Genomic DNA, 72,089 nt, shown 5'->3' with positions numbered 1-72,089 from the left:
AGCAGGATCCAGAAGGCAAATCACTCATCCCAGGAAGCCAGCTGTGCTAAGCCAAAGCTCCTTTAGCGAGGCCCCTGGCCCTCATTTCACCAGACTTTCCATTTCTAACGCTCCAACCAGCTACAACATTGAAGACAGTATGGCATCCAGCGCATTGCACTACCCGATGCTGGGTGACTAAAGGCATCAGCTTTGCCTCAACATATAACATACCCCCTCCCAAAGTTTGATCTCACTGAGCACACATGACCAAGATGAGAAGGTTCTTGGAGATTGAACCTTCATACAAGTTATTGGTTCCCATAATTTATCTTCAGAACTGTAGCCTTTCCATTTATTTAAATACTGCAAATCTCTGCAAATAAATATGGGAATCCAAAATCTTCTCAATCTCAAATTCATCCAAACCATACACAGAAAGGATTAGTACAGCATCCCTTAAGCTGAGAATCATGGAACGCAGGATGAATTATGCAACTAGCAGGAAGATCAAGCTTCACAGCCAAAGGGTTGATGATCTTAGAAATCCAGAGGGCCTACAAAGGGAGGACCCAACTTCTTGGAGGGAAAGACAACTTCAAATTTGAACAACCTTACCAAACCACAAAGGCATAGGCAGGAACACGGGAACGTAATCTAACCACAAAAAAGCCTGGAGTAAAGAATCATGAACTAATATAGAATTCTTGGCCAAGAAGGACAAATGTTAATTCAAATCTGGAACAGGTGAAGAAGAAGAGAGATCCAGAAGCACTGCAGGATGCAAAACATAATTAGCACACAAAAAAAAAAGAGTGACATCTTAATGGAATAATGGAGATGATTATTACATGCAAACTCTGCTGTAGAAAGCAAGCAGGCTCAGCTGTCTTGAATAGAAACATTTTAGCTCCAAAAGTTTACAAAGTTTTATTAGTCTGCTCCGTTTGCACATTTCTTGATCTTTTTCCTCTGAGTATCATCCTCAGACTAATGGTCAAACTAGAACAAAAGTGTTTCCAATCCTTTTTTAGAAAAAAGGAAGCTGTCACACTAGCAGATGGTAGACCGATAGCAGGAATGAAATGAGCCATCTTAGTAAAACAATCTACCAATACTAGAAAAGTGTAAAATCTATCAGACAAAGGAAGATCAGCAATTAAATCCATAGAAACACAAGCCCACAGGCTAACAGAAACTGGAAAGGGATGAACAGGACCAAAAGGAGCCAAGGGGGAATGTTTCATCCTGTCACAAGTATTACAAAACAGAACAAGTTTTGCAAACATCCTCAGATAATCCAGACCACCAAAAAGTTCAAGGAATTAAATCCAAGGTTTTCTTAATTCCCCCATGACCAGCAGCCTGTAAACCATGATAAGCTTGAATAACTTTAAACGAACCAAATCAGGAACAAAATTCTTCTCCTCAGCATACAGTATATCAGCCACAACAGACAAAGGAACAGTTGAAACAGGGAGAGGAAAACTGCAAGCCTTACTCTTTTCCAGCAAGGAGCAATGCGTCGGAAATAGATAAACCTTGTGAAGGATAGTATCAACTTGAGAGACAGGATCTAGAGAAACATCAGGATACCTAGACAGAGAATCAGTTTTCTTATTCGTTGAAGAGAAATACTCATCAATAGTGATGTCGCGAATAGTTCGCCGGCGAATAGTTCCCGGCAAACATAGCATGTTCGCATTCGCTGCGGCGGCCTGAACATATGCGATGTTCGATCCGCCCCCTATTCTTCATCATTGAGTAAACTTTGACCCTTTATCTCACAGTCAGCAGACACATTACAGCCAATCAGAGGCAGACACTCCCTCCCAGACCCTCCCACCTCCTGGACAGCATCCATTTTAGATTCATTTGGAAGCTGCATTCTTAGTGAGAGGAGGGACAGTGTAGCTGCTGCTGATTTAATAGGGAAATTGATAGCTAGGCTAGTGTATTCAGTGTCCACTACAGTCCTGAAGGACTCATCTGATCTCTGCTGTAAGGACAGCACCTCAAAAAGCCCTTTTAAGGGCTAGAACATCAGTCTGCTTTTTTTTTCTTTCGTGTGTAATCTAATTGCAGCTGCCTGCCTGCCAGCGTGTGTGTCAGGCTCACAGCGTATACTGTGCCCACTTGCCCAGTGCCACCACTCATATCTGGTGTAACAGTAGTGTAGATTTAAAAAAAAAAAAACACTTTTTTGACTGTGTTAAATAATAGTAGTCAGTTTCCTTCACACGTGTGCGTTTCAGTGCCTGCCTGCCAGGGCACAGTGTCACCTCAGTGCAACTCATAACTGGTGTAACAGTAGTGTAGATTTAAAAAAAACAAAACACTTTTTTGACTGTGTTAAATAATAGCAGTCAGTTTCCTTCACACGTGTGCGTTTCAGGGCCTGCCTGCCAGGGCAGAGTGTCACCCCAGTGCAACTCATATCTGGTGTAACATTAGTGTAGATTTAAAAAAAACAACACTTTTTTGAATGTGTTAAATAATAGCAGTCAGTTTCTGTTACAAACTGCTGTTTGTAACTGGCCCTTTAAATGGAAAATTGCCCTGCTTCCCTGGATTTTGGAGAAGCCTATTTGCCAGCCTCCTTCCACATGACTATGGCCCCTGGAAGATTGTGCCCCTGAAAACCTATTAACTTTTATTGGGTGTGTGTGGCCCTTTAAGAACCGTCTGGGGACATATTGTGACTTTGGTGAACAATGCCCCTTTAAGACTATGTCCCCAGACCTGTGAAATGACTTGTCCCTGGCTTTCTCCCACTTGGTTCAGTTTCATTGTGTGCCATTAAGTGCTATGTGACAGACCCTTCAGTCAGAACTACAGAGATAACTTTGTTCAGCTCTAATTAAGTTTAGTGATAAAACATTCCCATTGTCTAATCAGACTTCTAGTAGTGATAAGGTGGACTGCAAGGAGCAGCACCACAACAGCACTGGTATCGTAAGAGAGTAATTGAGGGCAACGCTAGCCACTGTGCAGCGTCCCTACCTACAGCAGCATGGAGCTGACAAGACACTGGTCAGAGCCCTGTGAAGAGCACCTCAACCTAATCCGTCGCTATGAGGGCGCTGATTTCGTTCCAGAGGTAAAGAGGCGGCTAGTCCGATATGGTCCAGACCCTGCACAGGAGGTAGTCAGTCGCCTCATCCGGGAATTGGCTACTGAGAACGAAGCGGCACAAGCCTTTGAGCGCCAACTGTGGAGTTTGAGGGTATGGACACCTGGTCTCTCTCCCCAGCCGCAGCATGTTCCACAGAGAGAGGAGAGCAGCGACTTCCCTCCCCAGCGGCAGTATACTGTGCAGAGGGAAGAGACATCCGGTCTCCTTCCCCAACCCCAACCAGAGATACCAGAGGCAGCAGGCATCATAGACTGGTCCTGGGAGGACCCCCAGCAGGCAGGTGGAGATGGGACCGCAGTCTCTCTACCGGCCCTACAGGGATGCTGGGCAGGCGGCCCAGATCCCCAGCGACAGACCCAGCTACAGGGAGGGGAGAGCATCGACCTCCCTCCCCAGCCGGAGTGTGCCTTCCAGGGAGAGGAGACAACCGGTCTCTCTCCCCAGCCGCAGCATGTTCCACAGGAAGCGGAGAGCATCGACCTCCCTTCCCAACGGCCGCCGGAGTATCAGGAGGAGGAGGTAAGCCAATCTCCCCCTCCCCAGCTAACTCCTAACTTGGGCCCAGGGTTAACAGTGGAGATGTTGGCCCCCACCGACCCCCACGTTCCCTTTGGCACCGGGCAGGACTATGCCCCAATTCCCCCAGCAGAAGAGCTGGCATCAGGACAGAGCGCTGCTGGCCTCTGCCCTACAGACCTTGTCCTTGTTACAGAACTGGCCTGCAAACCCCTCACTCCAGCAGAAGCGCTGGCACCAGGGCAGAGTGCCGCTGGCCTCTGCCCCCCAAGTACCATCAGCTATTTGCCCAGCTGCGCCAGGAAGGCCGAGGATGCTGCACTTTCATCCTGCAACCTGGAACTTACAGGCCAGTACTACGTATTGTGGGGGGGCTACTTTGCTGCTAGCGATTATTTGTGGGTGGGTTGCGAGACTAACTTGGGCACTGACCGGCAGAAGGTCAGGTGCCTGGTTAGTCTCCCTCCAAAAGGGGAGATATGTTACAAACTGCTGTTTGTAACTGGCCCTTTAAATGGAAAATTGCCCTGCTTCCCTGGATTTTGGAGAAGCCTATTTGCCAGCCTCCTTCCACATGACTATGGCCCCTGGAAGATTGTGCCCCTGAAAACCTATTAACTTTTATTGGGTGTGTGTGGCCCTTTAAGAACCGTCTGGGGACATATTGTGACTTTGGTGAACAATGCCCCTTTAAGACTATGTCCCCAGACCTGTGAAATGACTTGTCCCTGGCTTTCTCCCACTTGGTTCAGTTTCATTGTGTGCCATTAAGTGCTATGTGACAGACCCTTCAGTCAGAACTACAGAGATAACTTTGTTCAGCTTCAAGAAGCATTCTAAATACAAGTTTGCTGGGATCAGCTCTAATTAAGTTTAGTGATAAAACATTCCCATTGTCTAATCAGACTTCTAGTAGTGATAAGGTGGACTGCATTGTTTTATTGTGTGTAAAATGTTATCTGCTGAAGTAATGTTGTGGCCTGTCAAAGGGAGTGTCTCTCTATCTAATATCAAATGTGTGATGGGGGATTTTTTGCCTCCCCCTGAGAGTGTCCTGTTTGCATGTAACCTCAATAAAAAGCAGGCTGTGTGCTCCAGTACATCAGACCTATTTCTGACCCTCTAACTTGCAGCTTTGACTCATGTTTGTAGGGGACAGCTTCAGTTATAATCACTACAGGGATTGCTATGTTTTTCATACTCCCTTAGCTACAGGGATTGCTACAGAAGGAAGAGGTTCACCTACTGGAGCCTGGTCGTAGGTCCAGGGCGCAGAGCAGATGGCGAGATACCAGCCCAGCAGCGGTGGTTCATAGAGTCTGCGTTACTTATGGTGGCTACGCAGCAGTTATAGAGTCTACGGTGCTGCTGCTCCTTTGGGGAGCGCTAGGAGCATCCTTTTCTACGGTCCAACTTCCAGCCAGCCTGGAGGCAACCGTAACATTTGGCGGCAGCGGTGGGATCACGTCCTAGCGCAAGGAGCAGCACCACAACAGCACTGGTATCGTAAGAGAGTAATTGAGGGCAACGCTAGCCACTGCGAAGCGTCCCTACCTACAGCAGCATGGAGCTGACAAGACACTGGTCAGAACCCTGTGAAGAGCACCTCAACCTAATCCGTCGCTATGAGGGCGCTGATTTCGTTCCAGAGGTAAAGAGGCGGCTAGTCCGATATGGTCCAGACCCTGCACAGGAGGTAGTCAGTCACCTCATCCGGGAATTCGCTACTGAGAACGAAGCGGCACGAGCCTTTGAGCGCCAACTGTGGAGTTTGAGGGTATGGACACCTGGTCTCTCTCCCCAGCCGCAGCATGTTCCACAGAGAGAGGAGAGCAGCGACTTCCCTCCCCAGCGGCAGTATACTGTGCAGAGGGAAGAGACAACCGGTCTCCTTCCCCAACCCCAACCAGAGATACCAGAGGCAGCAGGCATCATAGACTGGTCCTGGGAGGACCCCCAGCAGGCAGGTGGAGATGGGACCGCAGTCTCTCTACCGGCCCTACAGGGATGCTGGGCAGGCGGCCCAGATCCCCAGCGACAGACCCAGCTACAGGGAGGGGAGAGCATCGACCTCCCTCCCCAGCCGGAGTGTGCCTTCCAGGGAGAGGAGACAACCGGTCTCTCTCCCCAGCCGCAGCATGTTCCACAGGAAGCGGAGAGCATCGACCTCCCTTCCCAATGGCCGCCGGAGTATCAGGAGGAGGAGGTAAGCCAATCTCCCCCTCCCCAGCTAACTCCTAACTTGGGCCCAGGGTTAACAGTGGAGATGTTGGCCCCCACCGACCCCCACGTTCCCTTTGGCACCGGGCAGGACTATGCCCCAATTCCCCCAGCAGAAGAGCTGGCATCAGGACAGAGCGCTGCTGGCCTCTGCCCTACAGACCTTGTCCTTGTTACAGAACTGGCCTGCAAACCCCTCACTCCAGCAGAAGCGCTGGCACCAGGGCAGAGTGCCGCTGGCCTCTGCCCCCCAAGTACCATCAGCTATTTGCCCAGCTGCGCCAGGAAGGCCGAGGATGCTGCACTTTCATCCTGCAACCTGGAACTTACAGGCCAGTACTACGTATTGTGGGGGGGCTACTTTGCTGCTAGCGATTATTTGTGGGTGGGTTGCGAGACTAACTTGGGCACTGACCGGCAGAAGGTCAGGTGCCTGGTTAGTCTCCCTCCAAAAGGGGAGATATGTTACAAACTGCTGTTTGTAACTGGCCCTTTAAATGGAAAATTGCCCTGCTTCCATGGATTTTGGAGAAGCCTATTTGCCAGCCTCCTTCCACATGACTATGGCCCCTGGAAGATTGTGCCCCTGAAAACCTATTAACTTTTATTGGGTGTGTGTGGCCCTTTAAGAACCGTCTGGGGACATATTGTGACTTTGGTGAACAATGCCCCTTTAAGACTATCCCCAGACCTGTGAAATGACTTGTCCCTGGCTTTCTCCCACTTGGTTCAGTTTCATTGTGTGCCATTAAGTGCTATGTGACAGACCCTTCAGTCAGAACTACAGAGATAACTTTGTTCAGCTTCAAGAAGCATTCTAAATACAAGTTTGCTGGGATCAGCTCTAATTAAGTTTAGTGATAAAACATTCCCATTGTCTAATCAGACTTCTAGTAGTGATAAGGTGGACTGCATTGTTTTATTGTGTGTAAAATGTTATCTGCTGAAGTAATGTTGTGGCCTGTCAAAGGGAGTGTCTCTCTATCTAATATCAAATGTGTGATGGGGGATTTTATGCCTCCCCCTGAGAGTGTCCTGTTTGCATGTAACCTCAATAAAAAGCAGGCTGTGTGCTCCAGTACATCAGACCTATTTCTGACCCTCTAACTTGCAGCTTTGACTCATGTTTGTAGGGGACAGCTTCAGTTATAATCACTACAGGGATTGCTATGTTTTTCATACTCCCTTAGCTACAGGGATTGCTACAGAAGGAAGAGGTTCACCTACTGGAGCCTGGTCGTAGGTCCAGGGCGCAGAACAGACGGCGAGATACCAGCCCAGCAGCGGTGGTTCATAGAGTCTGCGTTACTTATGGTGGCTACGCAGCAGTTATAGAGTCTACGGTGCTGCTGCTCCTTTGGGGAGCGCTAGGAGCATCCTTTTCTACGGTCCAACTTCCAGCCAGCCTGGAGGCAACCGTAACAGTTTCCTTCACACGTGTGCGTTTCAGGGCCTGCCTGCCAGGGCACAGCGTCACCCCAGTGCAACTCATATCTGGTGTAACAGTAGTGTAGATTTAAAAAAACAACACTTTTTTGACTGTGTTAAATAATAGCAGTCAGTTTCCTTCACACGTGTGCGTTTCAGAGCCTGCCTGCCTGCCAGGGCACAGTGTCACCCCAGTGCAACTCATATCTGGTGTAACAGTAGTGTAGATAAAAAAAACAACAACACTTTTTTGACTGTGTTAAATAATAGCAGTCAGTTTCCTTCACACATGTGCGTTTCAGGGCCTGCCTGCCAGGGCACAGTGTCACCCCAGTGCAACTCATATCTGGTGTAACAGTAGTGTAGATTTAAAAAAAAAAAAAACTTTTTTGACTGTGTTAAATAATAGCAGTCAGTTTCCTTCAAACGTGTGCATTTCAGGGCCTGCCTGCCAGGGCACAGTGTCACCCCAGTGCAACTCATATCTGGTGTAACAGTAGTGTAGATTTTTTTTTAAAAAAAAACACTTTTTTGACTGTGTTAAATAATAGCAGTCAGTTTCCTTCACACGTGTGCGTTTCAGTGCCTGCCTGCCAGGGCACAGTGTCACCCCAGTGCAACTCATATCTGGTGTAACAGTAGTGTAGATTTAAAAAAAAAAACACTTTTTTGACTGTGTTAAATAATAGCAGTCAGTTTCCTTCACACGTGTGCGTTTCAGGGCTTGCCTGCCAGGGCACAGTGTCACCCCAGTGCAACTCATATCTGGTGTAACAGTAGTGTAGATTTAAAAATACAACACTTTTTTTACTGTGTTAAATAATAGCAGTCAGTTTCCTTCACACGTGTGCGTTTCAGTGCCTGCCTGCCAGGGCACAGCGTCACTCCAGTGCAACTCATATCTGGTGTAACAGTAGTGTAGATTTTTTAAAAAAAAACTTTTTTGACTGTGTTATATAATAGCAGTCAGTTTCCTTCACACGTGTGCGTTTCAGTGCCTGCCTGCCAGGGCACAGCGTCACTCCAGTGCAACTCATATCTGGTGTAACAGTAGTTTAAATATAAAAAAAAACAACACTTTTTTGACTGTGTTAAATAATAGCAGTCAGTTTCCTTCACACGTGTGCGTTTCAGGGCCTGCCTCCCAGGGCACAGTGTCACCCCAGTGCAACTCATATCTGGTGTAACAGTAGTGTAGATTTAAAAAAAAAAAAAAATTTGACTGTGTTAAATAATAGCAGTCAGTTTCCTTCACACGTGTGCGTTTCAGGGCCTGCCTGCCTGCCAGGGCACAGTGTCACCCCAGTGCAACTCATATCTGGTTTAACAGTAGTGTAGATTTAAAAATACAACACTTTTTTTACTGTGTTAAATAATAGCAGTCAGTTTCCTTCACACGTGTGCGTTTCAGTGCCTGCCTGCCAGGGCACAGTGTCACCCCAGTGCAACTCATATCTGGTGTAACAGTAGTGTAGATTTTTTTAAAAAAACCACTTTTTTCACTGTGTTATATAATAGCAGTCAGTGTCCTTCACACGTGTGCGTTTCAGTGCCTGCCTGCCAGGGCACAGCGTCACTCCAGTGCAACTCATATCTGGTGTAACAGTAGTTTAAATATAAAAAAACAACACTTTTTTGACTGTGTTAAATAATAGCAGTCAGTTTCCTTCACACGTGTGCGTTGCAGTGCCTGCCTGCCAGGGCACAGCGTCACTCCAGTGCAACTCATATCTGGTGTAACAGTAGTTTAAATATAAAAAAACAACACTTTTTTGACTGTGTTAAATAATAGCAGTCAGTTTCCTTCACACGTGTGCGTTTCAGTGCCTGCCTGCCAGGGCACAGTGTCACCCCAGTGCAACTCATATCTGGTATAACAGTAGTGTAGATTTAAAAAAAAAAAACACTTTTTTGACTGTGTTTAATAATAGCAGTCACTTTCCTTCACACGTGTGCGTTTCAGGGCCTGCCTGCCAGGGCACAGTGCCACCCCAGTGCAACTCATATCTGGTGTAACAGTAGTGTAGATTTAAAAAAACAACACTTTTTTGACCGTGTTAAATAATAGCAGTCAGTTTCCTTCACACGTGTGCGTTTCAGTGCCTGCCTCCCAGGGCACAGTGTCACCCCAGTGCATCTCATATCTGGTGTAACAGAAGTGTAGATTTAAAAAAAAAAAAAAAAATTTTGACTGTGTTAAATAATAGCAGTCAGTTTCCTTCACACGTGTGCGTTTCGGTGCCTGCCTGCCAGGGCACAGTGTCACCCCAGTGCAACTCATATCTGGTTTAACAGTAGTGTAGATTTAAAAATACAACACTTTTTTTACTGTGTTAAATAATAGCAGTCAGTTTCCTTCACACATGTGCGTTTCAGTGCCTGCCTGCCAGGGCACAGCGTCACTCCAGTGCAACTCATATCTGGTGTAACAGTAGTTTAAATATAAAAAAAAACAACACTTTTTTGACTGTGTTAAATAATAGCAGTCAGTTTCCTTCACACGTGTCCGTTTCAGGGCCTGCCTGCCAGGGCACAGTGTCACCCCAGTGCAACTCATATCTGGTGTAACAGTAGTGTAGATTTAAAAATACAACACTTTTTTTTACTGTGTTAAATAATAGCAGTCAGTTTCCTTCACACGTGTGCGTTTCAGTGCCTGCCTGCCAGGGCACAATGTCACCCCAGTGCAACTCATATCTGGTGTAACAGTAGTGTAGATTTTTTTTAAAAAATCACTTTTTTCACTGTGTTATATAATAGCAGTCAGTTTCCTTCACACATGTGCGTTTCAGTGCCTGCCTGCCAGGGCACAGCGTCACTCCAGTGCAACTCATATCTGGTGTAACAGTAGTGTACATTTAAAAAAAAAAAAAAAAACTTTTTTGACTGTGTTAAATAATAGCAGTCAGTTTCCTTCACACGTGTGCGTTTCAGGGCCTCCCAGGGCACAGTGCCACCCCAGTGCAACTCATATCTGGTGTAACAGTAGTGTAGATTTAAAAATACAACACTTTTTTTACTGTGTTAAATAATAGCAGTCAGTTTCCTTCACACGTGTGCGTTTCAGTGCCTGCCTGCCAGGGCACAGCGTCACTCCAGTGCAACTCATATCTGGTGTAACAGTAGTGTACATTTAAAAAAAAAAAAAAAAACACTTTTTTGACTGTGTTAAATAATAGCAGTCAGTTTCCTTCACATGTGTGCGTTTCAGTGCCTGCCAGGGCACAGTGTCACACCAGTGCAACTCATATCTGGTGTAACAGTAGTGTACATTTAAAAAAAAAAAAAAACACTTTTTTGACTGTGTTAAATAATAGCAGTCAGTTTCCTTCACACGTGTGCATTTCAGTGCCTGCCTCCCAGGGCACAGTGTCACCTCAGTGCAACTCATATCTGGTGTAACAGTAGTGTAGATTTAAAAAAAACAAAACACTTTTTTGACTGTGTTAAATAATAGCAGTCAGTTTCCTTCACACGTGTGCGTTTCAGTGCCTCCCAGGGCACAGTGTCACCCCAGTGCAACTCATATCTGGTGTAACAGTAGTGTAGATTTAAAAAAAAACAACACTTTTTTTGACTGTGTTAAATAATAGCAGTCAGTTTCCTTCACACGTGTGCGTTTCGGTGCCTGCCTGCCAGGGCACAGTGTCACCCCAGTGCAACTCATATCTGGTGTAACAGTAGTGTAGATTTAAAAAAAACAACACTTTTTTGACTGTGTTTAATAATAGCAGTCAGTTTCCTTCACGCGTGTGCGTTTCAGTGCCTGCCTGCCAGGGCACAGTGTCACCCCAGTGCAACTCATATCTGGTGTAACAGTAGTGTAGATTTAAAAAAAACAACACTTTTTTGACTGTGTTTAATAATAGCAGTCAGTTTCCTTCACGCGTGTGCGTTTCAGTGCCTGCCTGCCAGGGCACAGTGCCACCCCAGTGCAACTCATATCTGGTGTAACAGTAGTTTAAATATAAAAAAACAACACTTTTTTGACTGTATTAAATAATAGCAGTCAGTTTCCTTCACACATGTGCGTTTCAGTGCCTGCCTGCCAGGGGACAGTGTCACCCCAGTGCAACTCATATCTGGTATAACAGTAGTGTAGATTTAAAAAAAAAAAACACTTTTTTGACTGTGTTTAATAATAGCAGTCACTTTCCTTCACACGTGTGCGTTTCAGGGCCTGCCTGCCAGGGCACAGTGCCACCCCAGTGCAACTCATATCTGGTGTAACAGTAGTGTAGATTTAAAAAAAAAACACTTTTTTGACCGTGTTAAATAATAGCAGTCAGTTTCCTTCACACGTGTGCGTTTCAGTGCCTGCCTCCCAGGGCACAGTGTCACCCCAGTGCAACTCATATCTGGTGTAACAGAAGTGTAGATTTAAAAAAAAAAAAAAAAACACTTTTTTGACTGTGTTAAATAATAGCAGTCAGTTTCCTTCACATGTGTGCGTTTCAGTGCCTGCCAGGGCACAGTGTCACACCAGTGCAACTCATATCTGGTGTAACAGTAGTGTACATTTAAAAAAAAAAAAAAAAACACTTTTTTGACTGTGTTAAATAATAGCAGTCAGTTTCCTTCACACGTGTGCATTTCAGTGCCTGCCTCCCAGGGCACAGTGTCACCTCAGTGCAACTCATATCTGGTGTAACAGTAGTGTAGATTTAAAAAAAACAAAACACTTTTTTGACTGTGTTAAATAATAGCAGTCAGTTTCCTTCACACGTGTGCGTTTCAGTGCCTCCCAGGGCACAGTGTCACCCCAGTGCAACTCATATCTGGTGTAACAGTAGTGTAGATTTAAAAAAAACAACACTTTTTTTGACTGTGTTAAATAATAGCAGTCAGTTTCCTTCACACGTGTGCGTTTCGGTGCCTGCCTGCCAGGGCACAGTGTCACCCCAGTGCAACTCATATCTGGTGTAACAGTAGTGTAGATTTAAAAAAAACAACACTTTTTTGACTGTGTTTAATAATAGCAGTCAGTTTCCTTCACGCGTGTGCGTTTCAGTGCCTGCCTGCCAGGGCACAGTGTCACCCCAGTGCAACTCATATCTGGTGTAACAGTAGTGTAGATTTAAAAAAAACAACACTTTTTTGACTGTGTTTAATAATAGCAGTCAGTTTCCTTCACGCGTGTGCGTTTCAGTGCCTGCCTGCCAGGGCACAGTGCCACCCCAGTGCAACTCATATCTGGTGTAACAGTAGTTTAAATATAAAAAAACAACACTTTTTTGACTGTTTTAAATAATAGCAGTCAGTTTCCTTCACACGTGTGCGTTTCAGTGCCTGCCTGCCAGGGCACAGTGTCACCCCAGTGCAACTCATATCTGGTATAACAGTAGTGTAGATTTAAAAAAAAAAAACACTTTTTTGACTGTGTTTAATAATAGCAGTCACTTTCCTTCACACGTGTGCGTTTCAGGGCCTGCCTGCCAGGGCACAGTGCCACCCCAGTGCAACTCATATCTGGTGTAACAGTAGTGTAGATTTAAAAAAACAACACTTTTTTGACCGTGTTAAATAATAGCAGTCAGTTTCCTTCACACGTGTGCGTTTCAGTGCCTGCCTCCCAGGGCACAGTGTCATCCCAGTGCAACTCATATCTGGTGTAACAGAAGTGTAGATTTAAAAAAAAAAAAAAAAATTTGACTGTGTTAAATAATAGCAGTCAGTTTCCTTCACACGTGTGCGTTTCGGTGCCTGCCTGCCAGGGCACAGTGTCACCCCAGTGCAACTCATATCTGGTTTAACAGTAGTGTAGATTTAAAAATACAACACTTTTTTTACTGTGTTAAATAATAGCAGTCAGTTTCCTTCACACATGTGCGTTTCAGTGCCTGCCTGCCAGGGCACAGCGTCACTCCAGTGCAACTCATATCTGGTGTAACAGTAGTTTAAATATAAAAAAACAACACTTTTTTGACTGTGTTAAATAATAGCAGTCAGTTTCCTTCACACGTGTCCGTTTCAGGGCCTGCCTGCCAGGGCACAGTGTCACCCCAGTGCAACTCATATCTGGTGTAACAGTAGTGTAGATTTAAAAATACAACACTTTTTTTTACTGTGTTAAATAATAGCAGTCAGTTTCCTTCACACGTGTGCGTTTCAGCGCCTGCCTGCCAGGGCACAATGTCACCCCAGTGCAACTCATATCTGGTGTAACAGTAGTGTAGATTTTTTAAAAAAAAACACTTTTTTCACTGTGTTATATAATAGCAGTCAGTTTCCTTCACACGTGTGCGTTTCAGTGCCTGCCTGCCAGGGCACAGCGTCACTCCAGTGCAACTCATATCTGGTGTAACAGTAGTGTACATTTAAAAAAAAAAAAAACACTTTTTTGACTGTGTTAAATAATAGCAGTCAGTTTCCTTCACACGTGTGCGTTTCAGGGCCTCCCAGGGCACAGTGCCACCCCAGTGCAACTCATATCTGGTGTAACAGTAGTGTAGATTTAAAAATACAACACTTTTTTTACTGTGTTAAATAATAGCAGTCAGTTTCCTTCACACGTGTGCGTTTCAGTGCCTGCCTGCCAGGGCACAGTGTCACTCCAGTGCAACTCATATCTGGTGTAACAGTAGTGTACATTTAAAAAAAAACAAAAAAAACACTTTTTTGACTGTGTTAAATAATAGCAGTCAGTTTCCTTCACATGTGTGCGTTTCAGTGCCTGCCAGGGCACAGTGTCACACCAGTGCAACTCATATCTGGTGTAACAGTAGTGTACATTTAAAAAAAAAAAAAAACACTTTTTTGACTGTGTTAAATAATAGCAGTCAGTTTCCTTCACACGTGTGCATTTCAGTGCCTGCCTCCCAGGGCACAGTGTCACCTCAGTGCAACTCATATCTGGTGTAACAGTAGTGTAGATTTAAAAAAAAAAAAACACTTTTTTGACTGTGTTAAATAATAGCAGTCAGTTTCCTTCACACGTGTGCGTTTCAGTGCCTCCCAGGGCACAGTGTCACCCCAGTGCAACTCATATCTGGTGTAACAGTAGTGTAGATTTAAAAAAAAAAAACACTTTTTTTGACTGTGTTAAATAATAGCAGTCAGTTTCCTTCACACGTGTGCGTTTCGGTGCCTGCCTGCCAGGGCACAGTGTCACCCCAGTGCAACTCATATCTGGTGTAACAGTAGTGTAGATTTAAAAAAAAACAACACTTTTTTGACTGTGTTTAATAATAGCAGTCACTTTCCTTCACACGTGTGCGTTTCAGGGCCTGCCTGCCAGGGCACAGTGTCACCCCAGTGCAACTCATATGTGGTGTAACAGTAGTGTAGATTTAAAAAAAAAAAACACTTTTTTGACTGTGTTAAATAATAGCAGTCAGTTTCCTTCACACGTGTGCGTTTCAGTGCCTGCCAGGGCACAGTGTCACCCCAGTGCAAATCATATCTGGTGTAACAGTAGTGTAGATTTAAAAAAAACAACACTTTTTTGACTGTGTTTAATAATAGCAGTCAGTTTCCTTCACACGTGTGCGTTTCAGTGCCTGCCTGCCAGGACACAGTGTCACCCCAGTGCAACTCATATCTGGTGTAACAGTAGTGTAGATTTAAAAAAAACAACACTTTTTTGACTGTGTTTAATAATAGCAGTCACTTTCCTTCACACGTGTGCGTTTCAGGGCCTGCCTGCCAGGGCACAGTGTCACCCCAGTGCAACTCATATGTGGTGTAACAGTAGTGTATATTTAAAATAAAAAAAAACACTTTTAACAGTAGTGTACATTTTAAAAAAATTACAATTTTGACTGTAATAGATTGAATAGCAGTTAGTTGTCTGCAAGCGTGTGTCAGGCCTACAGCGTCTACTCTGCCAACTTCTGCCAGTGCACAGTGCCACTCATATCTGTTGTCACAGTAGCTTGCACGCATAGTACCACTAATCGAAAAAAAACTGACAGGCAGAGGCAGGCCACCCCGCAGGGGCCGTCGTGTTCGTGGTGCTGTGATTCCCTTTGGCCCTAGAATAATGCCCAATTTTTAGAGGCCACGTACCCTGAACTTGAACATTTCTGAGGACATAGTTGGCTGGCTAACACAGGACACCCAATCTTCTACAGCTTCCGCTCGGAACCCTGACACACCATCCTTCTCCAGCTTAGCTTCGGGCACCTCTCAAGTTACCACTCGCCCGCCTGCCGCCACCACCAACACTAGCACCACAACCGCTTCACTTGATCTGTCAGAGGAGTTATTTACACATCAGTTGGAAGAAATGAGTGATGCGCAACCATTATTGCCAGAGAATGTAGATAACAGGGATATGTCTCAGTCAGGCAGCATTACACACATGGACGTACGGTGTGATGATGATGATGTTGTACCCGCTGCAGGAGTTTGCTCTGTCACTGTGAAGCGGGCGTAACCCTTACACTACCTAATCGATACAACATCATACCTTATGTTTTAAAGCACGTTATTCCAAACAATTTAGGAATGTTAGGTGATTTATGCCCTTTATGGATAAAAACTCTGCATCAACTATGTAATTTTCCATGGGAGTTTTGCCATGGATCCCCCTCCGGCATGCCACAGTCCAGGTGTTAGTAACCTTGAAACAACTTTTCCATCACTATTGTGGCCAGAAAGAGTCCCTGTGGGTTTTAAAATTTGCCTGCCCATTGAAGTCTATGGGGATTCGCCCTGTTCGTCCGTTCGCAAACTTTTGGGGAAGTTCGCGTTCGCTGTTTGCGAACCCAAATTTTTTCGTTCGCGACATCACTACTCATCGAGCTTGTTTGGTGCAAAGCTGCTCCTTCCAACAAATGCCTCCATTCCTCCATATCACATTTAATAACTGTAGATTTCTGTCTTTAACATCATTATTTTTCTTAGCAGTAGAAAAAATTTTTGAAAAAAAAACTACTCAATGCATCTGACCGGTATACTCCTCCTGTTGGGACAAAACATCACTGATAGCCAAATTAGAGACATCCCCTTCCAAAAAGAAAGTAAACAATGTCTAAGTCTATAAAAAAAAAACCTGTGCCTCAGGTGTCCAGGCAAAACAATCTTGACTCAGACAAGTAATAGGAAAAAATTCTAATAAAGAGTCTATGGAAATTTGAGAAGACTATAAATCTTTGTACAGCCTTCTTATTGGTGGGAACTGGCTGCTCTATTAACTTTCTTAGGCCTAGATTTAGAGTTCGGCGGTAGCCGTCAAAACCAGCGTTAGAGGCTCCTAACGCTGGTTTTGGCCGCCCGCTGGTATTTGGAGTCAGTGATTAAAGGGTCTAACGCTCACTTTACAGCCGCGACTTTTCCACACCGCAGATCCCCCTACGCCATTTGCGTAGCCTATCTTTTCAATGGGATCTTTCTAACGCTGGTATTTAGAGTCGTTTCTGCAGTGAGCGTTAGAGCTCTAACGACAAGATTCCAGCCGCCTGAAAAAAGCAGGAGTTAAGAGCTTTCTGGCTAACGCCGGTTCATAAAGCTCTTAACTACTGTACCCTAAACTACACTAACACCCATAAACTACCTATGTACCCCTAAACCGAGGTCCCCCCACATCGCCGCCACTCAATTAAAATTTTTAACCCCTAATCTGCCGACCGCCACCTACGTTATACTTATGTACCCCTAATCTGCTGCCCCTAACCCCGCCGACCCCTATATTATATTTATTAACCCCTAACTTGCCCCACACAACGTCGCCGCAAGCTACTTAAAATAATTAACCCCTAATCTTCCGACCGCAAATCGCCGCCACCTACGTTATCCCTATGTACCCCTAATCTTCTGCCCCTAACATCGCCGACCCCTATGTTATATTTATTAACCCCTAATCTGCCCCCCACAACGTCGCCGACACCTACCTACACTTATTAACCCCTAATCTGCCGAGCGGACCTGAGCGCTACTATAATAAAGTTATTAACCCCTAATCCGCCTCACTAACCCTATCATAAATAGTATTAACCCCTAATCTGCCCTCCCTAACATCGCCGACACCTACCTTCAATTATTAACCCCTAATCTGCCGACCGGAGCTCACCGCTATTCTAATAAATGTATTAACCCCTAAAGCTAAGTCTAACCCTAACACTAACACCCCCCTAAGTTAAATATAATTTTTATCTAACGAAATAAATTAACTCTTATTAAATAAATGATTCCTATTTAAAGCTAAATACTTACCTGTAAAATAAATCCTAATATAGCTACAATATAAATTACATTTATATTATAGCTATTTTAGGATTAATATTTATTTTACAGGTAACTTTGTATTTATTTTAACCAGGTACAATAGCTATTAAATAGTTAAGAACTATTTAATAGTTACCTAGTTAAAATAATTACAAATTTACCTGTAAAATAAATCCTAACCTAAGATATAATTAAACCTAACACTACCCTATCAATAAAATAATTAAATAAACTACCTACAATTACCTACAATTAACCTAACACTACACTATCAATAAATTAATTAAACACAATTGCTACAAATAAATACAATTAAATAAACTATCTAAAGTACAAAAAATAAAAAAGAACTAAGTTACAGAAAATAAAAAAATATTTACAAACATAAGAAAAATATTACAACAATTTTAAACTAATTACACCTACTCTAAGCCCCCTAATAAAATAACAAAGACCCCCAAAATAAAAATTCCCTACCCTATTCTAAATTTAAAAAGTTACAAGCTCTTTTACCTTACCAGCCCTGAACAGGGCCCTTTGCGGGGCATGCCCCAAGAAGTTCAGCTCTTTTGCCTGTAAAAGAAAACATACAATACCCCCCCCCCAACATTACAACCCACCACCCACATACCCCTAATCTAACCCAAACCCCCCTTAAATAAACCTAACACTAAGCCCCTGATGATCTTCCTACCTTGTCTTCACCATGCCAGGTTCACCGATCCGTCCTGGCTCCAAGATCTTCATCCAACCCAAGCGGGGGTTGGCGATCCATAATCCGGTGCTCCAAAGTCTTCCTCCTATCCGGCAAGAAGAGGACATCCGGACCGGCAAACATCTTCTCCAAGCGGCATCTTCTATGTTCTTCCATCCGATGACGACCGGCTCCATCTTGAAGACCTCCAGCGCGGATCCATCCTCTTCTTCCGACGACTAGACGACGAATGACGGTTCCTTTAAGGGACGTCATCCAAGATGGCGTCCCTCGAATTCCGATTGGCTGATAGGATTCTATCAGCCAATCGGAATTAAGGTAGGAATTTTCTGATTGGCTGATGGAATCAGCCAATCAGAATCAAGTTCAATCCGATTGGCTGATCCAATCAGCCAATCAGATTGAGCTCGCATTCTATTGGCTGTTCCGATCAGCCAATACAATGCGAGCTCAATCTGATTGGCTGATTGGATCAGCCAATCGGATTGAACTTGATTCTGATTGGCTGATTCCATCAGCCAATCAGAAAATTCCTACCTTAATTCCGATTGGCTGATAGAATCCTATCAGCCAATCGGAATTCGAGGGACGCCATCTTGGATGACGTCCCTTAAAGGAACCGTCATTCGTCGTCTAGTCGTCGGAAGAAGAGGATGGATCCGCGCTGGAGGTCTTCAAGATGGAGCCGGTCGTCATCGGATGGAAGAACATAGAAGATGCCGCTTGGAGAAGATGTTTGCCGGTCCGGATGTCCTCTTCTTGCCGGATAGGAGGAAGACTTTGGAGCACCGGATTATGGATCGCCAACCCCCGCTTGGGTTGGATGAAGATCTTGGAGCCAGGACGGATCGGTGAACCTGGCATGGTGAAGACAAGGTAGGAAGATCATCAGGGGCTTAGTGTTAGGTTTATTTAAGGGGGGTTTGGGTTAGATTAGGGGTATGTGGGTGGTGGGTTGTAATGTTGGGGGGGGGGTATTGTATGTTTTTTTTTACAGGCAAAAGAGCTGAAATTCTTGGGGCATGCCCCGCAAAGGGCCCTGTTCAGGGCTGGTAAGGTAAAAGAGCTTGTAATTTTTGTATTTTAGAATAGGGTAGGGAATTTTTTATTTTGGGGGTCTTTGTTATTTTATTAGGGGGCTTAGAGTAGGTGTAATTAGTTTAAAATTGTTGTAATATTTTTCTTATGTTTGTAAATATTTTTTTATTTTCTGTAACTTAGTTCTTTTTTATTTTTTGTACTTTAGATAGTTTATTTAATTGTATTTATTTGTAGCAATTGTGTTTAATTAATTTATTGATAGTGTAGTGTTAGGTTAATTGTAGGTAATTGTAGGTAGTTTATTTAATTATTTTATTGATAGGGTAGTGTTAGGTTTAATTATAACTTAGGTTAGGATTTATTTTACAGGTAAATTTGTAATTATTTTAACTAGGTAACTATTAAATAGTTCTTAACTATTTAATAGCTATTGTACCTGGTTAAAATAAATACAAAGTTACCTGTAAAATAAATATTAATCCTAAAATAGCTATAATATAAATGTAATTTATATTGTAGCTATATTAGGATGTATTTTACAGGTAAGTATTTAGCTTTAAATAGGAATCATTTATTTAATAAGAGTTAATTTATTTCGTTAGATAAAAATTATATTTAACTTAGGGGGGTGTTAGTGTTAGGGTTAGACTTAGCTTTAGGGGTTAATACATTTATTAGAATAGCGGTGAGCTCCGGTCGGCAGATTAGGGGTTAATAATTGAAGGTAGGTGTCGGCGATGTTAGGGAGGGCAGATTAGGGGTTAATACTATTTATGATAGGGTTAGTGAGGCGGATTAGGGGTTAATAACTTTATTATAGTAGCGCTCAGGTCCGGTCGGCAGATTAGGGGTTAATAAGTGTAGGTAGGTGTCGGCGACGTTGTGGGGGGCAGATTAGGGGTTAATAAATATAACATAGGGGTCGGCGATGTTAGGGCAGCAGATTAGGGGTACATAGGGATAACGTAGGTGGCGGCGGTTTACGGAGCGGCAGATTAGGGGTTAAAAGTGTAATGCAGGGGTCAGCGATAGCGGGGGCGGCAGATTAGGGGTTAATAAGTGTAAGGCTAGGGGTGTTTAGACTCGGGGTACATGTTAGAGTGTTAGGTGCAGACGTAGGAAGTGTTTCCCCATAGGAAACAATGGGGCTGCGTTAGGAGCTGAACGCTGCTTTTTTGCAGGTGTTAGGTTTTTTTTCAGCTCAAACAGCCCCATTGTTTCCTATGGGAGAATCGTGCACGAGCACGTTTTTGAGGCCGGCCGCGTCCGTAAGCAACTCTGGTATCGAGAGTTGCATTTGCGGTAAAAATGCTCTACGCTCCTTTTTTGGAGCCTAACGCAGCATTTGTTTGAACTCTCGATACCAGAGTTAAATTTATGGTGCGGCCAGAAAAAAACCCGCGGAGCGTTAACAGCCCTTTTACCGCCAAACTCCAAATCTAGCCGTTAGAATGCATTTCAATGTGATAAAGAGAGAATATAACCAAAGAATTTAACATTAGAAACAGAAAACTGCAACTGTTCAGCTTATCAAAAAGGCCATTCTTCCTCATCTCAGAAATACTGAAGCCTTCCTTGAACCCCCCAGACAGAGGCAAACAAAATAGTGTAGATGGGGGAGTTACAGTACATCAGGCTTTACCCACAGCTGCTGCGGTAATGTCCGTTTTACCTGGGTTATCCTAGGATTACCTGGATTTCTTATTTTACCTGTAACATACACACATAAACACATAAATATATATGTATATATTCATATCGATATATATTTTTAATTTTCTGCCCATCTTGGCGTCACTTACCCCCTTCGCTGCGCTAGGTTTTCATGCTGTGTCTATGGATTCTATGGAAGCTCACTCTCGTACGCAATTGCGTGCACTAGTATTACGAGTGGAGCACAAATATCACGCTCACAAAAGCGCAATTTTGCACTCTAACTTTAGATTTCATATTTTGTGAATTTTGATTATGTTCTCAAATATTGTATATTCTGCAAAAAAAAATTCAGTGAGCATGTCTGAAGTTAAAGGGGCATGAACCCCTCATTTGTTTTCAATGATTCAACTATAAACAATGTTGCAATAAAATCCCAGGAGGGGACTAAAGAGGAGCGCTAAACAATAAAAATATTAGAAATACAGATGGTTTTAAAACATTTTTCTTTGGTAAATAACCAAGTCAAATTTGTGATCAACGTTGCAAATAGTTACGAAATTAAAAATCCTGAATAGTGCTGTGGCAGGTGTAAGACAGGGCAGCTCCTCTTGATCCCGAGGTGTGAGGAAAACTGTTAGAAGACAAAAGCAAAAAAAGGGCACCTCATAGTGTAATCCTGTTGCGATAACACAAATGTGCTGGTAATAGTTGTGCTTACAACAGGTGTAGGCACCGTACTGTGACCGGTCCAAATCAGCAGGCTAGCACTTAACAGTGGCTAGTACACTGAAGCAGGTTCTCCTGGTGGTGAATACCGTTGCGTCTTGTTACCGGACAGCTGTTACCATTTGCACTAATTTGTATCCGCTTTTTTATTGTCTGAAGAAATGACCAGTATCGGTCGAGAAACGCGTTACAATAAAGCGTTTTGCTAATTTTAAACCTTGGAAGTTGTCTGTGATTTTGTATCACTCTGTAGCTGACAAGAAAAGTCTTATACCATCACCAAACAGCTATCCGGTAACAAGACGCAACGGTATTCACCACCAGGAGAACCGGCTTCAGTGTGCTAGCCACTGTTAAGTGTTAGCCTGCTGATTTGCACTGGTCACAGTACGGTGCCTACACCTGTTGTAAGCACAACTATTACCAGCACATTTGTGTTATTGCAACAGGATTACACTATGAGGTGCCCTTTTTTTGCTTTTGTCTATAAACAATGTTCCAGTGTATTTCTATGATCAATTTTGCTTCATTCTCTAGGTATCTTTTATTGAAAGAGAAGCAATGCACTACTGGCAGCTAGCTGAACACATCTGTAAACCAATGATAAGAGGTATATTTGTGCAACCACCAATCAGCAGCTTGCTCCCAGCCTCTTGGAATACCTAGGTATGCTTTTGAACAAAGGATATCAAGAGAACAAAGGAAAATAGACAATAAAAGTAAAGTTGTTTAAAATTGCATGCTCTATATGAACCATGAAATAAAATATTGGGGGTCCATGTCACTTTCATGCACGTGAAATTATTTAAGAGTCAGCACTAATTGCCTTAAATGCAAGTTTTTCAAAAGAACTGAGAAAAGGGGGCAGTCTGCAGAGGCTTAGATACAAGGTAATTACAGAGGTAAAACGTATATATTTCTATATATTGTGGCCAGAAAGAGTCCCTGTGGGTTTTAAAATTCGCCTGCCCATTGAAGTCTATGGGGATTCGCCCTGTTCGTCCGTTCGCAAACTTTTGGGGAAGTTCGCGTTCGCTGTTTGCGAACCCAAATTTTTTCGTTCGCGACATCACTACTCATCGAGCTTGTCTGGTGCAAAGCTGCTCCTTCCAACAAATGCCTCCATTCCTCCATATCACATTTAATAACTGTAGATTTCTGTCTTTAACATCATTATTTTTCTTAGCAGTAGAAAAATTGTTTTGAAAAAAAAACTACTCAATGCATCTGACCGGTATACTCCTCCTGTTGGGACAAAACATCACTGATAGCCAATTTAGAGACATCCCCTTCCAAAAAGAAAGTAAACAATGTCTAAGTCTATAAAAAAAAAACCTGTGCCTCTGGGGGTCGATCCGATATAAATCGTCGCCCGCAAAAGCCGGCGACGCCAATATTTGCGCGGGTTTGGTATCACATATACGGCGTAACCTAGAAGTTACGCCCGTATATTTCTGCCGTCGCCCGCAGTTTTTTGGGCCATAGGCAGGTATACCAAACCCGCGCAGTTTGGTATCCAATATGCAGCGTAAGGACTTACGTGGCGAAAATGGAGAAAACTTACTCCATTTTCACCTCGCCACAAAAAGCAGCCGTAAGAAGCCTTACGCTGACTATTGGAGCCCCGTAACTCCCTAAACTAACTAGAAAATAAACCTAACACCTAACGCATGCGCAATGTCTATCTCCCTGTCAACCGCGATCTGCTAAATAAAACCTAACACCTAACGCATGCGCAATGTCTATCTCCCTGTCAACCGCGATCTGCTAAAATAAACCTAACACCTAACGCATGCGCAATGTCTATCTCCCTGTCAACCGCGATCCCCCCCCCCCGAAATCCCTAATAAAGTTATTACCCCCTAAACCGCCGCTCCCGGACCCCGCCGCCATCTACATAAACTAACCCCCTACTGTGAGCCTCTAAAACCGCCGCCATCTACCTTATCTATCCCCTAATCTGACCCCTTACACCGCCGCCACCTATATAAAAATTATTAACCCCTAATCTAATCCCCCTATACCGCCGCCAGCTATATTAATATTATTAACCCCTAATGTAAGCCCCTTACACCGCCGCCATCTCTATTAAAATGATTAACCCCTAATTTAATCTACCTACCCCGCCGTCAGCTATATTATCTATATTAACCCTAAGTATATTATAGTTAATATAGTTATTACATTATATATATTAACTATATTAACCCTAATTATATTAGGGTTAATATAGTTAATATAGTTACTATAGTATTTATATTAACTATATTAACTCTATCTAACCCTAACACCCCTAACTAAATTTATATTAAATTAATCTAATTCATTTATAAACTAAAATATTCCTATTTAAATCTAAATACTTACCTATAAAATAAACCCTAAGATAGCTACAATATAATTAATAATTACATTGTAGCTATGTTAGGGTTAATATTTATTTTACAGGTAAATTGTTAATTATTTTAACTAGGTATAATAGATATTAAATAGTTATTAACTATTTAATATCTACCTAGTTAAAATAATTACCCAATTACCTGTAAAATAAATCCTAACCTAAGTTACAAATACACCTACACTATCAATAAATTTAATAAACTACAAACATCTATCTAAAAATACAATTAAATTAACTAAACTAAATTACAAAAAAAACAAACACTAAATTACAAAAAATAAAAAAAAATTACAAGATATTTAAGCTAATTACACCTATTCTAAGCCCCCTAATAAAATAATAAACCCCCAAAATAAAAAAAATTCCCTGCCCTATTCTAAATTCAACAAATTTCAAAGCTCTTTACCTTACCAGCCCTTAAAAGGGCCTTTTGTGGGGCATGCCCCAAAGAATTCAGCTCTTTTGCATACAACAAATACAATACCCCCCCCCCCATTACAACACACCACCCACATACCCCTATTCTAAACCCACCCAAACCCCCCTTAAAAAAGCCTAACACTACCCCCCTGAAGATCTCCCTACCTTGTCTTCACCACACCGGGCCGAACTCCTGATCCAATCCGGGCGATGTCTTCCTCCAAGCGGCAAAGAAGAATTCTTCCTCCGGCGATGTCATCCTCCAAGCGGCAAAGAAGAATTCTTCCTCCGGCGACGTCTTCCTCCAAGCGGCAGCAAAGTCTTCATTCTTCCGGCGGCATCTTCAATCTTCTTTCTTCGCTCCGCCGCCGCGGAGCATCCATCCCGGCCGACTGCTGAACTTGGAATGAGGTACCTTTAAATGACGTCATCCAAGATGGCGTCCGCCGAATTCCGATTGGCTGATAGGATTCTATCAGCCAATCGGAATTAAGTTAAAAAAATCTGATTGGCTGATTGAATCAGCCAATCAGATTCAAGTTCAATCTTGGAGGAAGACATCGCCCGGATCGGATCAGGAGTTCGGCCCGGTGTGGTGAAGACAAGGTAGGGAGATCTTCAGGGGGGTAGTGTTAGGCTTTTTTAAGGGGGGTTTGGGTGGGTTTAGAATAGGGGTATGTGGGTGGTGGGTTGTAATGGGGGGGGGGTATTGTATTTGTTGTATGCAAAAGAGCTGAATTCTTTGGGGCATGCCCCACAAAAGGCCCTTTTAAGGGCTGGTAAGGTAAAGAGCTTTGAAATTTGTTGAATTTAGAATAGGGCAGGGAATTTTTTTTATTTTGGGGGTTTATTATTTTATTAGGGGGCTTAGAATAGGTGTAATTAGCTTAAATATCTTGTAATTTTTTTTTATTTTTTGTAATTTAGTGTTTGGTTTTTTTTGTAATTTAGTTTAGTTAATTTAATTGTATTTTTAGATAGATGTTTGTAGTTTATTAAATTTATTGATAGTGTAGGTGTATTTGTAACTTAGGTTAGGATTTATTTTACAGGTAATTGGGTAATTATTTTAACTAGGTAAATATTAAATAGTTAATAACTATTTAATATCTATTATACCTAGTTAAAATAATTAACAATTTACCTGTAAAATAAATATTAACCCTAACATAGCTACAATGTAATTATTAATTATATTGTAGCTATCTTAGGGTTTATTTTATAGGTAAGTATTTAGATTTAAATAGGAATATTTTAGTTTATAAATTAATTAGATTAATTTAATATAAATTTAGTTAGGGGTGTTAGGGTTAGATAGAGTTAATATATTTAATATAAATACTATAGTAACTATATTAACTATATTAACCCTAATATAATTAGGGTTAATATAGTTAATATATATAATGTAATAACTATATTAACTATAATATACTTAGGGTTAATATAGATAATATAGCTGGCGGCGGGGTAGGTAGATTAAATTAGGGGTTAATCATTTTAATAGAGATGGCGGCGGTGTAAGGGGCTTACATTAGGGGTTAATAATTTTAATATAGATGGCGGCGGTGTTAGGGGCTCACTTTAGGGGGTTATAGATATAATATAGCTGGCGGCGGGGTACGGGAGCGGCGGTTTAGGGGTTAATAACTTTATTAGGTTGCGGCGGGGTAAAGGAGCGGCGGTTTAGGGGTTAATAGCTTTTTTATTGTTAGGATAGTGAGGGGGGATAGCGGATAGAGGGTTAGACAGTGCGGGCTATGTTAGGGAGGCGTGTTAGACAGTGCGGGTGTTTTAAACTTTAGTCAGGTTTTATAGGCGCCGGCAGTTTCTAACGTGCCGCAAGTCACTGGCGACGCCAGAAATTTGTACTTACGCAGATTTCTGGACATCGCTGGTTTGTGAGACTTACGGCACGTTAGCATCTGACGGCGACTTATATGGGATGGCTCGAGTTGCGAGCTGAAACTGCGGGCGACGCCGGTTCCCTCGCTTGTGCCGCAAACTGCGATCGATATCGGATCGCGCCCCAGGTGTCCAGGCAAAACAATCTTGACTCAGACAAGTAATAGGAAAAAATTCTAATAAAGAGTCTATGGAAATTTGAGAAGACTATAAATCTTTGTACAGCCTTCTTATTGGTGGGAACTGGCTGCTCTATTAACTTTCTTAGAATGCATTTCAATGTGATAAAGAGAGAATATAACCAAAGAATTTAACATTAGAAACAGAAAACTGCAACTGTTCAGCTTATCAAAAAGGCCATTCTTCCTCATCTCAGAAATACTGAAGCCTTCCTTGAACCCCCCAGACAGAGGCAAACAAAATAGTGTAGATGGGGGAGTTACAGTACATCAGGCTTTACCCACAGCTGCTGCGGTAATGTCCGTTTTGCCTGGGTTATCCTAGGATTACCTGGATTTCTTATTTTACCTGTAACATACACACATAAACACATAAATATATATGTATATATTCATATCGATATATATTTTTAATTTTCTGCCCATCTTGGCGTCACTTACCCCCTTCGCTGCGCTAGGTTTTCATGCTGTGTCTATGGATTCTATGGAAGCTCACTCTCGTACGCAATTGCGTGCACTAGTATTACGAGTAGAGCACAAATATCACGCTCACAAAAGCGCAATTTTGCACTCTAACTTTAGATTTCATATTTTGTGAATTTTGATTATGTTCTCAAATATTGTATATTCTGCAAAAAAAAATTCAGTGAGCATGTCTGAAGTTAAAGGGGCATGAACCCCTCATTTGTTTTCAATGATTCAACTATAAACAATGTTGCAATAAAATCCCAGGAGGGGACTAAAGAGGAGCGCTAAACAATAAAAATATTAGAAATACAGATGGTTTTAAAACATTTTTCTTTGGTAAATAACCAAGTCAAATTTGTGATCAACGTTGCAAATAGTTACGAAATTAAAAATCCTGAATAGTGCTGTGGCAGGTGTAAGACAGGGCAGCTCCTCTTGATCCCGAGGTGTGAGGAAAACTGTTAGAAGACAAAAGCAAAAAAAGGGCACCTCATAGTGTAATCCTGTTGCGATAACACAAATGTGCTGGTAATAGTTGTGTTTACAACAGGTGTAGGCACCGTACTGTGACCGGTCCAAATCAGCAGGCTAGCACTTAACAGTGGCTAGTACACTGAAGCAGGTTCTCCTGGTGGTGAATACCGTTGCGTCTTGTTACCGGACAGCTGTTACCATTTGCACTAATTTGTATCCGCTTTTTTATTGTCTGAAGAAATGACCAGTATCGGTCGAGAAACGCGTTACAATAAAGCGTTTTGCTAATTTTAAACCTTGGAAGTTGTCTGTGATTTTGTATCACTCTGTAGCTGACAAGAAAAGTCTTATACCATCACCAAACAGCTATCCGGTAACAAGACGCAACGGTATTCACCACCAGGAGAACCGGCTTCAGTGTGCTAGCCACTGTTAAGTGTTAGCCTGCTGATCACAGTACGGTGCCTACACCTGTTGTAAGCACAACTATTACCAGCACATTTGTGTTATTGCAACAGGATTACACTATGAGGTGCCCTTTTTTTGCTTTTGTCTATAAACAATGTTCCAGTGTATTTCTATGATCAATTTTGCTTCATTCTCTAGGTATCTTTTATTGAAAAAGAAGCAATGCACTACTGGCAGCTAGCTGAACACATCTGTAAACCAATGATAAGAGGTATATTTGTGCATTCTATTGGCTGTTCCGATCAGCCAATAGAATGCGAGCTCAATCTGATTGGCTGATTGGATCAGCCAATCGGATTGAACTTGAATCTGATTGGCTGATTCCATCAGCCAATCAGAATATTCCTACCTTAATTCCGATTGGCTGATAGAATCCTATCAGCCAATCGGAATTCGAGGGACGCCATCTTGGATGACGTCCCTTAAAGGAACCGTCATTCTTCAGTTGGACGTCGCCGGATGAAGATGGGTCCGCGGTGGAGGTCTTCAGGATGCTGCCGCTCTGCTCTGGATGGATGCCGCTTGGATGAAGACTTCAATCGGATGGAAGACCTCTTCTTGCCCCGCTTGGATGAAGACTTCAGCCGGATCATGGACCTCTTCAGCCCCCCGCTTGGGCTTGGATCAGGACATCGGAGGAGCTCTTCTGGACAGATCGGTGAACCCGGTGAGGTGAAGACAAGGTAGGAAGATCTTCAGGGGCTTAGTGTTAGGTTTATTTAAGGGGGGTTTGGGTTAGATTAGGGGTATGTGGGTGGTGGGTTGTAATGTTGGGGGGCTTGGGTATTGTATGTTTTTTTTTACAGGCAAAAGAGCTGAACTTCTTGGGGCATGCCCCGCAAAGGGCCCTGTTCAGGGCTGGTAAGGTAAAAGAGCTTTGAACTTTAGTAATTTAGAATAGGGTAGGGCATTTTTTTATTTTGGGGGGCTTTGTTATTTTATTAGGGGGCTTAGAGTAGGTGTAATTAGTTTAAAATTGTTGTAATATTTTTCTTATGTTTGTAAATATTTTTTTATTTTTTGTAACTTAGTTCTTTTTTATTTTTTGTACTTTAGCTAGTTTATTTAATTGTATTTATTTGTAGGAATTGTATTTAATTAATTTATTGATAGTGTAGTGTTAGGTTAATTGTAGGTAATTGTAGGTAGTTTATTTAATTAATTTATTGATAGTGTAGTGTTAGGTTTAATTGTAACTTAGGTTAGGATTTATTTTACAGGTAATTTTGTAATTATTTTAACTATTTTAGCTATTAAATAGTTCTTAACTATTTAATAGCTATTGTACCTGTTTAAAATAAATACAAAGTTACCTGTAAAATAAATATTAATCCTAAAATAGCTATAATATAATTATAATTTATATTGTAGCTATATTAGGGTTTATTTTACAGGTAAGTATTTAGCTTTAAATAGGAATAATTTATTTAATAAGAGTTAATTTATTTCGTTAGATTTAAATTATATTTAACTTAGGGGGGTGTTAGTGTTAGGGTTAGACTTAGCTTTAGGGGTTAATACATTTATTAGAATAGCGGTGAGCTCCAGTCGGCAGATTAGGGGTTAATGTTTGAAGTTAGGTGTCGGCGATGTTAGGGAGGGCAGATTAGGGGTTAATACTATTTATTAACGCTCACTTCAGACACGACTCTAAATACCGGAGTTAGAAAGATCCCATTGAAAAGATAGGATACGCAATTGACTTAAGGGGATCTGCGGTATGGAAAAGTCGCGGCTGAAAAGTGAGCGTTAGACCCTTTTTTGAGTGACTCCAAATACAGGAGGTAGCCTAAAACCAGCGTTAGGAGCCTCTAACGCTGGTTTTCACGGCTAACGCCAAACTCTAAATCTAGGCCTATGTTTGTTTCAGTACAGCAGTTTGTAATTTATTTAATAAGAGTTAATTTATTTTGTTAGATTTAAATTATATTTAACTTAGGGGGGTGTTAGTGTTAGGGTTAGACTTAGCTTTAGGGGTTAATACATTTATTAGAATAGCAGTGAGCTCCAGTCGGCAGATTAGGGGTTAATGTTTGAAGTTAGGTGTCGGCGATGTTAGGGAGGGCAGATTAGGGGTTAATACTATTTATTATAGGGTTAGTGAGGCGGATTAGGGGTTAATAACTTTATAATAATAGCGGTGCGGTCCGCTCGGCAGATTAGGGGTTAATAAGTGTAGGCAGGTGTCGGCGACGTTGTGGGGGGCAGATTAGGGGTTAATAAATATAATATAGGGGTCGGCGGTGTTAGGGGCAGCAGATTAGGGGTATATAGCTATAATGTAGGTGGCGGCGCTTTGCGGTCGGCAGATTAGGGGTTAATAGGTGTAGGTAGCTGGCGGCGACGTTGTGGGGGGCAGGTTAGGGGTTAATAAATATAATATAGGGGTCGGCGGTGTAAGGGGCAGCAGATTAGGGGTACATAAGTATAACGTAGGTGGCGGTCGGCAGATTAGGGGTTAAAACAATTTAATCGAGTGGCGGCGATGTGGGGGGACCTCGGTTTAGGGGTACATAGGTAGTTTATGGGTGTTAGTGTACTTTAGAGTACAGTAGTTAAGAGCTTTATAAACCGGCGTTAGCCCAGAAAGCTCTTAACTACTGACTTTTTTCCTGCGGCTGGAGTTTTGTCGTTAGATGTCTAACGCTCACTTCAGACACAACTCTAAATACCGGAGTTAGAAAGATCCCATTGAAAAGATAGGATACGCAATTGACGTAAGGGGATCTGCGGTATGGAAAAGTCGCGGCTGAAAAGTGAGCGTTAGACCCTTTTTTGAGTGACTCCAAATACCGGAGGTAGCCTAAAACCAGCGTTAGGAGCCTCTAACGCTGGTTTTCACGGCTAACGCCAAACTCTAAATCTAGGCCTATGTTTGCTTCAGTACAGCAGTTTGTATTCTTTATCAAATTTTAATCAAATCCAAATTGTTGGACTTTTGTCATCTGTCTTACAAACTAATTAAAGGGACACTCAAGTCAAAATTAAACTTTCATGATTCAGATAGAGCACCAATTTTAAACAACTTTCCAATTTACTTCCATTGACAATATACGCACAGTCTTTTTATATTTACACTATTTGAATCACCAGCAAGAATTTACAGAATATAAGTATGTGCATTTGTGATTGGGTAATGGCTGTCTCATGGTACAGGGAGAGTGGAAATAGACATAACTTAGAAATTTCTCAAAAAAAATATACTACTCATTTGAAGTTCAGACTAAGGGATAGATTGATCTACCCCCGAAGTTTCAGGTCCGCCTGAAACTTAAGTTAAGAAGCAGCGGTCATAAGAGCGCTGCTCCTTAACTCATCTGAGGTGGCGGACTTGCAATCATCCTGATCAGATATGATCGGGATGATTGACACCCCCTTCTAGCGGATCATGTCCACCCGACATTTAATAAATCTACCCCTAAGTGCTATTGCATTGTCTTTTTATCATGCATTTGTTGATTACGCAAATCTACTATATTTACTGGTCCTTTAAGCTTAAAGTTTATAGGAAATATAAATATAATAGGCCTACAGTTCTTACATCTTATGTTTCTTTGTATGTTTCTAGGCCTTTATGTGTTAAACCAGAAGTTGAAGGGGGCGGAGTTAGCTCTGAGTCTGAACGGTCGCACGCTGCCATAGCTCCGGCTATATATTATTAATAACTATATCTTTGGCCGTTCAGCTCAGCCTAATTGATAATTACAGGGAGCCTACTAGCCCACAGACCTTAAATAAGAAACCTAAAGTTTGGGGGACATCGAGGAGTCAAGCAATTTCGCTTGTTCTCGTGGCGTTGCTGGGTAAGGCCTTTTGAGTGCGGCTATCTTTCAACTGTGTGAGGAGGTTAAATAGCGAATGGGAGAAGGATCCTAAAAGGTACTTTCCAGCACCAAAGAACTATCATATCCTTAAGGACGGTGGAGATACAGAGAGCTTCTGCCTTTGATTTACCGGCTGCATTATAGTACCCATGACCATCATGGTACCTGCTCACTGTCTACTAGACGACATCAGGGTTCTTCTGCAGAAATATCAACTTACCTTTGCAGAGACTCTGCGATCCTCTATGGACTCATCTAATACAGACGACCCAGAAATGACCCAGGTGAAACCGGTTGATATGCTCTCATGCGGATTAGTGGAATGTGATGGCACATCCCAGAGTGAGACTCCACTCTCCAAAAAGGAGACTAGAGACTTGTGTCCGGAGCCTGGCGCTTGCGAGGTGCAAATATGTATGCAGATTCCTAGTGATCGCAAGCAAGCCACGCTGAACGCCATACTGACTGCTGAGAGAAAAACACATACTACCCCAAAAGCGGCAAGGCAACAAGTTAAAGCTGACCCTTTCCCACTCCAAAGATGTTTTCTGGCTAGAATACAGTGCGGTTAACCCCGTACCGTACATTATTCCTTGTACTACAACAGCACATGGAGCCCAGAGGTGGCGACCCTCATGAAGGTACTGATATCCTGGAGGTTGGAAAACGGGGTGTATCTGGGACACAGCTAATGCAGCCATACCGGTGTTGGCTGAATCCAATGAAGGGTCACTGAATTTGGCTCTTTTGATCTTCACACATGATTTTGCAAAGTTCTTATGCTTACTATTGTTGAGATCACCTTCTCTTAATATATATAATGAAGTCCTGTTGGGCCACTGCTTGCTATTAAGGAAACCTCCTTAACCAGTTCTTTTTCATGATCTTTATTTAATGATGGCCTGTTCTTCTAATATAAATAGTTACTCCTATGATAGGATGGTGGGACTCACTGCTCTTATTTTTTGTTGTCCTCATAGTTTTTTTTATTTAATAATTGGCATCTAAATGTATTTAATGGAATAACTTATGGTTAGTTCTGGGATATGAAGGGCATATACATTCTAGGATCTGCCCAACTAAGGAAATCATCTTTAATACCTCTCAAGGGGACCTACCCAAATAATTAATGTACCCCCTTATACATACATAACTTGCATTATTTACTTATCTGAGCCTCTCGCTATTATTATAGGTTAACTTCCTAAAACTAATATAGATGCTCCTTATATCAGTGTTCTCTTAATTCCATGGTGACTGGTGCAGTCTCTGCACTGAACATGATGGGGTCAATTTATCAAGCTCCGTATGGAGCTTGATGTCCCGCGTTTGCTCGCAGGAAACAGAAGTTATGAAGCAGCCGATCTAAAGATCGCTGCTCGATAACCTGTCTGCCTGCTCTGAGGCGGCAGACAGAAATCAACCCGATCGGATACAATCGGGTTGATTGACACCCCAATCTGCAGGGGGCGGCATTGCACCAGATGTTCACAAGAACTGCTGGTGCAATGCTAAATGCCGACAGCATATGCTGTCGGCATTTATCGATGTGCAGCCGACATGATACGCTACATTGTATCATGTCCGCTCGCACATTAGTAAATTGACCCCTATATCTCTATATAACCCTGGTTTTGATAGACACTAAGCTTTATAGGATTGCCTATGGGTCATCATAGTCCCTATTCTTATTTGAATCTACACTGTAAGTTCACTTGCTATTCTAACTGATCGGTGCAGAGACCCCACTACACCTATACTTTTACTTACTTGTTAATATTCTGGTAGGCATTGTCTATTTAGCTTTATTTATGCTCTGATTTTGAGCTACTTATTCACTACCTTGCAGAGATAAATATGTCTTATCTGTATACAATTTCTTGTTGAAACACCATCTGTTAGACCAACCCACTTTGTTATAATAACTCCAGCATTGGCTTTTATTATTGATATTAGCTTTATGTTATAACTTTAGTTCAGGGAAGGAGAATCAGTAAACTATAAGCAGTATTAAGAAATTGTTAAATGTCTCTGGCCTAATTAATGATTCTTCACATATAGAGGTAGTATAGACATCCTCAAGAGTAAGGAACTAATATGCTATGAAAAGGGTGCCTTTGGCACTGTGTGTGAGGTAACACTCTCTTTTTAGTGTATGCATATGCTTACTGTGTCATTTTTCCTCTTAGTTATATACATCTGTTTCTTTACATCTCCCTTTCGCTGGGTATAGGGCCCATGCCCGGATGATGGGAGTTATTTGTGACAATCTAGATGTCTTTGTGTTTCTTCCTGAATTATTGTAAGTTATATTACCCTTTAATGTTATGGAAGCAGGTATAATCTTAGGTAGATTTTACTCCTCACTTCCAAGAAGCTGCAATATAGTTAACTGCTTAATAAATGCTAGGATATCAGACACAACAGGAAAGCTATAATGGTCTCCTTCAGCTTAATATGCATTATTTGCTAATTAGTGTTGTCTCATATGTATACATGTAAATCTATATAGGTATTTATATATTACTCTCCTCTTTGTTCCACTGGTTTATCTCAACATGAGAGCATCTACACAGAAGCTATATACTCAAAGACTCTTATTCCCAAAGAAAAAAAATGTATAATTATTCTCCGCCCCCCCCCCCCATATATATATAGAACTCTAATACTATGTGATTATGCTAGAGCATTCTTCCGCGGTTTCCCTTGAAACATACCACACTTACATTTAATACTTCCTTAACTACCCAGGGTACATTCTACCTTAACATTTGTTAGTTCCTATATATTGTAAGCCACAATTTGCTATTCGTCTATTACATGCTTTGGGATTTCAAAAGCTTAAAAAGTTTATATTCTCTATATCATATATATTTTGTGCATCACTGCCTGTTTATTCTTTTTATGCTTTTATATAGAATCATAGAAAATACAGAAAATGTGAGGTTTATTCTTAGTACATTGCATAAATGTGACTTAATGGATATGACTAAATATTGTGGCAATACTATTGTCATACCTTTTTTATTTTTGTATATGTATATGATTTATGTAAGATAATTTGTCTGTTATATTACATGTTTAACCTCAATAAAAATTACGCTAAACCCCCCCCCAAAAAAAAAACAGAAGTTGAAGAATATGAAATATCCCTAATACTTAATGCAAATAAATAGTTAATTAAATAACTGAAAACATTTCAAATTCAGCGGATTTATTGATACCGTGAGACGTTACATGGTAAAGAAACTAATGAAACAGAATTAGCGGTAAGTTTCTTTAGACAAGCAACAGAGAAGCAAATGTATTTGTGCTGCATAGAGGACTCCTCTTCCTCATCTTCAGAGAGGAAATGCTGATAGACCGATGAGCTTCAGATTTGTTCTAGAGAAAATATATACAGAAATCAGTAAAGGTTTATTACAATGCAAACAGAAAAATATTGATCAATACTATTAGATTCTAATGCATTTGCTTATTATTGTAACATCTATTATACAGGTGTTTGTTTTTCAAAGAAAACCTGCCACTGTATTGAATTCTGTCTAACCCAAAAAGATTCTTCCATGATTCAGCTAGAGAATACAATTTTTTTTAAAAAAGTTTCCAATTTACTTCTATTATCAAATTTGCATCGTTCTAATGTTATTCTTTGTTGAAGAGACATCTAGATAGGTAGCGCGCACATGTATGGAGAACTGCATGTAGATAATAGTGCTGCAATCTAGTGCTCTTGCAAATGTATATCATTGTTGCAAAACTGCAACCATATAGCGCTTGAGAGACACGTGCACACTCCTGAATTTACCCTCCTACAAAAGATAACAAGAAAATGTAGAAATTTTTATAATAGAAGTAAATTGGAAAGTTGTTTAAAATGGTATGTTCTATCTGAATCATGAAAGAAAAATGTTGGGTTTTCTGTCCCTTTAAATTTCTTCATCACAGCTTTATTTGTCTCATTTAGAACATTCTGTTTCTTTTTTACCCTGACACATCTGAAATACAACATGTTAGGCTTTTTGTACTCATGTAGTATAACAGATACACAAATCTGTACATGGGTATGCAATATGTGAAACTGCAGATCATTTCTTACCTAGAACAATTCCTATTTTGTCCATCCATCCAGACTTAGCTGTGCCACTAAAAAATGGAGACAATCATAGAATACTACGATTAGTGTCATTAATGAATATGAACAAACAGCACTTGGTTCCATAGGTTTAAACAAAAGTTACTCAGGAGATCCCACTATGAGCTATAAACTATGTAAAGGGGGATATTCTTGCTGCAAGTAAATATAAAATGTGCCCCAAACTGCCCCCAAAACAATTGTGTAGTGCCTTTTTGAAAATAAAATATATGAGCATTTAAAAAAAAAAAAAAAAAAACTTCACTTAGCAGTTTTTAGGGGTTAAAAATGGCAGATGTGAGGTGTTAGAAAAGAAAACGACACTGAAAAGTGCCTTTACATAGAGGTCTATGGGGACTGTGTGTTCGCTATAAATATATATATATATATATATATATATATATATATATATATATATGCTTTTATATATATATATATATACATATTAACACATAAATACAGTATATATGTATATATTCACATATATTTATATTTCCTGCCCATCGCTGAGCGACTTAACCCCATCTCTGCGCTAGTTGCCATGCCGTGTCTACTGAGTGAAAAGCTTCCATGCAATGTGAACGTGAACTTGTGTCCGCATTATGGGCCACTTGAAATACCAGTGCACAATTGCGTATGCTGGTATTACGAGTGGAGCGCAAATACCTCAAGAGGATGGGGCTTGCTTTTGAAATACTTCAAGAGATTACAGGATGGTAATGTTATAAAAATGTATGTTCTTGTGACTTTATTAAACATTTAAATTTTTTTTTAGAAATAGAGGAATTCAGCTCCAAACATTAGGAGCTAAACACTATTAATTGTTCAAATCCTATAATGTAATTTTTTTATTAATATTTATTGTCTATATAAGCTGTTCCCATTGAAATAATGGTAATAAATCCGAATCCAATATTTATCCGAACCAAATGCCTGCATGGGCTAAATTTGGCTGAACCGAACGTTTGAAGAAATAAATTTGAAACATATCTTTCGGACAAAACTAATTGTTCCCCCGTGCAAGTCTATTCTGAATCACATAGTTTCCTGAAGTAATGGAGATGGATGCCCCTGGTATAGATTTATACCTGGGTAAGGAAGCTGACATTAGAGAAGTTATAAACTCATATAACTATAAGTTGATGTAGGTGATATTTAATTGTGGGTAGAGAGCATCCAGTTTTCTTTGTTTGGAGTTAAATGTGATTTCAATGCTCTTTCTCTTACTAATAAATACAAATATAAAGGCAATATTAAATGTGTTAGTCTAGTTAAAATTAAACTTTAATGATTCAGATAGAGCGGGCAATTTTAAGCAACTTTCTAATTTACTCCTATGATCAATTTGTCTTCGTTCTCTTGGTATCTTTATTTTAATGTTAGCTTAGGAACCGGCCCATTTTTGGTTCAGCACCTGGGTAGCGCTTGCTGATTGGTGGCTACATTTATACACCAATCAGAAAGTGCTACCCAGGTTCTGAACCAAAAATGGGCCGGCTCCTATGCTCACATTCTTGCTCTTCAAATAAAGATACCAAGAGAATGAAGAAAAATTGATAATAGGAATAAATTAGAAAGTTGCTTAAAATGGCATGCTCTAACTGAACCATGAAACTTTCGTTTTTATTGATTAATTTTAAAGGAATTATATAGTCACTAGACTATTCCTTTAAAATGAATCAATAAAAGATAAAATGTTTACTCCTATAAAATGTACCAATATTTCCAATATTTCAAATTGTATTTCAGTAATTTATATATGAATAATTCCTCTCTTGGACCTAAAAATAAAGATCACTATGATGAAAATATTGGGTAGGTATCTCTACTCTAGGTCTTTTACCTGAAGATGAACTGGAGTCTTTCTTTGTGAAGCCAGAGTCAGCTGTAAACATAAGGATAAAACATGTATTATATATCATCTTAAAATGTGAATTAAAAGTCACCAACATGAAAATTGAGTCACGTTTAACACACTTAGTTAAATCGATAAAAACAATGTTACATATTTAAAATAATGTGGTGTAAAAATCAAAAGATATTAAGATTAGGAAGTATTTGCATATAGTGTACAACTTATGCTATGTTATTGATTTATTGGTTATTCTAAGCTTTTAGTTTGCTTTTTGCTGTCAGACAGGGCTGTAATATAATGTTGCCCCACTGGCAACCAAGGGGTTAAGTGGCTGTCAATTTAGATATTTTAAAATTATATAGATAATTAGTATATACTTTTTATGACACTAAGGTGTATATTTATTAACGTGCGAACGGACATGATACAATTTAGGGTATCATGTACGCCGCACATCGATAAATGCCGACAGCATACGCAATGCCGCCCCCCTGCAGACTTGCGGCTAATCTGCCACTAGCAGGGGGTGTCAATTAACCCGATCGTATTCCATCGGGTTGATTTCTGTCCGCTGCCTCAGAGCAGGGGGAGAAGTTATGGAGCAGCGGTCTGAAGGCTCGCCAGAAACAAGGTGCATCAAGCTCAATACGGAGCTTGATAAGTCGGCTCCTAATGCTCCCCCTTGATAAGTCGACCCCCAAAGTAATTTCTATGTAGCTTAAAGAGACAGTCTAGTAAAAATTAAAGTTTCAGGATTCAGATAGGGCATGCAATTTTAAACAACATTCCAATGTACTTTTATCATCAAATTTGCTTTGGTCTCTTGGTATACTTTGTTGAAAGCTAAACCTAGGTAGGCTCATATGCTAATTTCTAAGTCCTTAAAGGCTGCCTCTTATCTCTGTTTTTTACAGCTAGACAGTGCTAGTTCGCGTATATTAATGTTGGTTATGCAAAATTGGGGAATGAGTATTAAAGGGAATATCTATCTTTTTAAACAATAAAAATTCTGGAGTAGACTGTCCCTTTAAACTTCAGTTTATGATTAACATTAATTTGACTACTCATTGATTCAACTATTAACTACACAACCTTTTAACAACACATTTTTATTATAGTAATATAAATGTACTTACATGAGAAGGTGTATGTCCCTCCTGATAACACTTCGATTTCTGGAAATCTAAAAAGAAATCATAATGGTTTATGAAGGTTATATGACTGTCAAACATATATAGCCTTATAACTCAATTCTGTTTCCTATATTATATGATATGTTAGCAGTACCCTATACCCTCTAGTATACCTTTCTGATTTTCCAGCTATCTAAATACTTATCCACATTAAAAAAAAACTTCTCCTTTTCTATTTAAAGGGACATTAAAGATCTTTACCACCATTCTGTTACTGGACTTAAAGGGTCAGTCTAGACCCAATACTTATTCTTTATAACGTATTGTTACTTACCAGACAAGCATCTTGCTACGGGTTCCACATCTATAAGCTTCTAAGAAGTACATAAAATGTTTAATAGCCCTCATTTGTTAGCAGCCGAAAATGGCCACCAAACCCAACCACTTCTTGTCCAATTAGCTGTTTTCTTGTATGACAGTTTAGCAGTGCAGGTTTAATATTTACAGTTAGCTATTTCAAATAGCACATGCACAAATCAGCATGTGCAAGTAGGAAAACGTATTCACAAGTCGATCGTGATTGGAGCAATGTAACATATCAAAATATAAACGCAAAAGGTGGGCGTGGCTTGGTGGCCATTTTCAGCTCCTAACAAACAATGAATAATTATATGTTTCATGTACTTTTTACAAGCATATAGATGTGAGACCAGTTGCAGGATATTTCTCTGGTATGTAATAATAAGTAATCAAAATTATGTATTGGGTCTAGACTGTCTCTTTAAATCTTACATAATACATATTTGTTCTATCCAATCAAAACAAATCACAGCAAAATATGTCAGATCCAAAGATGTCACCAAGATTATGGTGCAATTTAAAATGTTTTAAGTTAAAAATTAATTAAGCTATCATTTTTTGGCTACCAAACAGGTCTGCAATGCATTATGCTGTATATAGATAAGTCCTGATAGCTCACTTGTAATGCTAAATGTGAACTGGCAAGCAGAGCCCTTAACCTCATAAATTAATTCTGTTGTGTCCATGATCATGTTACTCATATACTATAAATAACAATTTGCCTTAGATCATCTAGGTTATGTGACATTTGAATTGTATTACTGAATTAATAAATATCCAGGTTTCAGTTGCCTATGAAATGAAACACTTAGTACTGGCACTTACTTGATGTCTTCGCCTTCCAAGAGTTTTTTGTAGGTGGAAATTTCTACATCAAGGGCCTGTTTGATGTCCAGAAGCTCCTGATAGTTTACAATGATTTTGTGGAGTTCTACTTTTGCCGACTCTATAGCAGCTTCATAGCTGGTAATCTGGGCTTGGAATTCTGCGGCTCCTACACTAGACCTTGCGACTACCTCTGCTAGGTTGCTTTCAAGTGTATAATTCTGAGAAAGAAAAAAAAATTATAAGATCAGTATCTTTTTTTTTCTTATCTGACACCTTCAAACCATGTTGGAGATATTAAAACTATAACAAAAAATAATAGGAATAACTGTGAGTAGAAATGTGTGTACTTTATAAATAATAATAACTAATTATAATGTTTTCTGGCCAGGAGCTAATGTTGGGGTTCAAAGACATGAACCACTAAAAGGTTGTGTATTACTGTTAGGGTGTCCAAACATATCATTGGAGCTCAATTTAGGACATAACCAAGAGCTGCTATAACCTTGGAAGGACACAATTCCATAATTTTAATATATATATTTTTTTAGCAGTAAACATGGTTTTATATGGTAAAATCCATTTCAGAAAAATAAACAAAACACATTTATTTTCTTCTCTATCTCATATGCTCAAAGTTTGTGATAATCACACATTCTAGTTCAAGAAAAAAAAGGTAGTTTATAGGGATATGAAACCCAATTTTTTTCTTTCATGATTCAGATAAAGGGGCCGAATTATCAATGTATGGTGGACATGATAAGCTATAGTTCTAGTGAACTGCTTGTGCAATGCCGCCCCCTGCAGATTTGCAGCCAATCGGATGCTAGCAGGTGGTGTCAATCAACCAGATCGTATCTGATTGGGTTGATTGCTGGCCGCCGCTCAGAGAAAGCGGACCAGTTTAGGTGCAGCAGTCTTAAGACCACTGCTTCTTAACTGCTGTTTCTGGTGAGCCTGATGTATTAGGTACCATACGGTGGTTAATAATTCAGCCCCAGAGCATGCAATTTTAAGCAACTTTCTAATTTACTCCTATTATCAACTTGTCTTCGTTCTCTTGAAAAAGCAAGAATATAAACTTAGGCCCATCTTTGGTTCAGCATCTGGGTAGCGCTTGTTGATTGGTGGCTACATTTAGCCAATAATCAGGAAGCGCTACCCAGCTGCTGAACCAAAAATGGTTAGTCTCCTAAGCTTACATGCCTGCTTTCCAAATAAAGATACACAGAGAACGAAGAAAAATGGATAATAGGAGTAAATTACAAAGTTGTTTAAAATATTGGGTTTCTTATCCCTTTAAGAAGAATAAAAATGGAGAGAGACATTAATAAAGAGATAGTATAAAGGAGAGAAAAAAGTGTGAGAACATGAATAAAGAGCAGGTAAATAAGAAAAAGCAAGCAATCAATATGAAGGTAAAGGAGTGAATGAATTATAAGGACTGGGAAGGGTGTGTGAGAGGCATTTGCACTTTTTGTCTAATGTTTGTTTATTGTTCACCTTCAAAAATGCTTATATACATGTGCCTCTTATATGCTAAAATATGGTAATCTTATCAGGAGGTGGTTGAGAATGAGCAAATTCCCAGATATATTAAAGTCTCTAACACATTTTAAAATGTATACTTACCACAGAGATAGCAGACTGTAATTCAGTGTTTAAGCTTTGTAATTCCTTCTTTGAGGATGTGATTTCTGTTTTTATGGAGGAAACAACTTCTGATGTTTTTGCCGATTCTGTATTTATTTCTTCAATCTGGAAAGATAATAGGATATAAGATATCAAATTTGGTGCGGTCAGCTTTTTGTACAGTTTGCCATATTTGAAAGATATTATTACACTGAATTAAAAAAAAAAAATACATATTTTTGTTTTTAATTTGCTTATAATATATTTTCACTTGATAGTTAGAAAATGATCCACTTCTCATATTTCTAATAATAATGATGATTTCTAATGATCAAATTCTGCACACAAGAAAAAAGGTTTCACTTATCGATTTTTAGAAAATAATACACACTTTAATTACTGAATCATTGTATAATATATATAAAGAAGTAAACAACAAATAAAAATAGTAAATAGATTAAGATTTAGCTAAACTAAAACCTATGTTACCTTAGCTCTGAAATATGTTTCGGCGTCTTCTTTGTGTTGTTGAACTGATTTCTCATATTCTCCTCTCAGTTTGTTTAATGCAACGTTGAGATCAAATGATTTGACTGCGTCAACTTCAATGAGAGACACTGAAGTATCAGCTGCGGCACCCAACTTGCTCTGTAGTGTGGAGATTTCCTGCAGAATAAATGAGTGCATATTATCAATCTATAAAACTAAAAACTTACAACAAATTATGGAAATCCTTTTAGTGATGAATTTAGGGATTTAAAAAAAATATATATTTTGGAAAATAGTGGTACTTTTTTGACAATAGACGATAGCTGAACAGAATTATTTGACTTCCTTTCCAGGAAACCAGTTTTATGACAGAACTTCATTCAAATAAAAGGATGATTAGTATATGTCATGCACATCAGTGGTTGTAAGAGAGTGTTGTGTATCGATACAGCACTTGCCAATTATCAATTTAACTCCCAAAGGTGTCTTATTTGCATACAGTCCATGTCTGAGTTATACGCGCCAGGGGCTATTCCCAGTTTAATGACTGATCCACCTGAACCATATTTATTAGTCCCACCACTAACCCAGGTGACTGGAAACAGTATCAACCTGGATCCTCAGAATAGAAGGGGGTGTTAAGTCTTGTGCTGAAATAACAGATGGGAAAAGCTGGAGCAGTCACTGAAACTGATTGCTGACTGGACCGATTATAATTAATGGGGGTTTATTCACTATAGAGGTGTCATTTGTAAATTAACTCAGTAAAGGGGCAGGAGCCCTAAAACATTTGCTGTGTATAGGCTAAATAAAGTTTTTAAAACAACACACAGAAAACCTGGCACTCACTAGCAAGCACACAATAATATTTAAAAGCAAAAATGAGAGTCAGTTCATTTGGCTCCAAAGGTATAAGCCCAGGACCACGTCAAGGTCTCTCCCATCCTGGGTCCCTAATCAAGCAGCTACACAATGCATACTTTCAAACAGAATGAGAACCAACCCCAGGGTGTCACAGGCCTTTGTAATTTCCCTTAAGTAAATACAAAAACACAGGTACACATGCCAAGTCACTGTAAACCCCACAGCCCTGAATACTTAAAGACAGCTGCACAGTTCCCAGCAACCCATGCTGTTAACCCCTTAACACAGTAAATAAAGTTTTTCATTTTTGAAAATTGGGTGCAACTCATACTTGTGTTGATGAATGCAGGTCCTTTTGGGGAGGAATTTTCAAGTATGCTGGCTTTTTATGATTAAATCATTTTGATTTAGTAAATGTCTCATGGTTGATTTAAAATAAAGCTATATATGATTTACAATTATTAAATTATTACAAAAATACATTTTTACTGCAGTGACTATGCCAGGTAAAAACAACAAGAAAAAAAAAAGAAATCCTTATCACTTACTTCTTCGTGTGTCTTCTTAAGGAATTCAAGGTCATCCAAAGCAGCTGTAAATCTCTGTTCCAGGGCAGTGCGCAGATCAGAAGCAGATTCAATATCCTGCAATCCAAAAATATATGGTATTTTTAAATACATCTCATAAACATAAAGGGACATTAAACTCAAAATGTAATTCCCATTAAAGGTTTAAAGGGACACTAAACCCCAAAAAAATATTTCATAATTCAGGTAGAGAATACAATTTCAAATAACTTTCCAAATTACTTCTATTATCTAATTTGCTTCATTCTTTAGATATCCTTGTTGAAGAAATAGCAATGCACATGGGTGAGCCAATCACACAAGGCATCTATGTGCATCTACTAATCAGCAGCTACTGAGCATATCTAAATATGTTTTTCAGCAAAGCATATCAAGAGAATGAAGCAAATAAGATAATAGAAGTAAATTAAAAAGTTGTTTAAAATTGCTTGCTCTTTCCAAATCATGAAAGAAAAAAAATTGGGTTTCATGTCCCTTTAATTGTGTATGCTTTATTATTAGTTTGCCTGCTTTTCCTGTAATGTTATTGTCTTCAGGGTGGTTGGTGTGCATTCAGTGGAATTCAGCACCCTAACTCTCCTACATGCTGCAGAGTGACTGGTTGATATGTGCAGAAGCTCATTTGTATCCTTCCCTAATTGGCTAGAGCAAAGAAAAAACAAACCACACCCACAAATGGGTGTGTCTCTTGGCATCAAATGAATGCACATTTTGCTCTGAAAATGTTTGTTTTAATGCTTGTATTCTGTATGCAGACCATTTTCAATGTATATGTATATGTGTGTGTGTGTGTGTGTGTATATATATATATATATATATATATATATATTTTTTTTTTTTTTAAAGGGTATCATTTAAAATTCAATCTTGATATAAAAACATATTTCAATGCAAAGACTGTATTAAAATATTTTTACTTTAAAGAGCAAGCGCTAAAAACTATTGCCTAAGGTGTTTTGAAAAACTTAGTTTTGTGATCATTTTCTATAGGCTAAATATTAAAACACTTAAACAGAAATCATAACAATCTTTCTTGATACTCCGCTGTCTAATATTCAACTATAAACCTTACTCATTTACAGGGCAAGTGAAGTGAAAAACTTAAGAGCTAATACTTTGTTTAATTACCCTTTTCATTGCTGCAATGTCAGTTTCCAGTTGATATTTGACCCCGAGCTCTAGTTCATATCTATAAAAAAATAAAATATGATCTTTAATAAATAGCATTATAATATACTGTTATGACTGCAAACAAGCTTCATGCAGAATTGTATATATCTATAGCAAATGTATAATTAGTTGAAAATGTTATAGACAGACAGACAATAGACAGGCAGACAGACCAGAGAGATAGATAGAAAGACAGACAGACAGACAGACAGACAAAAGTCTTGGGGCAGTCTGGAGCTGGCTATTTTTGGGGTAATCCCTGAGACACACACTTAATATGTATATTTTTGCAGAACTTTATCTTTCCCTTTGTCTAATAAGTTACATAACATTTCTGACATCTGACATTATTTTTAGTGCAAACTTTCAAAAGAATGTATGCCCCTTCTACAAATGTATTACCTATTTGGTCTTTAAACCTTACAATTTAACCTGTCTTAAACCATTATAAATGTAATTTTCATTCCACTGAATTCATGTTTGTTTTGCATGTGTAACACCATGATTTTCAATCATTTTCAATATATTTAAAAAAATAATCAAGGGGTTCTCTACTCTTGATATTAAAAAAATACAGATACTAAAATTTGAAGAATGCAGAAAATATTTAGCTGATATGTATTGTGTATTGTTGCCATTTACTCATAACAATCTAGTGGACTTGATTTTTCTTTAGTGGAACACATTACATATATGCCACCTACTGTATAAATACTGAGTAACTATGGTTAAACATATTCTGGTCTATACTTAATAAATTCCAAACAACATTATTCATATGGGCACAAACTAAAGATACATATAATAAAACACATTATCTGCTGGAAATTTAAGATGTCAAGTATTTTTTCATGCAAAAAGTCAAAGCTTAGATTTGGAATTTAAAAAGGGCACGTTTGGACAATACTGGTATGTGGTGCAGAATCGTATTGGATGATAAAGCAAAACCCACAACTTCATTGGTGTAGCAGGACAAGCCCCATAAGCATACAAATAAAAAAAAGAAATGCTTGTTAATTAAATTAAAACTAGTAGGAAATCCATGAATCACAACAGATAGTAATGCTCACAGTGTATTAGTAACAACTCAGATCAGTGTGTTACTAGAGAAGGACCAAAAAAATGGTTTAATCAGTACATTAACGTAAAATTTTAAAAAACAAAAATAATTTTTGGAATAACCTACGTTGGCTAAAAAAAATAGTTTAATTTCCTAAGAAGGATTTATGAACCACACCTGTAATATAAATTAAATACAGAACAATACAAAAAACTTACTTAGTCTTGAGTTCCTCTGCTGCACCTCTGATGTTGTCAAGTTCAATTTCATATCGTACATTTTCAAGGGTTAAGGACTCAACAGTGTTTCTCAGATCAGTTAGCTGAACCTCATAATTTACTGGTCCTCCTGAAGAGTCTGAAGAGGGAACACCTGTCCCCCCTGTCAGAAGGTTCAGCTGTGTATTAAGGGTTTGGTTCTCTAGCTGCAACTGTTTTACTTTCTCTACATAGGTAAAGAAACGGTCATTTAATCCTGCCAATGTTTGCTTTTCAGAGGCTCTTGATAGCAACTGTGGCCCTCTAACAGGCCCAACACCCAGAGATGAACTTAGTCCACCTGCTGTTAGAGAGCGTCCCAAAGAAAAAGCTGCACTTCCTCCCAATCCACCTGCTCCAAATCCACCACCACCTAAAGCAAGACCCCCATATCCTCCTCCTAAACCACCTCCCAAGCCTAGTCCACCTCCTAGTCCACCACCAAGTCCTGCACCTAGTCCTCCACCAAAACCTGCGCCACCTCCACCAAGACCTGCGCCAAATCCTCCTCCTAATCCTCCTCCTAATCCTCCTCCTAGGCTCAATCGAGACAAACCGCCAGAAAGCCCAGCAGCCGCAGCAGCAGAAGCAGAACCTCCTCCTTGTGAAAGTGAATAACCAGATTTCTGGGAAGAAGAAGCTACCCAGCTAAGAGAGCTTGCACCTGAGACCGACATGATGGAAATGAACAATTAAGTGTCTAACTCAGAAGAGGAATTGCACAGCCTGATTGCTCTTTTCATTCAAGATGTCAGAATGAAAGCAACCTCATCTATTGTACTGGCCTTTTATATGATTTTCTTTTTGACACATCAACATAGCCTAGGGACAGCATCCAAAGATTTCTGCAGATGCAATACTCTTTTTCAGCGTCTGCCCTGCAGCGTGACACTAGGAGAAATATGAGAATTAAAACAGATTGTTATCAGAAAAATTGCAAACCATAACTATCAAGAGGAATGTTGTTAAAGGGATTTTTTTTTTTACATGATACATAGAATAATGTAGCATAATGATGTTTCCCAAATAGCTGTACTAAACTCTTGCTATAACAAGAGTTTGGTTCAAATATATTTAAGTAATAAGTAATAATGATCAATTTATTGAATATTAGGGGGTTTTAAAATAAAGGAAAAAAAAAGATTTAAAAATGAACTTATAAAATAAAAAGAAAATGCATCTACAATACAACTAAAGTTAGGGTAACATACAAATATCTAGTCAATAATAAAATGCCATATGTTTATAAAACTCTTGATCACATATTTGAAATGCTCATGTAATGGTCATAGAAAGAAAGAAAGAAACAGAGAAAGAAGGAAGGAAAGATAGATAGAAAGAAAGAAAAAAAGAAAGAAAGAAAGAAATAGAAAGAAAAAAACAGAAAGAGAGAGAGAGAGAGAGAGAGAGAGAGAAAAGAAAGAAAGAAAGAAAGAAATAGAAAGAAAAAAAACAGAAAGAGAGAGAGAGAGAGAGAGAGAGAAAAGAAAGAAAGAAAGAAATAGAAAGAAAGAAAGAAAGAAAGAAAGAAAGAAAGAAAGAAATAGAAAGAAAGAAAGAAAAAAGAATAAAAAAGAAAGAAAGAAAGGTTTTGCCTCAGCATATACTGTACATATCATGGGAAAAGGAAGATTATGAATATATTTAACAAAAAATAATAAAATGAAATAACAGAACAAGGTACATAATAATATTTATTTTTACTATGCATTTTTAAAAATGTATGAGGAAATCAGTTTTGTTTTTACCCTAGATTACAAGCATAGCAATTTTTTGTGCAAGTTTTCTATTCTAAATTCCAATTCAGTAAAATTCATTTACCGAGAGTATAGCGCAAGCATCTTTGTGCTCTTATTACAAGTTGAAAGTAAAGTTTTATTTGAGTAAAATACTTTATTGTAATATAACAAACATGTTTTGTTTAGCATGCATTGAACCATTTACGCTCTAGTTAAGGTCTCCAAAAGCACTCATTTCCACTGCTACTTTGTATTGTGCTCGAGTGCAACACTTAACTAACAACTATAATATGAGCAATAATAGCACATCATGGTCTATCCAATAAAAGTAAAGGGCGCGCTAAATGTCGGCCCTATCAAGATTCAAAGTAAACCTTTTTTACTGTTCACTTGTAGTACCAGATTGTGCGCTATTCTTAAAACAAGGTTGGTCTAAATCAATGCACCCTGTGCTATCAGTTGCACTTCACTAGCTCTTAGTCTGTAATATAAAAAATCATTGACTTTTTGGCCAGTATAAATGATGGTAATAACGTATAGTTTTATTGGAGAACAATTTTTTTTAATTTGAAATGTCTGTCAAAAGTTGACTGTACAGACCCAGCTAAAATAAAGGTATTAAATGTGCCATTGAAAAAAAAAAAAAAATCATGAAAAACTGTAAAAATGTAAAAAATGTCAATTTCTTGGCAAACTGTAAAGGATTTTGTAAATTCAGAGCAGTCCAATTATATAGCACTAAATCTTATATGTCTAGCTGTTCTCTTTTCTTTTGGCCATTGAAAGACATGATTTCCTTCATTAATCGAAGACATAACTTATATAGCAGGTAGAAAACCACCTCTTCATATGGTTCAGACCATATGATACTGTGATACTCTGGGTTTATTTCCCTTTTTGATGCTGGATTTTACTTACAATTTTGATGCCACTTGGCACTTCTGGGTTGGGTGTCATTTTTTGCCTGCATCATTTTTTCGCACAACTCTTCCTCCACGTCATCAGATTGACTTTGGCATGCTTTGACTATTAACTCAATGCTTTGTACCTAAATCTGGATATTTCATCTCTGCTGCTACTTGGGCTGAACTTGACCTCATCTTCTCTTCTTCCCTGGTTGACCTGATTTTCATTGCTGACCCCAACTGTCAATCTACCCTTGCGATGTGTCTTCACCCATTGGGTGGACCTCCTGTGATACTGTATCCTTACTCTAGTATTCTGCTGCACGGATATCAAGGTACCTGTATATAATTCCCAGTGCCAAAGTCAGCCCAATATTTCCTACCTCAGACTTATCTTTCTTTATCCAAAATACAATTAGATTAATTGTAATGCCAGCAGAAATAGTTTCTAGCAAATGTTCTCAATTTGTTTCTTTTTTCTGGAAGGCATTATTTGAGTCATTGGGTACTACCATCTGTCTTTTATGTAGTCACCATCCCCAAATTAATGTGCACAGAGAAAGAATAAACCAGGATCTTGCAGGTTTCCTTCATGCCTATGTGAATTCTTACCAATCCAATTGGTCTGAGCTCATACTTCTTGTAGAGCTAGCTAGAAATTCCCTATGGCTTTCCTCTATCAGAAATACTCATTTTATGTCTGCTCTGGGGTATCATACAAAAAGTGTTTGATGGGCTCACTTTTTGCTTGACATTAGTGTCAAGCAGGATGCGTATTACTATGCAGTTCTCACCAGTATAAGAAATTTGCTGAACATTGCAGGAAGGTCTTTTCATGTGGAAGATTGGGTCTGGCTCTCCACATTATTACCACATATGCCTACACCAACCCTCTCATAAGTTGGGCTCTGCCTATATTGGCCCTTACTGTATTATTTGACGAGTTAACCCTGTTACTTACAAATTTGCTCCTCTGGGTCATCTCCGTAATTTCCGGTATTTCATGTACCATTATTGAAACCATACCTTTGAAATTATTTTTCTTGCCCTGTTTCTCTCCCTGCTACTATTATTTTTTAGGAACACCCTGAATATTGGGTGCAGTACCTTGCTCATTGGAAAGGCTATTCCATTGCTGACCGGCTTTGGATTCTTGCTAGAGATGTTCACACAGCACTTTTGATGTCTCGATTTCATGCAGCTCACTTCTTGAAACCCATGTAGTTTTGGAAGGACTCCTTGAGGGGGATTATTGTCATATGCTGGGTTTATTTTCATTTTTTTATGCAGAGTTATATTTACATTTTTGAAGTCAGGTTTTAGTTACACTTTTGAAGCCACTTTGCATTTCCAGGTTTGGCAAAATTTTGCTGCAACATTTTTGTCTGCATCATTTTTCAACATCTTGAGAAAGGCTTACAGACGAAATGCGTAGAAACCTGAAAGAAAAATCCGCACTTGCACGCTGAGACTAAAAGGAGAAAGATCATCCGGTAAAGACATAATACCTAAAAAAAATCCAAATATGATGCAGAGAGAAATAAAAATAAAAAATAACTTTTATTAATTTTAGTAAAAAGACAGCAAATTTGAATGGTGTTCTGCTGCCCACAACAATTAAAAACACTTCTCCTGTGTATTGTAATGTATTAATCTGTTAGAATATAAGTATCCTTTACATCAGAAATAGTATGATTCTGTTTATATTCATTATTGGGTGTTATATTTGGTGTTGGGTACTATTTTAGCCTTATTTTGGCTTGAGTTTCAAATATAACTAAGATATTGCTGACTCAAGTGTACAGAGGTAATAACTCTTTGAATTGTCTTACATATATCTTGTATTAAGTTATTGCTGAGTGTTGTATTTGATGTTGAATACTGTTTAGCATGGCGTCAGGGGTTCCTTTGTTTTAACGTGCTCTCCTTGCTGAATTTAGAATGTTAAATTTAATTTAATAAGTATCTACACTAGAGTTCATAATTGTCTTAGAGGCAGTCTTGCCAGAATTATAGGTCACATATCAATAGCTGTAACTTGTTATATTTGATCAGTGTATTAGTAGTAAAGTGTCACCACTGTGAATAAGAAATCAATCAACTTTACATTTATGGCAAGTGTGGTTTAATAACTTACTAGATGCACCTATGGTGCTTTACTAAAGCGACAGGTAGAACAATATAATAACCTCAAACGAATTAACCTGGAAAAAGAGGAAGTTATACACCGCAGTTGTACTCTAATCAAAGTATTAATAGCAAATCTGTTAACTTAAAACAAGGTATAACCAGTCATTTAAATTTTATATCTGGCAACAGGAGTACAGCTCCAAGGAGGTATTATTGTGCTATTCTTAAAAAGTATAGTTTATACAAAAGAACCAAAGTAATTGTAAATGTATCAAATGCAGTGTTGCAAACTCTTATTAATAACAACGGCTTATTTGCCATTCCTCTAATACATTGTATAGACCTAACATAAAGCCGTAACAAGATCCTCAATAATTACAACACAGCAAGTCAGCTAAATACAAACTGCTTAATATTGAACTAACAAGCACTTATAAGAAATACCGCAACCAAGTCCCTTAAGGATTCAGTGACTCAGTACAAGCTGCAGGCAAGATATTTTAAAGAGGTATCACTTCTGCACACTTGAATTAGCAATATCGTAGTTGTATCTGAAACTCAAGCCAATACAGCTAAACAGTTTTCAATATCAAATATAACATTTAGCAAACATAAGCTATATGCAAGACAATTTAAAGAGGTATTACCTCTGCACACTTGCACCAGTAATTTAAATCCCATACAGTGGGGCAAAAAAGTATTCAGTCAGCCACCAATTGTGCAAGTTCTTCGACTTAAGAAGATGAGAGAGGCCTGTAGTTTTCATCATAGGTATACCTCAACTATGAGAGACAAAATGTGGAAACAAATCCAGACAATCACATTGTCTGATTTGGAAAGAATTTATTTACATATTATATGGTGGAGAATAAGTATTTGGTCACCTACAAACAAGCAAGATTTCTGGCTCTCACAGACCTGTATCTTCTTCTTTAAGAGGCTCCTCTGTCCTCCACTCATTACCTGTATTAATGGCACCTGTTTGAACTTGTTATCAGTCTAAAAGACACCTGTCCACAACCTCAAACAGTCACACTCCAATCTCCACTATGGTGAAGACCAAAGAGCTGTCGAAGAACACCAGAAACAAAATTATAGACCTGCACCAGGCTGGGAAGACTGAATCTGCAATAGGCAAGCAGCTTGGTGTGAATAAATCAACTGTGGGAGCAATAATTAGAAAATGGAAGACATACAAGACCACTGATAATCTCCCTTGATCTGGGGCTCCATGCAAGATCTCACCCCGTGGGGTCAAAATGATCACAAGAACGGTGAGCAAACATCCCAGAGCCACATGGGGGACCTAGTGAATGACCTGCAGAGAGCTGGGACCAACGTAACAAAGGCTACCATCAGTAACACACTACGTCACCAGGGACTCAGATCCTGCAGTGCCAGACGTGTCCCCCTGCTTAAGCCAGTACATGTCCGGGCCCGTCTGAAGTATGCTAGAGAACATTTGGATGATCCAGAAGCGGATTGGGAGAATGTTATATGGTCAGATGAAACCAAAGTAGAACTGTTTGGTAGAAACACAACTTGTCGTGTTTGGAGGAGAAAGAATGCTGAGTTGCAACCAAAGAACACCATACCTACTGTGAAGCATGGTGGTGGCAACATCATGCTTTGGGGCTGTTTCTCAGCAAAGGGAACAGGACGACTGATCCGTGTACATGAAAGAATGAATGGGGCCATGTATCGTGAGATTTTGAGTGCAAACCTCCTTCCATCAGCAAGGGCATTGAAGATGAAACGTGGCTGGGTCTTTCAGTATGACAATGATCCCAAACAAACCGCCCGGGCAACGAAGGAGTGGCTTCGTAAGAAGCATTTCAAGGTCCTGGAGTGGCCTAGCCAGTCTCCAGATCTCAACCCCATAGAAAACCTTTGGAGGGAGTTGAAAGTCCGTGTTGCCCAGCGATAGCCCCACAACATCACTGCTCTAGAGGAGATCTGCATGCAGGAATGGGCCAACATACCAGCAACAGTGTGTGACAACCTTGTGAAGACTTACAGAAAACGTTTGACCTCTGTCATTGCCAACAAAGGATATATAACAAAGTATTGAGATGAACTTTTGATATTGACCAAATACTTATTTTCCACCATAATTTGCAAATAAATTATTTCCAAATCAGACAATGTGATTGTCTGGATTTGTTTCCACATTTTGTCTCTCATAGTTGAGGTATATCTATGATGAAAATTACAGGCTTCTCTCATCTTCTTAAGTGGGAGAACTTGCACAATTGGTGGCTGACTAAATACTTTTTTGCCCCACTGTATCTGTTGACAGGAGTACAGCTCCAAGGAGGTATTTTTGCAGTGTTGCAAAGTCTTATTAATAACAACGGCCTATTTGCCATTCCTTTAATACATCGTATATACCTAACATAAAGTCATAACAAGATCTCCAATAATTACAACACAGCAAGTCAGCTAAATACAAACTTCCTAATATTGAACTAACAAGCACTCAGAGAAAATAGCGTAACTAAGTCCCTTAAGGATCTAGTGACTCAGTACAAGCTGCAGGCAAGATAATTTAAAGAGGTATCACCTCTGCACACTTGAATCAGCAATACCATAGTTGTATTTGAAACTCTAGCCAAAATAAGGCTAAACAGTATTCAACATCAAATACAACACTCAGCAATAACTTAATACAAGATATATGTAAGACAATTCAAAGAGGTATTACCTCTGTACACTTGAGTCAGCAATATCTTAGTTATATTTGAAACTCAAGCCAAAATAAGGCTAAAATAGTACCCACCACCAAATATAACACCCAGTAATGAATATAAACAGAATCATACTATTTCTGATCTAAAGGATACTTATATTCTGATGAGTGTACGTATATCTCAGCGCCAACTATACCTTGTGTGCCCGGATGATGGTGGTACCTAGCTGCCACCTAGATATAATCAAATGAGAATAGTGTATCCAGGCGCCAACAAATGGAGGCTAAGGTTAAAGTTTATCAATATTTATTCAAGACAATTCTTCTCTTGTATACAGTTAGTAGTTAAAAACTTGTTAAGACAATTTAAAACAATAATATGGTGATTAAAATCTATCAGAGACGCATGGATCCACGCTAAAAGAATTAAATTAAAAAACAATAATCTATAATCTTAAACTTTAAGCAGGGTATGGATATACAATATTCAACAATATGTGTTTTAAACAATTTGGTGTGATGGTGTGTGTGAGCATCTGCTCTACGCTGTGGTTGTGATACAAAGTCAAATAGTGAACATTGTGTCTTAAAAGACAATAACAAAAGATCAATCCTGTGAAAAAGACAATCAGCAAACAGTCCTGTGAGCAAAAAATAATAGTAGTAAATAGACAGTCCTGTGAACAAAAAAATATAATATTCCTGTGAAAAAATAAAAATGGAAGTCAATTCAGTTGAAAACAAAAACTCGCTCCTGTGCGAGAGAAATCACTTCTGTGTGGCAAATATCCAGAAACAACGTGATGTGTGTATCAAGTTAAAAAGAACTCCTTGAGTCTTGATAAAGGCCTAGACAAGGCCGAAACGCGTAGACCTGGTAAGCTATATTCCACTAGGAGGGTACGATTGAAAAATTATCTACACATTGTATCTATTTTTTTCCCCACAGGTTTTTATCGATCGGCATATTGGTTTGTTACTTCTAGCAAATTGTTTTTACTTTCAGCTTGGAGCTCAGTCTCCACAGAGCACTGTTTTTTATTATTTTATTTCTTGCAACGTTTTTTCAACATTTTCTTTTTAACTTGATACACACATCACGTTGTTTTTTAATTTAATTCTTTTAGCGTGGATCCATGCGTCTCTGATAGATTTTAATCACCATATTATTGTTTTAAATTGTCTTAACAAGTTTTTAACTACTAACTGTATACAAGAGAAGAATTGTCTTGAATAAATATTGATAAACTTTAACCTTAGCCTCCATTTGTTGGCACCTGGATACACTATTCTCATTGGATACTTATATTCTAACAGATTAATACATTACAATACACAGGAGAAGTGTTTTTAATTGTTGTGGGCAGCAGAACACCATTCAAATTTGCTGTTTTTTTACTAAAATTAATTAAAGTTATTTTTTTTTTAATTTCTCTCTGCATCATATTTGGATTTATAAGATTACTTATTAGTGCTAAGAAGCGTACTTTTTTTTACATACTCACATATTGTGAGTTATGACTACTTAAGTTTAATTGTTGATTATGCTTACGCACTGCGCCTTTAAGTGAACCAAAACAGATATGTGTAATATACATTTACTTTAACAAGACACTAAAGGTGAGATCTAAGAATTCCAATATTATATTATATTTATATTGTTCCAATTTATTCATAAATAATACCTAAAGAGGACGCCACCCGATACGGTTACCTTGCCAGTTGCAAAGATTGAATATACTGACAAGAAGTCCTTAAGAAGCGAATACAAACTGGCTGAATCAGACCAGCATCACCCGCAAAGGGATTGAAGCAATCCTGTGCGGTCAATGGAGGATCAGTAAAAGTCACTCCACCGGAACCATCCACCTACGAGGAGGAATTCAGCAAAACAGTGCACTGTTTACACAAAGAAAGAGAAGGAAGAAATAACAGCCAAAAATCGTATGTAATTAAGATCTCAATACCATAAATCAGCTACTACAGACACATTGTGTTAAAACAAAGAACTTCCTATACATTAGAAATAGTGATGTCGCGAATAGTTCGCCCGCGAATAGCTCCCGGCGAACATAGCATGTTCGCGTTCGCCGCGGCGGGCGAACATATGCGATGTTCGATCCGCCCCCTATTCTTCATCATTGAGTAAACTTTACCTCACAGTCAGAAGACACATTACAGCCAATCAGCGGCAGATACTCCCTCCCAGACCCTCCCACCTCCTGGACAGCATCCATTTTAGATTCATTTGGAAGCTGCATTCTTAGTGAGAGGAGGGACAGTGTAGCTGCTGCTGATTTAATAGGGAAATTGATAGCTAGGCTAGTGTATGCAGTGTCCACTACAGTCCTGAAGGACTCATCTGATCTCTGCTGTAAGGACAGCACCCCAAAAAGCCCTTTTTAGGGCTAGAACATCAGTCTGCTTTTTTTTTTTTTTTTTTTTAAAGTAATATTTTATTGAGGTCGAAAGTTTGAAAGTAACAAGATAATGATCGAACATTCAATAAGAAATTGACAATACACACAATCATGGTACATAACATAATGATATAAACGATACGTGAAAGTATATAGCTTAAAAATAGTAAACAACAGACGGCCTCAACTTTTTCAATGATTTTGTAGGGTGTCATATGGCTAAGGTAAAGAAAAATCAAATAACAAAACCAATAGCATGTTTGATATATAGCGATGATTGATTGATACTCTTGATGATCTAAACCAGGAGTGATCAGGAGTGAGAAGGGGAGGGAAGGAGATGAAGGGAAAGGGTGGGACGGGAGAGGAAAAAAGTAGGGGAAGAAGAGGAAAGAAAGGGAAAAAAAAAAAAAAAAGGAAAAGGAGGGGAGGAGGGGGGGGGAAGCCTCAAATACAATGAGGCTTCTAGAGTGGTAACCTAGGGTCAACTAATAATTAGTTATGTTTGAGACAGACATTGATTATCCTGGACATTTGTAAAGTTGGGTTCTAACCTAGGGATTTCTTAAAGGATTTAATAGGTGTCTCCAGGAGTCCCAAATCTGAAAGTGCAGGGCTACTTTATTCTGTTGAGTGAATATTGGGCATTCCATTTGCTCAAAGTAGGACATGATCTTAATTACATCCACCCATTTCGGGGCTGTTTTCTGTTTCCAGAGTCTAGCAACTGCTAGCTTCGCATCTGCTTTTTTTTTTTTCCTGTGTAATCTAATTGCAGTTGCCTGCCTGCCAGCGTGTGTGTCAGGCTCACAGCGTATACTGTGCCCACTTGCCCAGTGCCACCACTTATATCTGGTGTAACAGTAGTGTAGATTTTAAAAAAACAACACCTTTTTGACTGTGTTAAATGATAGCAGTCAATTTCCTTCACACGTGTGCGTTTCGGTGCCTGCTTGCCCGCCAGGGCTCAGTGTCACTCCAGTGCAACTCATATCTGGTGTAACAGTAGTGTAGATTTAAAAAAACAACAACACTTTTTTGACTGTGTTAAATAATAGCAGTCAGTTTCCTTCACACGTGTGCATTTCAGGGCCTGCCTGACAGGGCACAGTGTCACCCCAGTGCAACTCATATCTGGTGTAACAGTAGTGTAGATTTTAAAAAAAACAACACTTTTTTGACTGTGTTAAATGACAGCAGTCAGTTTCCATCACACGTGTGCGTTTCAGGGCCTGCCTGCCAGGGCACAGTGTCACCCCAGTGCAACTCATATCTGGTGTAACAGTAGTGTAGATTTAAAAAAAAAAACACGTGTTAAATAACAGCAGTCAGTTTCCTTCAAACGTGTGCGTTTCAGGGCCTGCCTGCCAGGGCACAGTGTCACCCCAGTGCAACTCATATCTGGTGTAACAGTAGTGTAGATTTAAAAAAAACAACACTTTTTTGACTGTGTTAAATGACAGCAGTCAGTTTCCTTCACACATGTGCGTTTCAGGGCCTGCCTGCCAGGGCACAGTGTCACCCTAGTGCAACTCATATCTGGTGTAACAGTAGTGTAGATTTAAAAAAAACAACACTTTTTGGACTGTGTTAAATAATAGCAGTCAGTTTCATTCACACGTGTGCGTTTCAGTGCCTGCCTGCCTGCCAGGGCACAGTGTCACCCCAGTGCAGCTCATATCTGGTGTAACAGTAGTGTAGATTTAAAAAAAACAACACTTTTTTTACTGTGTTAAATAATAGCAGTCAGTTTCCTTCACACGTGTGCGTTTCAGGGCCTGCCTGACAGGGCACAGTGTCACCCCAGTGCAACTCATATCTGGTGTAACAGTAGTGTAGATTTAAAAAAAAAAAAACACTTTTTTGACTGTGTTAAATAATAGCAGTCAGTTTCCTTCACACGTGTGCGTTTCAGGGCCTGCCTGCCAGGGCACAGTGTCACCCCAGTGCAACTCATATCTGGTGTAACAGTAGTGTAGATTTAAAAAAAAAAACTATTTTTTGACTGTGTTAAATAATAGCAGTCAGTTTCCTTCACACGTGTGCGTTTCAGTGCCTGCTTGCCAGGGCACAGTGTCACCCCAGTGTAACTCATATCTGGTGTAACAGTAGTGTACATTTAAAAAAAACAACACTTTTTTGACTGTGAAATAATAGCAGTCAGTTTCCTTCACACGTGTGCGTTTCAGTGCCTGCCAGGGCACAGTGTCACACCAGTGCAACTCATATCTGGTGTAACAGTAGTGTACATTTAAAAAAAAAAATACAAATTTGACTGTAATAGATTGAATAGCAGTTAGTTGTCTGCAAGCGTGTGTGTCAGGCCTACAGCGTCTACTCTGCCAACTTCTGCCAGTGCACAGTGCTACTCATATCTGTTCTCACAGTAGCTTGCACGCATAGTACCACCAATCGGAAAAAAAAATGACAGGCAGAGGCAGGCCACCCCGCAGGGGCCGTCGTGTTCGTGGTGCTGTGATTCCCTTTGGCCCTAGAATAATGCCCAGTGTTCAGAGGCCACGTACCCTGAACTCGGAACCTTGACGCACCTTCCTCCTCCAGCTTAGCTTCGGGCACCTCTCAAGTTACCACTCGCCCGCCTGCCGCAACCACTAGCACCACAGCCGCTTCACTTGATCTGTTAGAGAAGTTATTTACACATCAGTTGGAAGAAATGAGTGATGCGCAACCATTATTGCCAGAGGATTTAGATAACAGGGATATGCCTCAGTCAGTCAGCATTACACACATGGACGTACGATGTGATGATGATGATGTTGTACCCGCTGCAGGAGTTTGGTCTGTCACTGTGAAGCGGGCGTAACCCTTACACTACCTGATCGATACAACATCATACCTGATGTTTTAAAGCACGTTATTCCAAACAATTTAGGAATGTTAGGTGATTTATGCCCTTTATAGCTTAAAACCAGACTCTGCATCAACTATGTAATTTTCCATGGGAGTGTAGCCATGGATCCCCCTCCGGCATGCCACAGTCAAGGTGTTAGTCCCCTTGAAACAACTTTTCCATCACTATTGTGGCCAGAAAGAGTCCCTGTGGGTTTTAAAATTCGCCTGCTCATTGAAGTCAATGGCGGTTCGCCCGGTTCGCCCGTTCGTGAACTTTTGGGGAAGTTAGTGTTCGCTGTTCGCGAACCCAAATTTTTAGGTTTGCTACATCACTAATTAGAAACTTAAGCTTAAAATTAACAGGAAAACCGCTATTTTGAATATGTGCCAGGAGAGTTACATTTAAAATTGTCTATAAAGAAGGAACTTTTTTTATATACCAATAAGAGGGTGTTGAAATACCCACTAGAACAATAAGAGCATTAAGATACAGAAAGATAATTGCAAATTTGTTAAATATTGTGGAATATGTATATACAGGTAGCCCTCAGTTTACGCCGGGGTTAGGTTCAAGAAGGAATGGTTGTAAATCGAAACTGTTGTAAATTGAAACCCAGTTTATAATGTAAGTCAATGGGAAGTGAGGGAGATAGGTTCCAGGCCCCTCTCAAAATTGTCTTAAGTAACACCTAATACATTATTTTTAAATCTTTGAAATGAAGAATTTAAATGCTAAACAGCATTATAAACCTAATAAAATAATCACACAACACAGACTTCACTTGCATTTTTTTCCAAACAGGTCTTTCTATGCATTCCAATCTGGACTGATTTATAGGCAGAAAGATCTTGTTCCTTTGAAATCTGCTCGAAAGCTCAGGTCTGGTTAAACTGATTAATTTCAGCTTGCTTGGCTTTGCTGCAACACAAGCAGACAGCTCCATCTACTGGCTATTTTAATAAATGCACTGCTTATCACTGCTTTTCAATAGCAGTCACATGACTGGAAAAAAAGGTTGTTATTCTGAAACGGTGTAAATTGAACCGTTGTAAAATGAGGGCCACCTGTACATTGTATCAAATTCACTATTCATTCTATTTAGCGGAAAAGGACAAGCCTAATACCAAATTATTTGCAGCCTATTTTGTATTTTAGTATACCATAGACACCGGTTTCATTATAGTATTTTAAAATTAGAAACTAATACATTTTTATTGATGGTTTTATGGATGTTTTATTTGATGTTCTAATGAAAGATTTTTAAGTCAAGCAAATAAATACTTTATTTTAATCAATTTGAGTTTCAAGGTTCATAAACGTCTAAGGGGAATTAATGAAATGAGAAGATATTAGATTAAAATACAGATATATATCCACACATAATCACATATACATATATATATATATACATAAATATATGCACATACATCTTTATACACATATTATATCTACTGGCATCATTGGAATCACCATTTTTGTGCCACCTTATTTTTGTATCATTTTTCAACACATTGTTTTGTTTGTGTCAATACTTGTTGCACATGTATTGGTTGTCTTTGACTGTTAATGGCTACAATATGTTTCCTTTAAGTGCTCCTGTTGCTGCTTTGTTTTTGACCTGACTCTGAGGTTACCTACCCTCTTTGTACTTAATTCTTGATATTGGATCGTGGCTGCTGACTTGGATTGAACTGACCCTGAACTTGCCTGTCTATTGTTCCTAATTCTGGATATTAGATCTCTGCTGCTAATGTAAACTTGACTGAACTTGACCTTGACTCTTCTTCTTCTGTGGTGCATAGCCTGGTTGATCTGATTCTCATTGCTGGCCCGGACTGTATCCTGACCTTAGCTTGTGTCTCCACTTTTTGACTGGACCTTCTGTGATACTGTATCCTTACTCTGGTATTATGCTGCACTAAGGTACCTACTTATTTTTGCTAATCTGTAGTAAAGATGAACTAGTCTCATCTGGATAGAATTAAGAGTTCTAAGATTGGTTCATTCTTTCCTACCTTAGTCTCTGAGTCCTCTCTAACTAGACACTACCTCATGTAAGCATGGAAGATACCCTCACATTGTACATGATTATGACACATGAAATGCCCCAAGCTGAGATACTTTTTAATTGCTTGTGTATAACAAAAGCTAAACCTCTTTGTTGGCGGGTATGCGTCTTCACTCGTGTCAGGTGGAAAAAACTCCACATTATCAAGAATTTGGAATCAATAGCTGAGTGGCCCCACTTACCAAAATCTCCCACTAAAATACTGCTATTTTAGACATCTAGTAGCTAAGCAAGAAATTAAGGTAAAGGAGTAATAAGAAAAAAACTTGTCAACTGAACTCTAATTCTTTAATCAGTACCATATAATGCAGAATACAAACTGTTAGGAAATGTGCAGATTCTGAGTGTAATAAATATACCTTTAAATAAGTTAAAATACATAATCCAGCAATACAGCACAGTGTACTGAAATAGTAAATACATGCAAATAAATAGCTGCAGGACTGAAATATAGATTGAGTACAAAATAGGTGTTAAGCAATTACTAGAAGTGTAGCTCACACTAAATGGAGGGCATCTGTTGCAGGTTAACACAGCAGGAATACACAGCATCAAAACCCAAAGAAAGGATAATATGAACAGATTAGGCAGAGAAATCACCAGAAAAACTAATGACATGAAAGGCAAGTAGAGGGAACGTTGTCAAACAGTCAAAACCAGCACAGATAAGTACAAAAATCATGAAACTAAAACATATTCAAAAGTGGGTCAAAGTTAGTAAAAGATCACAAGTAAACATAAGTTAAATCAAGGAAGCCATAGTCAAAATCAGGAGTCAAATAGAAATACAACTCCAGTCCAGAGTATAAATATCTCAATACACAATGCAGCACAACAGAGGGAATTTAGAGGTTACTGCAATTAAAGGGACAGTATACACTCATTTTCATATAACTGCATGTAATAGACACTACTATAAAGAATAAGATGCACAGATACTGATATAAAAATCCAGTATAAAACTGTTTAAAAACTTACTTAGAAGCTGTCAGTTTGGCTCTGTTGAAAAGGTAGCTGGAAAGCCCACTGCAAGTGGCAAATAAGACACCCCCCCCTCCCCCTTCTTTTGCATATGAAAAGACCCTTTACACAAACAGGAGCAAGCTGGAGAAGGTAGCTGACGGTATTAACATAAAACTTTGGGGCTTGGTTAGGAGTCTGAAAATCAGAGCAATGTTATTTAAAAATAAGCAAAACTATACTTTTATTTAAAAAAAAAACAAACTTTATGGGCTATATAAATAGATCATCTACAAAACATTTATGCAAAGAAAAAATGAGTGTATAATGTCCCTTTAAGGCATATTAGATCCTCATTAAAGACAGAGTATGCATGAATCCAGCAGGCACAGAATGAACCATTCTTACCAAACCCCTGTTATGACATCATGATTTGAAGGGAACTCTAATACTTACTATATTTTTGCCACAAAGTACTTCAAAGAACATGTGTCTACCTTGCATATTCACGCAGGGATGTGTAAGTACATGAACAGTTATACGTGATGAATAACCTAGGGAAAACATAATAAATAACATAATACAGGTGGATAGGAAAACAAATGTACCTTCAGACAAAAGTTTAAATATAAGTAGTTGTAGGGTATACATAATCAACAGTTTAGAGAGGTAGGGTTAGCGCTGTTAGTTTTTAAGGCAAGTCTAACCAGAAGTGCCCTAAGTTACTTCTCATTTTACGTTATTATATCACTGTTTTTTTTCTACCATGTTATGTAAGAGAGGAGCTAGGGAGGGAAATTCAGCAGGCGAGAGCAGCTCAAAAATAGTAGGGGGGTATAAGGGGTAGGGGGGGGGGTGGGAGTTGCGATTATAATTTATATAGAATGCACACGGGAGTGCACTAAGAGTTATAACTATATGGTGGACCAAGTGCTGCAGGAGTCAGTATCAGATCAGTAGCAGGGGGTCTATGAGGAAAGAGGGGTTGTTAAATGAGATACTTGGGGGGCAAGTATTTAATGGGTTAAAGTGGCTAGTGGAATAATGTTGGGGGGTGCCGAGGGGGGGATCTCCATCTGGGGTGAAAAATGTTCAGTGTTCTGTTGGAGAGGGGAGGGAACCAGCAAAGATTAATCTTAAAATTAGCATACATCAACAGGACTTATGCATGAATGAAAGCAAAACCAACAAGGAAAGATAAAAACCAAAACAGTTCCACAAATGATAAATGTCCTTCTGGTACAAAACAAAATGAAAACATAAAAAACATAATAACTTAGTAACATAATAAGCACATCATGAGGGTACCATATATGGTAGGGCCATATAATAGTAAAGGTAGAGGCTAAGGACACGTTATAGTCTGTAGCAACGTGCTTTTCATATGTAGGAGAGCAGTGAAGTAGAGTGCTCACCTCTAAGGTGTGCAGGTTCAACGTCAGAGCAATAAAGTCATTGGATAACTCAGGTAGTGTATAGGGTGGTCATTCTGCTTAAGCGCACACAGCTATATTGCCTCCTTGTATATAACTCTCTACTATAATAATTAGAATGGAATGTGTATCCTGTGTCATCTAGTAGCTGGGTTAAGAACAAGTTGTGAGACATATGTATGTTCCGGAACTTTGATAAATTCAGTCTAATAAGCCACTACCCTAAGTCAGTGGGTGAAATATAGAACAGTTAAAATGATGACTGAAAGTGTGATGAGTGTGAGGTCTGGTCGACTACAGTCACCTAATGTAATAGTTGCAGTATAGCTGAAATATGCAGGTAGACCCAAGTCTACATGATTGGATGCAGACCTAGGCTAACGTGTGGAGCGTATGTGAGCAAATAGGACCTCATTTAGCAGAGACTAAGGAAAATTTTGTTAGGATTAAATACATTTCCTGTGGGGAAAAAAGCAGTAGGTTAGTATAATGTAAGCATAACTGGGATAACTTTATAAACTATCAACTGCATTGAACAGAGTACATTACCAAGCATAAATAGTCCTGTCAGTGTTGTTCCTAAATCATGGAACTATCAGGTATCCCTGCCTAGGTATGGAGGAAGCAGGGCACTGCAGGAAAGGAAGAATATATTTGTAATGTTATGCCTTCATCATAAAAGATCAGGGGTCATTGGCCTATGGAATTTCTTTCCTTTTAGCTTGATAGCTGAATCTTTGTGGCAATGGGCGCTGTAGCATTGAGTTTCTCGGCTTTTTCAACAATATCTTTGGGTTGGTTCGAGGAATGGAGTATTTCCAAGGACTGTAAGAGTTTGGTCCCCTGGTATGTTGTGGAGATCAAGTAGGAACGGTCATCCATTTGGAAAAATAGCTTAACTGGGAAGCCCAATATGTACTTAATATTAATTTTGACGGAGGCATTGGGTTACCTGCTGGAAGGAACCCCTCTAAGATAGTGTATGTGAGGACAAGTCCGGGAATATCTGGATAGCCTGAAATGGATCTTTTAAGTTTTTGTTCTGGAATGATGCTCTGAGTATCTTTTCTGTAAAGGTGTAATAGTGCAATCTAATGATTACATCTCTAGGCGATCCTGAGGGTGAGTTTCTCGGTCAGAGAGCCTGATGGGCTCTGTCCATAAGGGCTTCTTGATCTTGTATGGGCCCTGGGAGTTCCCTAAATAGATCCAGCAGGTATTTAGTGAAATCAGGAGTTCCAACTTCCTCTAGTATACCTCAAATTCTTATATTGTTACGACGCAACCTGTCTTCCAGACCCGCCATTTTGGATTCTAAATCTGAAATAATTTCAGTTAGAGACTGGGTATAGGCAAGAAGATTTGAGTGGTCTAAGTGGAGGTCTTCCTGTTTCTTTTCAAGAGTTTCTGTTCTTTCTCCAAGCGAGGAAATATCTCTTTTAAGTTCTGAAACCGACATTTTAAGTTCCTGTTTAAGCGATGAATGGTGGGAGTCCATCTTGTCTGATAACTCTTTAATGGAATCTAGTATGGAAGTATAGGTATTAGGGGACCTATCCCTTGAGTGAGCTGTGGCTCTATGGGTTCCTTTAGTGGAGATAATTGAATCTCTAGAGTCCTCGTCAGACATCTTTTGTTCGTAAATGGTTTTGTTAGGAAAGTGATCTGATAGGGTCCTTTTTGGGCCGCCAGAATGTTTCTGTTTCTTTTTTTGAGAGTGGGCCATGTTGTGAAATGCGAGTAAGTAAATTCAGACGTTCCTCCAGTGAATAGGGGAAGCAACCTGTATGGCAAGTGGCATGTGGGAAAAGCAGATCCGGCTCCCCCCTAGATGGCAAGCTTAGCACACCATAATATTATAGGGGTTCGTTTCTTGAATGAGGTTACCGCTAGGTTTTACGTTTCCTAGAAAGCAGTTTGTTTGAGGATCACAGTGGTTACTAGTAGTCTGACTCTCTCCTGGGGCAGGCGCTCTCTTCTGAGCAGGTTAGGTAAAAGGAACGTGGGGTATGACCCGTAGGAAATAAGGGCTGACGGGAAAGGGGGGAGAGAGGACAGTCAGTAACTGAGATTAAGCGCCTCACCTCATAGGACAGTGAGGCAGATGTTCAGTAAGAAAGTCCTTAGGCGATCTCCAAAATATGCAGTTATGCGAGAATGTTCAGGCCTAGTTGAGATAAACTCGTGCCTCTGGACACGTGACTGGCGAGATCCAGATATGGAAAGTCAGGGCCGGGAATGAGGGTTATTGGGCCTTTGTAGTTAACTGGGCCCACAGAGCTGGGCGTCTCTACTCAGAATCTTTTGGTGGCTGTTTTGAGTAGCCCCAAATGGTGAACTATAAGGTCTCTTATGTTTCTGATTATCCTAACAGGAGTTTTATGATAAGGCTGGAGGGTTATGTAAGTATGTTAAACTTCTATGTTGCCCCGTGCGACCCAGAGGTTTTTAGAGCCCAGTTTGGAGGGTGTGAGGCCTCTATGGTTAATTAGGCCTGCAGGGCTGGGGGCTCCTATTACACACTTGTGTAGCTGATGCCAGGAAATGCCTCCAGCGGCAGTCTAGGAGGTCTCACTTAGGCCGCTGTGTACCCAGTAGGAATACTATGATGGGATCAGGGGGCTGTGGATATCTATCTGACTCCTATGCTGTGAGTCAAGGAATGATGTATGAGAGGTGCGCGAGCTTACCTCCTGTGTCTGTCTTCTGCTAGGCCTCCCCCAGCCTCTCCAGTGAGATCTCCCTCAGCGCCTAGCTTGATGCACTGTCTACCAGCTAAATTCAGCCAGGAGGTCTCCATCTGTGAACCAGAGGGTCTCAATGACGTTGCTGCAAGGTATATGTAGAGTGTAGTGGTGAGTAGGCTGTTCTGCTGTCTACCCTCTTGTCAAGGACCACACACAGATCTCTTCAGATTGTTGCCATTGCTCCTCTTATACCTCAGATTGGTCGTTTAGAATTCCCCTAAGCTTCGACACCATGTGGGTCTGTTCTGGGAGGCAGCCCGATTCAAGCCGACGATGACAGTCGAGGAGGGCTGTTAGGCAGGGTAGACTAATCCTTTAGATTGGCGCCAAAAGGAGTCCGGAGAAAATTCCAGAAGTTGCTACTTGTCACTGCTGGGGCACATAAGAAAAGAAAGAAAAAGGTCCTCCAATCTTCGCTTCAACATATTCAACTTTTTTCCCCTTCTGCTGTAGGGACACTAGGGTCAGGGAGAATGGGTATGTAAATAGTGGGGAGTATAAAACCCCTGAAAAGTATATTATAAAGCACTTGGTCCACGGAGCTTCCTGAAAGTGCGGCCACCCTTTATCGTGGCAAGCTCCGCCCCATAGTGTTTTTAAGATCATTACTCTTTGTATAGGGCATGTTGTTTAATTATTTATTGGTGCATGGCATTACAGGGCACCCATTACGTAATGTGACTGTGCCACTTTACGTGTTACTGAGGCCACTGTATTTCACTATAAATCATCATCAAAATTCCTGCTATCAGGCATTCGTATCTATGCTATAGCAAGTTTTCAATGATCATGCACTCATTGGGTAACTGACCACATCTGTGTTTTAGCATTGTTGCCACCAGGAAATCATGACACTGGCAATTGAACTATACCACCTCAGTAATGCTGCAATGACATCATCCCTGGCATAGTATTTTAGGATTAACAATGTGAGTAGAGACAGCACTAGGAAGGCCAATTAGACAGATGCCTAAGGCACTGCTTGTGGTCTCATATTTACAGTATCATCAGCACTTCTCCTTTGATTCTTAAAGGGACACTGTACTATAAAAAGTGTTTCCCCTTAATGTGTTCTGAATGACTTGTTATATCTAGAGCATAGTATTAAATGTATCAGAAATTGTTAGCTCATGTTTATTTCTTTATTTGAAATAGCATTTTTTTCTCATTAAAACCATTACCTAGGACATGCTTGTCACGGGAGACCAGCACTCTATATCGTTGTTTAACTGGGATCATTTCGATAAGCAAAACGAATGGTGAAATAAATTGTACTTTATTCACTAAAAATAGGCAAACACAAAATACAGGAAGAATACACTCACTTTGGGGCTAGGAGAAAAACTACCCTGTTCTATCAGCCACAATCAGTAGAATCCAGGTAAATACAAATAGTCCTCTTGCACAGTCTTGTTATAGTCCCTTAGAGAGCTCTTGGGTAGTCGACCCCTGTATAGTTCAGTCAACTTGTAATAACTCTCTCTTTTTTCCCACGCAAAGTGGTTTTGAAAACTGCCCATCTCTCTTGTCAGCTCACAACACGCCTGCTAGTGAGGATCTTAGCAACCAATCGTAACCCAGCACACAGAGGGGCATCACTGTTAACAGCTGTCAGTCCCACTGCCTGATCATCTGCTGAGATTGTAGTCAGTCTGGCTGAGGATGTTCAAATGCAGCCTTTTGGAGTGCCAGATCTGAAGGTAATAGATGGACCAGATACCACTTTTATCCCTAGAAGATTAACTTCTATGAGTAATTAAAAGGACAGTACACTGTAAAATTGTTTTTCCATAAATGTATTTTAAATGACTTGTTATACCAACTGCAGAGTATAAAATATTTGAGAAATTGCATTTTCGGGTTTATTTGTGTATCTGAAGTAGCTGGTTTTGTGCTTTGAAACCACAGCCTATTACAATGGGTTGAGCTTCAGGTAATATCAGATCTCATTATGTTATCACTTTCATGTACACAGACTTGCTTCCTTATCTTATATTTGTCTGGAACACCAAAGTTCAATAGAGAGAACAATGGAAAATTATCATTTTATTACTTAACTATCCTGCACCCCACTGAGGGTGTAATCTCTTCTGCTGGCTGTGTTTACTTAGGCTTGTCAATAGCATATACGCCAGTATCAAAACTTTCAGTATAGGTTGGGAAACCACAAGCTAAATCAGCTATTTCAAATGCTGAAATATGAGTAAAGGTCTAGCAGGTAAAAAGGATCATTGGGAATAATTTAAAGGGGAGAAAGTTTTTGGGTGAACTGTCCCTTTAACTCTCTGCTTTGAAGCAGCCTGCTCAGATATGTAAATAAGTCTTTTAAGCAGAGACTGTGAAAATCTTTCTTTGTACACTGGCTTGTGACAATTTGTAAATAGCAATACACCACTGTTATTGACATACATGCATGAGAGGCAAGCCCCAAAACACAGAATAAATCCCCCATCAGTGAGCATGGGCGCCCAGTCTTCCTTCACAATGCTCAGAAAAATGGTCAGAACCTGCGATTAAAGCAGCTAATGTTATTATTTTTAGGTATTGAAATGCTAATTCTGGCTGGGGGGGGGGGGGGGTAAAAAAACACAAGCAGCAATTTCACATACAAAATCCCTCTCACACCCCTCACTGGAAAATTGTCTCCTATTTACATAGCTTTTCTAAAAAAAAAATGTTGGTTACTAATATTTTCAGTGTAGGTAGGGACACAACAGGCAAAGCAGCAATATCAAGCTACGCTCGTCATGCACATCCCAGCCTGTAGGCTCATGACTGCATGGCGATAGTTGATCATATGCTTTTTTTCGGCAATCCCCACACACTATGGGCCGGGAATAGATGGTGGCCTAGTGGAGTGGCACTCCCAGGCTTCACTGAAATTTGACTTAAAAGAGGGTTTAAATGTAGGTAGCAAAAAAAGCTAATAATTGGCTCAGTACTGGGGTGAAAAAAAGCCTAGCAGCGAAAGGGTTAAATGGGAGAACACAGTAGATAGTGAACATAAGCCCTGAATGAGTCAGAGGCAGAATACATTTGTGTAAAAGCAGTTACATCAGTTAATTTGTACTCCCTACAATGCTTAGAACTAACTTTAAAACAATTCTGAATAAACCAGCTATTGCAATCCATTATGTGGCATCTTTTTACACAGCTTGAGCTGTAGATTCAGAATGGTTTAAATCAGTGCTGTGCTCATAGTTTTCATGTTATGAAGTATACTGAGCTCTGGAATCTGAACGTTTCAGGGCATACAAATATCATCAGCATGTTTTCACATGCAGTGTTTCTGATCCCTGGAGGCTATGCTTTTCAGTGTAGAGAGAGATTCCTAGTACAATCTCTATGGCCTAGATTTGGAGTTTGGCGGTAGCCGTGAAAACCAGCGTTAGAGGCTCCTAACGCTGGTTTTAGGCTACCGCCAGTATTTGGAGTCAGTCAAAAAAGGGTCTAACGCTCACTTTTCAGCCGCGACTTTTCCATACCGCAGATCCTCTTACATCATTTGCGTATCCTATCTTTTCAAAGGGATCTTTCTAACTCCGGTATTTAGAGTCGTGGCTGAAGTGAGCGTTAGAAATCTAACGACAAAACTCCAGCCGCAGAAAAAAGTCAGTAGTTTTTAACCCCTAATCTGCCGACCGCCACCTACGTTATACTTATGTACCCCTAATCTGCTGCCCCTAACACCGCCGACCCCTATATTATATTTATTAACCCCTAACCTGCCCCCCACAACGTCGCCGCCAGCTACCTACAATAATTAACCCCTAATCTGCCGACCGCAAAGCGCCGCTACTTACGTTATCCTTATGTACCCCTAATCTGCTGCCCCTAACACCGCCGACCCCTATATTATATTTATTAACCCCAAATCTGCCCCCCACAACGCCGCCTCCACCTGCCTACACTTATTAACCCCTAATCTGCCGACCGGACCACACCGCTATTATAATAAAGTTATTAACCCCTAATCTGCCCTCCCTAACATCGCCGACACCTAACTTCAAACATTAACCCCTAATCTGCCGACTGGAGCTCACCGCTATTCTAATAAATGTATTAACCCCTAAAGCTAAGTCTAACCCTAACACTAACACCCCCCTAAATTAAATATAATTTGCATCTAACGAAATTAATTAACTCTTATTAAATAAATTATTCCTATTTAAAGCTAAATACTTACCTGTAAAATAAATCCTAATATAGCTACAATATAAATTATAATTATATTATAGCTATTTTAGGATTTATATTTATTTTACAGGTAACTTTGTATTTATTTTAACCAGGTACAATAGCTAAAATAGTTAAAATAATTACAAAATTACCTGTAAAATAAATCCTAACCTAAGTTACAATTAAACCTAACACTACACTATCAATAAATTAATTAAATAAAATACCTACAATTACCTACAATTAAACCTAACACTACACTATCAATACATTAATTAAATACAATATCTACAAATAAATACAATGAAATAAACTAACTAAAGTACAAAAAATAAAAAAGAACTAAGTTACAAAAAATAAAAAAATATTTACAAACATCAGAAAAATATTACAACAATTGCATGCCCCAAAGAATTCAGCTCTTTTGCCTGTAAAAAAACCACATACAATACCCCCCCCCAACATTACAACTCACCACCCACATACCCCTAATCTAACCCAAACCCCCCATAAATAAACCTAACACTAAGCCCCTGAAGATCTTCCTACCTTATCTTCACCATACCAGGTTCACCGATCGATCCAGAAGAGCTCCTCTGATGTCCTGATCCAAGCCCAAGCGGGGGGCTGAAGAGGTCCATGATCCGGCTGAAGTCATCATCCAAGCAGGAGCTGAAGAGGTCCATGATCCGGCTGAAGTCTTCATCCAAGCGGGAGCTGAAGAGGTCCATGATCCGGCTGAAGTCTTCTATCAACGGCATCTTCAATCTTCTTTCTTCGGGAGCCATCATCTTCCATCCGACGCAGAACATCCTCTTCTCCCGACGCCTACTCGCCGAATGACGGTTCCTTTAAATGACGTCATCCAAGATGGCGTCCCTCGAATTCCGATTGGCTGATAGGATTCTATCAGCCAATCGGAATTAAGGTAGGAATATTCTGATTGGCTGATGGAATCAGCCAATCAGAATCAAGTTCAATCCGATTGGCTGATCCAATCAGCCAATCGGATTGAACTTGATTCTGATTGGCTGATTCCATCAGCCAATCAGAATATTCCTACCTTAATTCCCGAAGAAAGAAGATTGAAGATGCCGTTGATAGAAGACTTCAGCCGGATCATGGACCTCTTCAGCTCCCGCTTGGATGAAGATTTCAGCCGGATCATGGACCTCTTCAGCTCCTGCTTGGATGATGACTTCAGCCGGATCATGGACCTCTTCAGCTCCCGCTTGGATGATGACTTCAGCCGGATCATGGACCTATTCAGCCCCCCGCTTGGGCTTGGATCAGGACATCGGAGGAGCTCTTCTGGATCGATTGGTGAACCTGGTATGGTGAAGATAAGGTAGGAAGATCTTCAGGGGCTTAGTGTTAGGTTTATTTAAGGGGGGTTTGGGTTATATTAGGGGTATGTGGGTGGTGGGTTGTAATGTTGGGGGGGGGTTATTGTATGTGTTTTTTTTACAGGCAAAAGAGCTGAATTCTTTGGGGCATGCCCCGCAAAGGGCCCTGTTCAGGGCTGGTAAGGTAAAAGAACTTTGAACTTACTTTAGTAATTTAGAATAGGGTAGGGCATTTTTTTATTTTGGGAGTCTTTGTTATTTTATTAGGGGGCTTAGAGTAGGTGTAATTAGTTTAAAATTGTTGTAATATTTTTCTGATGTTTGTAAATATTTTTTTATTTTTTGTAACTTAGTTCTTTTTTATTTTTTGTACTTTAGTTAGTTTATTTCATTGTATTTATTTGTAGATATTGTATTTAATTAATGTATTGATAGTGTAGTGTTAGGTTTAATTGTAGGTAATTGTAGGTATTTTATTTAATTAATTTATTGATAGTGTAGTGTTAGGTTTAATTGTAACTTAGGTTAG

General features: G+C 39.6%; 1 protein-coding gene across 1 annotated transcript; it reads right to left on the bottom strand.

Moving 5' to 3' along the window:
* Positions 1-34,920: 34,920 nt before the first annotated feature.
* On the bottom strand, positions 34,921-46,855 carry LOC128660566 (thread biopolymer filament subunit gamma-like). Its single transcript, XM_053714488.1, has 10 exons — positions 46,052-46,855; positions 44,732-44,792; positions 43,565-43,660; positions 42,153-42,329; positions 41,664-41,789; positions 40,032-40,252; positions 38,850-38,896; positions 37,702-37,743; positions 35,823-35,869; positions 34,921-35,107 (listed from the first exon to the last, which is right to left on the bottom strand). Exons 1-9 carry the CDS (start codon positions 46,765-46,767, stop codon positions 35,835-35,837), a joined length of 1,521 nt encoding a protein of 506 aa, XP_053570463.1. The 5' UTR covers positions 46,768-46,855; the 3' UTR covers positions 34,921-35,107; positions 35,823-35,834.
* Between the last annotated feature and the right edge of the window lie 25,234 nt (positions 46,856-72,089).

This window comes from Bombina bombina, chromosome 5 (assembly GCF_027579735.1).
Source record: "Bombina bombina isolate aBomBom1 chromosome 5, aBomBom1.pri, whole genome shotgun sequence".
In the NCBI taxonomy this organism is placed as follows: Eukaryota; Metazoa; Chordata; class Amphibia; order Anura; family Bombinatoridae; genus Bombina; species Bombina bombina.
The sequence above is the reverse complement of the archived record's forward strand: the minus strand, read 5'-3'. Positions and strand labels throughout refer to the sequence as shown.

Excerpts from the sequence above, each read along its gene's own strand:
- LOC128660566 (XM_053714488.1), bottom strand. The coding sequence starts at position 46,767 with ATGTCGGTCTCAGGTGCAAGCTCTCTTAGCTGGGTAGCTTCTTCTTCC. Across the intron at positions 43,661-44,731 it reads ACATTGCAGCAATGAAAAGG|GATATTGAATCTGCTTCTGA; the intron begins GTAATTAAACAA and ends TTTGGATTGCAG. Across the intron at positions 35,870-37,701 it reads AGACTCCAGTTCATCTTCAG|TGGCACAGCTAAGTCTGGAT; the intron begins GTAAAAGACCTA and ends TCCATTTTTTAG.